The sequence below is a fragment of the Hylobates moloch genome, unplaced genomic scaffold, assembly GCF_009828535.3.
Source record: "Hylobates moloch isolate HMO894 unplaced genomic scaffold, HMol_V3 SCAFFOLD_5, whole genome shotgun sequence".
Lineage (NCBI taxonomy): Eukaryota > Metazoa > Chordata > Mammalia > Primates > Hylobatidae > Hylobates > Hylobates moloch.
Window position 1 is genome coordinate 39,614,929 of NW_026652280.1, and position 72,089 is coordinate 39,687,017.

A 72,089-nucleotide genomic window follows, 5' to 3' on the forward strand; every position below is an offset into this window, starting at 1 on the left:
AAATTTAGTAAAGTTATACTGAGAACTTCTTAACTACCTCCTATACACAAGATATGCACACACTGAGAGAATGGTGCAGATGTGTTAATTACTATACATAAAAAAGTAAATAACAATTCATGGCAATCATTGTATGTAGGCAATCAGTAGGGTTTCTATTAGATTCATCAGTTCTTTCATTCACTCTTCCAATTATTCATTTGAAATAGATCTTCACATTTCATTGAAAACCTAAGATTCTCTGATTGTATAATATGATGGCTTCAAATCCACTCACTCATCTAGGTTTGCCTTGAACTCTTCTTTATGATGTGGGTGTTCTGTTTCCAAACAGCCCTAAGAAAAGAGGTCAGAGGACATAATTTCTCTTTCTTCAGAGGCGTATTCTCTGAAACTCCTGGAAGCATGCTATGAAAGCAACTAATTTTCTCTCCATATCTACTTGCTAAAAAATATTAGTGTATATATGCACATAAACATACAGACAGAGATACATAAATACATGTATTTTCTAAATGTGGTGTCAATATCTCATCAATATTCTGTATCTCGTCTTGGATTGAGTTACTTATCCCAAGGAGTCTCTTGCTAAACTATAGAATAAAGTATCACTCAGGGCATTTTGATATATCTAAATTAATGCAGCTATTTTAATGCCACCATTTTTATCCAGGAGGTTGTTTGTAGAATTTGTTTTTTATTTGGTCCCATTAAAATATGAACTCACTGCATTTCTTTGTTATTATTTATCAGGGAGGCCACTTAAGTGAAGTCATAATTATCAGCCCATTCTTGATCCTATCTCCAACACAATTCCCATCCCTCAAGTGAGGTGGGCAAATAAATTTTTCCATTGTGCCTTCATTTGTATTTACGCTTATTTCCTGTCTATTCAAAAGTCTCCATATTTTCAGTCCAAATTGCAGAAGAAGCTAGTTTGGTTGGCTTATTTAATTACTATTAACCTTACGAAGTAGAGTCATTTATGGCTGAACATGCTATTGTTCATCATGGAAAGTATGGCTTGGTTACCTTTCAATAACAAAAGCATCTGATCCAGATCTAATCAGTGGCCAACTCTGCCTATAGGATACTTCACTACTTATTTCATAAGCATTGGTTTGTGGATAATGCAGGTTCACAAAGAAATAGATATCGGGTGTAGCTTGGCTGACCATAGGTGCTAATTTGCCTAAAACAGCCCCAGTTTGCATCTGCTGTTTAGCTCTCCCAGCTGTCTAATTCACCAATCCTTCCTCAAGTATTAATGTAGATACAGTGCCCTTTGTGTCATTGGTTGCTATCTTTCTATATACATAGTTTCAAGGATGTGCCTATCTAAAATGATTAAACCTAAACACAATTATTGCCTTCCAATAGGGATGCAATTCAAAGACATCTCTGGTTACTATATCCACAGGGAATATCACAGGCTCCTTTAAATGCTGTTTGTCTTGGAATCCACAGTCTCCATATGTTGTATATTTTTCCTCTAATTCCATCATAATTCCACCCAGATGTTACCAGATCATCTATAAGCTATGGACTACATAGTAAATTGAGTTACCAATACAGTTAGTGAAGACAGGATAATTAGAACACATGCAAACACATATGAACAATGGCAATAATAACCAGGCACAGATGAAAGCTTCAGTCCTTTTTCTACTTCACAACACTTTAGCAGTTTTTTTTTTTTTTTGTCTCTTATTTTCTCTATGGCATATTCTTATAGTCTTTGGCTTTCACCCAGAACTCCAGTTGGCTATAACTCTTAGTATAATGGTGTGAGACAAATCCCTGGTTGTTCAGAATCCAAGGCCTTTGTGGTCTTGCCTGTGCAATGCAGTGGTAGACTGTTGTTAACTTTTACCACTGATCATGGTCATACAAGAACCATAGCAGAGATCCCCCAAGTCCCAAATTCACCTGCTATGAAAATTCACACCTAAGATTTCTGCATAGCATGATAGTACCTATGATCACTTGTTTCTCTAAAATTACGGAGTTTTGAGATTGTTAATGTGCAGTTTTAGTTTCCAACTTAATGAAATGTAGGTCTTTTCTCTAGGTTGAATGATACTTCTTTTGCCTTTTATCACTGTAGAGGAGAAAAAGTAAAGATTTTGAAATTTATCCATTAAGAATAATCATGAGAGATTAAATCCAACACCTCCAAAACGTGGTGTCAAGATTCAAGTGTTATTGCAGGGAAAAAAAGAGATAATGTTTCAGATTGCAGACCACATCTTAGAAAGCAAGTTCATGAGGAAAACCTTATGAATCCTATTTTAATAAAGATACTTCACTTCTAGAACAGTCACTATTGGTTGCTAATCCCAATATTCATTTTTCTATCCCAGTTTATCAAAAGAATTTAACTTGTATTCAACTACCCACCCCTCAGGGAAGCTAACACTATTCTAAGTTCCTTTTTTTTTTTTTTTTTTTTTTTTTTTTTTTTTTGGTCTCACTGTATTACCCAGGCTGGAGTACAGTGGTATGATCACAGCTAACTGCAACTTTGATCGCCTGAGCTCAAGCAATCCTCCTACCTCAGCATCCCAAATAAGCTGGAACCACAGATGTGTGCCACCACATGTGGCTTTTTAAAAAAATTATTATTATGATTATTTGTAGAGATGAGGTCTCACTGTGTTGCCCAGGATGGTTTCAAACTCCTGGGCTCAAGCAATCCTCTGACCTCCACCTCCCAAAGTGCTGAGTTTACAAGTGTGAGCCACTGCGCCCAGCCTATCTCAAGTTCTATCTCAAGTGTAGGCTGGTCGCGGTGGCTCATGCCTGCACTCCTAGCACTTTGGGAGGCCGAAGCAGGTGGATCATCTGAGGTCGAGACCAGCCTGGCCAACATGGTGAAACCTTGTCTCTACCAAAAATACAAAAATTAGCCGGGCGTGGTGGTGGGCGCCTGTAATCCCAGCTACTTGGGACGCTGAGGCAGAAGAATCGCTTGAACCCGGGAGTCGGAGGTTGCGGTGAGTCAAGACTGCACCATTGCACTCCAGACTGGGAGACAGAGTGAAAAAAAGAAAACAAAAGAAAAAAAAAAAAAGGCAGGGCGCTGTGGCTCACGCCTGTAATCCCAGCACTTTGGGAGGCTGAGGCAGGCGGATCACGAGGTCAGGAGATTGAGAACATCCTGGCTAACACGGTGAAACCCCGTCTCTACTAAAAATACAAAAAGTAGCCGGTCGTGGTGGCGGTCGCCTGTAGTCCCAGCTACTCGGGAGGCTGAGGCAGGAGAATGGCATGAACCCGGGAGGCGGATGCTGCAGTGAGCCGAGATCCTGCCACTGCACTCCAGCCTGGGCGACAGAGTGAGACTCAGTCTCAAAAAAAAAATCCAAAAACGAAGTGTAGTAATTCCATTACACTTACCAGTAATTGGTTTAAGGGTGAGTATATAACCTAAAAGGTAGCTGTGTTGAAGAGCTTCTGAAAAACAAGAAAAAAACAAACAAAGATATACATTAGATATTACTCACTGAAGAAAAGCAACAAGAAAGTGACTTCTGCTTCTGCTACGTGTGGGTTTGTTGCCATCAGATGTATGTAACTTCAGCAGTCCTTTGAAAGTGAAAGGGAGGTAGAGGTTTCACTTAAAGGAAAACCTGGAGGGCAAGCCCCCAGCCCTGCATAGAAAGTGTCTGTCCTACTGGGGAATGAGCCTAAAGTATGGGAAAACTCAGAGGAAGACAAAACTAAGTCTCCCTTGGAGAGTTGTAAAATGTCCCAGAGAAGGTTAATTTGTCAAATGCAAATTAAATATTCGTTCATCAAGGACAAGTATGGCAGGAAAAAGTGAATCAAGTAGAAGGAATAGAATATGCAGTGGTGAAGAGGCTTAAAAGAGCATGTCAGTGTAGAGAAAATTTTTCAGTGGACTATTTAGGGGAGAATGAGTCAGAAATAAAGCTAGAAAAGTTGATCAAGACCAGATACTGAGGGTCATATTAGGAATGGCTTTAAAGGATGTGAAATTCAAATGTAACTGATGAGGAGCAGTTGAAAGTGCCTCAAGATTATACATATTCAGATTCACAGTTAGAAAATTTCTTGGAAGAATGAATAGGACAATGTAGACTTAGGAAGCAGGGAAAACCATGAGCAGGCAGTTAAAATAGTAAAATAGGAGAAAAGTGAGGGAACTAACAGAAGAAATTGGTTTCACTTAATTAACTCTTGCCTTTTAGAAATTTTATGCCCTGCAGCTGATAAAATACCATGTGGATTTGAAACCTGGTTTCATTTCTGCCAATTTCTATGGCAAGTCTTTTTATAAAATGCTCACAAATATTTAATGTTTTCAACCTAGGATAACTAACAACTCTAATTTTTGATGTTCTTTCTCTCTTCTTAAAGAATAGCATCAATTGTCTTTATGTTGTTTTTCCTCTTTCCTAAATTACATTGAAAACTTCTGCCAAAGGCATAAAGTCATCATTTAAAAAAAAAAAATTCAGTCAGCCCATCTGTTGCAGAAGTGCCACCTTCCCTGAAGACTGCTAACACATTTTTTTTCCCTCTCTGGCAGTAAGTGTTGCTTCTAAATTGCCCAATAGAGTCTTCGAGAGAAACTCAAACTCTTCCCTCAACCTTTTTGGTCTCACTCTCTGAGACATAGGTAAGACTTAGGCTAGGTAGATGGAAAATACTTTTTCATCACATAAATATTTCTTTCAAGTTTGGAATAACTTAGTCTTTTACACTCTCAAAATGTTCATTATATCTTCGCTCTCCTGAGCATTGCATGAACTTTGCTCTCTACATAGACTATACTAGTAGGCTTTGATTAGCCATAGCACATTAGGCTCAGGCAAGAGGAGCGCTGGTCCTGGACCCTGACTTTAGAGAGCACCTTTGCAACCCTCCTGTGGCAGGGCAAGTGGTAGGTGTCCATGAAGCTGTACAGATGTGCTCAGTTGGAGCCTGTAGCCTTCATTTGGACAATGCTCCAGGTATCTGAGACCTTGAGATTTTCAGCCAAAACAATCCCAGCCTTATTTCCAAACTGTACAGATCTCTTCACTAAGTCTTGCTTCTGAGGAAATGGCCATTGTACTCACCCTTGGGGAAGGGATGACCATAGGGTAGCTGTTTACAACAGATATAGACCAAGTTGGATGTTCAGACCCTCAGTCTGATTTTCAGACTGCCATGCTCCTAACACAGAACACTGAAGAGTTAAGTAATTCTAAATTCAAATGTATTCTTCCATGGTTTTATGAAGGAATACTCTTTAAAGTAGGAGGATCAAATATAATTTGATAGTTTATTATCTTGGTTTTTTAAAAAAGTAAATATCTTTAACATATGTTATGTAGGTATCCATTTGTACTATTGCTCCAGGAATCACATGTGGTAGGAAGTAGCAAATGACGAAGTATGATTTGGTGGGTTGTAGACAACTTTCTTGTTCTAAGATGTTCCTCTATAGCTAGTTGCTACAGCTGAAATCCTACCATCATTGTTCCTTGTTCAAATGTAAATTCACCTGAGGGTATCACTTCTGTGGGATTGGCATATCTAAATTCTTTCCAGATGGTAGTTTTAGAGAATATGTTTTAATATGTGGAAGATAGAAAAGCTATGAAAACAGATGATGGCTGTGTAGGTCTGAGAAAGAATCAGGGAAAACCACAGAAAAGAAGGAATGATAAAGGGAACCCACAGAGTGACTATGAACAATGTGGTGGACTTGCAGAGATGATGGCTCCCAAAGGTGCGTCAAGTTCAGTTACATCAGATCATCATTTCTGACCTTCAGATCCCAAGTGCATTTTGCTTATGTCTTCTGTGGGCCTGACCCAGGGCTAGTGTTTTTCTCAAATTCATAGCAAAGTGAAACAGATGGGACAGGACTACTGTACCCAATGCCATCTCTGGCACTGGCAGGTTTCACGGCCTTATGAAAACAACTCTCTGCCATGATTTTCTCTTCTCTAAAATAGAGAGAATATTTCCTGACAAATCTTATTCTTGAGGCATTTTTTGTTGGTTTTACCTGAGTTTTTGTTTCTCCCTTTTATTTAGTTTTTTTATTTTTTATCCTTTTTTTTAAAACTCAGATAATAATGACTTTGAAGGGGATCCTATAAAATAAAATGTTTTGTACATAAATATATGAATAGGCTGCTAACGTTGTGTGTGTGGGTAGGAGGATGAGTTTGTGTTGGACTTCTAATCACGGTAAAGGCGTTGTGCAACAGGAAACACCACAAACTAATGGGTTGAGGTTGCTGTAACTGCTGTGGTTTAACACAAGAACGGGGCCACCTCCACCATTTGTAAGAGAATAGTACACAGAAACCGAATTCAAATAGTTCACCAAAAGCCAAGTCCCTGAAAGTCCTCTCCCAACAAGCTGGAAGTTGGATAGAAGTCTGAGGTAATGGATGGTTCCAGGACCATGAAAAATCAGAGTAGACTTTTGGGGTGGAATTTTCCTTTTAGTGGTTGGATACAGAATGTTACCTAGAAGAGGCAAAAACACCTAAAAGTGTGTCTTACCAAATTCAAAATTATTCTAAAATCAGATATTAATTCAAATGATTATTATAATAAAAATTATGATTGAATGTTTACTGTATACATAATGTGAGATGGCACATATTGAGGGCTTACCATATGCCAGGCTTGTATTACATAAAACGTTACCTCTTTTTAGTTCCACAGCAATTCCCCAAGAGTTAGGTAAAATTTTTATTCTCATATATCAGTAAGGATCAGGCAGGAAAACAGATTCCATGACAGAGATCTTGAAATGTTTGGAGGAATTGGAGTTAGTGGTAATGCCTGAATGAGTGATAAGTGGCTGGGAAGCTGTTTGGAAAGAGGCCAGCAAAGCAAACTGTTACGGGAAAGGGTCCTGATCCAGACCCCTAGAGGGTTCTTGGATCTCACGCAAGGAATAATTCAGGGCAAGTCCATAGAGTAAAGTGAAACCAAGTTTATTAAGAAAGTAAAGGAATAAAAGAATGGCTACTCCATAGACAGAACAGCCCTGAGAGCTGCTGGATGCCCATTTTTATGGTTATTTCTTGATTATATGCTAAACAAGGATACAATATTTATGCTTTTCCTTTTTAGACCCTATAGGGTAACTACCTGGCATTGCTGTGGCATTTGTAAAATGTCATGGTGCTAATGGAAGAGTAGTAGTGAGGAGGGCCAGATGTCACTCTCGTTGCCATCTTGGTTTTGGGGGGTTGTGGCCAGCTTCTTTACTGTAACCTGTTTTATCAGTAAGGTCTTTAAGACCTGTATTTTGTGCTTACCTCCTATTTCATCCTGTGACTTAGAATGCCTTAGCCATCTGGGAATGCAGCCCAGTGAGTTTCAGCCTCATTTTACCCAGCTCCTATTCAAGGTGGAGTTGCTCTGGTTCACATGCCTCTGACAATACTACCAAAGACAAAGGTTGTTGTTTCAGTTCCAACCATGAGTTATATATTCAATGAAAATAAAAACAAAAACATTGAGCACTTTATATGTATCAAAGCCTCTACAGAAGGTCAGTGTATTAGTCTGTTTTCATGCTACTAATAAAGACATACCCAAGACTGGGTAATTTATAAAGAAAAAGAGTTTTAATGGACTCACAGTTCCACATGGCTGGGGAGGCCTCACAATCACTGCAGAAGGCAAAGGAGGAGCAAAATCATGCCTTACATGGTGGCAGACAAGAGAGATCTTGTGTAGGGGAACTCCCCTTTATAAAATCATCAGCTCTCATGAGACTTATTCACTACTACGAGAACAGTATGGGAGAAACCACCCCTATGATTCAATTATCCCCACCTGGTCCTGCCCTTGACAGGTGGGAATTATTACTTTTTAAGGTGAGATTTGGATGGGGTCACAACCAAATGATATTAGTCAAAATATGAAATAAACACAATTCACATTTCTTATGAGAGAGGCAGATATTAAAATATAAATTGAAATTTGGTGTGATAGTTGTTCAATAGCAGCATGCGCAATATCAAGGGAAGGTCTAAGTAACTCAGCACATGGGGGTAGGGAATAACTTTACTGGAGAGGCAACGATGTGTCTACATTTTAAGGGGCATAGGATAATAGCCACATATATTAGAAGAAATGTTAACTGAAATGATTGGCAGAGCAAGCCACACAAAGCAACAAGCTTTTATAATACCTAACTACAACAGAAAAGAGTAGCTTACAATAGGAAATGATTAGATACAAATTAAACTTGTACATATCTAATTGGCAAACTAACTTTTTAGCAGAATAAGATATTATTTTTGAGTCTATCAGATACAGTATTTTATGAGCCAAACTATCTCAAATTTAAAAAGAAAAAAAAATTAAGACTTAGATGCAAAGAAAGCTTGATTGCTTTCCTCCAACTACCCCTTAAATGTCCTTCTTGTTCTTCACAACCCACTTCTCTCATATTACACAACCCCAAGCAAGGTGATACAATTCCAAGACAAATACGTCCTCCCAAGCACTGAATAATACTTAATATTTCTCCTCAGGTGATAGGGAAAAAATGGGGTGCTTCTTGTCACCATTCAGATCTTAATAGTCAGGGAAGCTATATATACTCTGAAAAGACAAACGAGTTCAAAATAACATCTGAAAATAGCTAGAAGTTAAGAAGTTCCATAATAGGAAGCTGTAAAGTGCTACCCAAACAGATGAACAAGAGAAATCAAGCAGAGAGGAGCAGAAAGTCTGCTGATTACTTTGCTCTAATATAAATCATTCTGTTTGGGTCTTTGTTGGTATTACAGTCTCTAGAGTGTGTGCTGTGCTGGGAACCTCTGGTAGCATCTGATTAGAAAGGTGCAGTTGTCAGTGCATTTCTACTCTTTGGAAATGTGAAGTGATGAAATATCAAAGTCAATATTTTTGCCAATCTTCCCTGCCCTTTGCAAATCTCGCATCTCTCCAGGGGCCTGAAATCTGCCGGTCCTGGAGCGGATCCATGTGTGACTGCCAACAAAGCCTCTCCAAGGAGAGGCTGAGTGTTTGATTCCACATTGGGCAGACAAACACACTCCCCTGTGTTCTCCCCAGTGAGTGGAGGAAACTCCAAAGGCAGACACAGTGATGAAGTAAAAGATTCTGCAGCAACGAACCAAAAGGCTCTGTTGTGATTTTATTTCCCTATTTTTTCTCTCTATTTTTTAATAAAAATATTTAATATAAAATGGCTATGTTTTGAAGAAAATGACAAAAAATTAATATGGAGCTTGGAGCAATGTGGTAGAGGAAATTCTGCCAAATCCAGTGGAGTACAATTTGCCCCTGCTAATACCACTTTTAGTAGAGCCTTGTTCCTTTCATTTCTTTCTAAATAATTATGATAAAGCCTGGCTATCCTACCAGTAACTTTGACTAGATACACCCTCAGACAATTTTGAGTTGTCTTTTACTGACTTATTTCTCTTTTTATTTTTCTATCATCACTATCTCTTCAATGTTTACTTGTTTCCTATATATTTTAAATATTAACCATTTGTAGAAATGTCAAGGTGATTACCATTTTCTGCACTATAAGGCTTCTCATATGACCTGGAAAGAGGTTGTACCTATGCTCTAGAAATCCAGCTGTCTATAGTAGTTGAGATCTACTTTGAGTCCAGGCTTGACAACGAGGAGTAAACTGCACGATTATCGTTCAAGAATTTTGTCAAGTGTATACGTTCTCAGGACAAAGCCCTGGAATTCTGATTCTGTATGAGTGTTTTGGAGCTCAGGAATCTGATTTTTGACATGTACTCTTAAGTGATACTGATATAAGTGATCAGTAGATCATACATCAAGATGTTGGTCTAGAGTATCATGCTCAGATTCCTTAGTGAGTCATCCAAGCTTCCTCACCATTGGCTGTCAAATGCATGGTTAGTTCTCCCAATTTCAAAGTACTCCAAAGGGTATTCAGAATCATTTTCCCACTCTCTCTTTCTTCCCTATGCCCTCTTTACTTTCCTCAATTTACGTTATATTACATGGTATAGAGTTTAGAACTCAGCTTTATTATCAGGCATTCTTTAGAGTCAGAAAATCTTTCCTCTGCAGCTTCACAACCTTAGTTTCATAATCACATGCAAGCCAATTTACACTTCAGTTCTCAGTTTCTTCATTTAAAAAATGGAGATCATTAAGGTTGTCATATGAATTTAGGGCTAACTTCATGGGTGTGCAAGCTGTGCAGTCACATAGAACCCCAAACTTACAAGGGCTGACACCTAATTTAATGGTCTACTCTTGGTGTCTTCAGGCTCACAGTAATTTTTAAGACAGGAATCTTGCATTTTAATTTTGCTCTGCGCCTTGCAAAAAAATGTGTTTGGTCTTGTTTGTGTTAAAAAAGATAATTCGGTAACACTGAATTTTCATGGATGCATAGCTGTTATTCTTTTTATTATTCTTGCACATCTTCCTATTCTAACTTAAAACAGTTGGACTCAGCTCTGCTTTGAAATGTTGGTTTATGAATGGTGGAGGAGGAAAAATCCTGAAATATTCAAACCAAGATCTCCAGTATAACCAAGAGGCAGATTTAGCTTTTCTGAGGAAAGCATCCCCATTCATCTGTGGTTCAAGTCCTCAGGCCCAGAGGCAAGGCTTCTGACTAGTCCCTGCCTTCAGAATGAGTTTCTTATATCAGCCATTGAACTAATAATTATTTATATCTGCTTTGAGACTTTCAGTAAAATTTATTTCCATAACTTCTAAAATCAAAATAAATATAAAGTATTTAACCCAAATTAACAAACACAGGATTATACAAATACAGAAACCAGACATTAAAAAAAATTTCCAACTTTCCCTTTTGAAAAATCAATTATCCACATTTATAGGAACACCTAGTATTATTGTCTAAAATGTTGAACCTGAATTCAATAAGTATTCCATGTTTAACTGTTAGTTTACTGGAAACATTTGGGATAGAGGAACAAATTCAACAAAAGAAAGGTTTTATAAAATAGATTTAAAAAAATGTAACAACTCAATGTAATTACTGATCTAGGTTGGATCTTGATAAGCAAACCATCAGGACATTGTGATTGACAGAATAGTATTCACATAGGGCTTAAAAATGTAGACATACATATAGGCCAGGTGCGATGGCTCACACCTGTAATCCCAGCACTTTTGGAGGCCAAGGCAGGTGGATCATGAGGTCAGGAGACTGAGACCATCCTGGCTAACATGGTGAAATCCCGTCTCTACTAAAAATACAAAAATTAGCTGGGCGTGGTGGCAGGCACCTGTAGTCCCAGCTACTTGGGAGGCTGAGGCAGGAGAACGGCATGAACCCAAAGGCAGAGCTTGCAGTGAGCTGAGATCGTGCCACTGCACTCCAGCATGGGTGACAGAGTGAGACTCCATCTCAAAAAAAAAAAGGAAAAAGAAAAAAAAAAGGATGGGCATATAGATCAACAAGAACCAAACTGGGAGTCCAGAAGTAGACCAACACATATATGGTAAGATGTATTTGTGACAGAACTGACAGAGTAATTCCATAGGAAAATGATATATTTTTCAACAAATGGTGCTAGAACATTGGATATCCATTAGAAAGAAAGTAAACCTTAACTCCTACCTCATATGGTACACAACTTCTCTTAAAATGGATAAAAGTTATAAATGTAAAAGTTAAAGGTATAAAATTTATCAAATTAAACATAAGATAAAATTATATAAACATTTGAATAGGCAAAGATATCTTAGAAAACAAAACCAGGACCATTAAAAAAAAGCGAATAAATTGGACTTCATTCAAATTAAATACTTCTGTTTTTTGAATAATTCAATTATTTAAAATGAAACACAACAAACTGTAGAATTGTATCGGTAACACTCTTAAACCTCAAAATCAGAAGACAAACCCATACAAATTTGGGCAAAAGATGGGTGAACACATACTTTACAAGAGAAGATGTATGGATGGCAAATAAGCACTGATCTCATCATCATTAGTCATTAGAGAAGGGTGCAAATTAAAACAACCATGGGATGCCACTAAGCCACTAGAATTACTAAAATTAAAAAGATTGGCTATAGGATGGCCAGAGTGTGGACCAAATAGATCTTCCATACTTGTTGGTGAGAATGTAAAACAGCACAACCAATTAGAAAATTTAGCAACTTTCCGGAAAGTCAAATATACACACAGTATATGACCTAGAAATTTCACTCTTAGTTATCTACCTAAAAGAAATTTTAAAAAATCTCCAAAGATTTGTTCTCAAATGTTTATAACAATTTTTATTTATAATTAACTCCCAACCGAAATGTTCTTCAACAGGTAAGCAGATAAACAAAATGTTGTCATCCATATAATGGAATACTACACAACAAACCACTGATACATGAAACAGTATGGCTGTATTTTTAAAACATCATACTGGCTAGGCATGGTGGCTCATGCCTGTAATCCCAGCACTTTGGGAGGCCGAGGAGGGTGGATCATGAGGTCAGGAGTCTGAGATCAGCCTGACCAACATAGTGACACCCCGTCTCTACTAAAAATACAAAAAATACAAAAAATTAGCCCGGTGTGGTGGGGTGTGCCTATAATCCCAGCTACTCAGGAGGCTGAGGCAGGAGAATCACTTGAACTGGGTACGCAGAAGTTGCAGTGAGCCAAGATTGCACCACTGCACTCCAGCCTGGGCAACAGAGAGACTCTGTCTTTAAAAAAAAAAATCATACTGACTTAATGCAGATATAAAAATGTACGTACTATTTGATTATAGCATATAAAATTATAGAGAATGCAAACAGACTACAATTAGATCAGTATTTGCCCGATGCCAGGTGTCCAGGAAGAAAGATTGAATGAATTTAAAGTGTGCAAGACAATTTTGGGGTTAATGGAAATGCTCTAAAATTTCATTGTGATGGTAGTTAAATATATGTGTACGGTTGTCAAAATTCACCAAAATGTACATTTAAAATGGGTGCATTTTATTGTATCTACATTTTACTTTAATTAATTTAACATAGATTTCACGTGGTTGAGGAGTGTAATTCAAATTAATTGAATTAGCTGTCTATTACTACAAATCGAATTTTTAATGTAAAGCATATATTGTGCCAATTCAATATTTTACTCAGGCATGACTTTATGATAGTGACATTAAGGGAAGTTTGAAGCCATTTATAAATATAATCAACAAGGATTTGGTAAGGTTTAAGGCTAGGGCATTGTACAATAATTTTTTCTTCGGAAGTCAGAGGTGTGTGTGAGTGCATATCTGTGTGTGCATGTGTGTGTCTGTATACATGTTTTTGTGTGTATAGATTTCTCTACTAAGTGTTTTTAGAGTTGGGTAATGGAAGGCGGATGTGAGATTTACAAAATAGAACAGGCCTAGTGCTAAAGAAATACAGTGACAAAAAATGCACATATGCTCCACCAATTGAAGATTAATTTGAATTAAGGAGCACAATTTGAAGATACCGATTGTACCCATCTGCAACCATTCAGACTGTATTATTAAATATAACTAATGGAATTAAAGCTTGGATGTTATATGACTTAGCAAATGAAAATTCCCATCAGGAAAGTGGTTAATTCTATAACCTTGGTTTTTGATGGGGAGTGCAGATATGAATAAAATGACACAAACCTTAAAACTGAGAATTTCTTGTTAGTGAAGGAAAAAAAGACCCATAGACAGTAGTAGAGGCAACTGGAGCATAAATTTGTGGGTGTTTAGCTTTGCTGATTAATAATTTCTCTTACATACTTATACCTTTCTATTTAATTGATCTCTAACTAATTTTTCTCAAAGTGTGCTTTGCACAGCACCTGCAGAGAATCACACGCATGTTAAAATTGGGATTTAAGAGATACCTCCAAACACACTGAACTAAAATATTTGTAAGTTTTCTATTGGAGAGACAACAAACACCCAGGTTAATTAATCTGTGGGTACCCTGAAGTTTGAAAACTTCAGTTAAGTTTGCATCTATTTAAATACCGATTGGATTTTGTAAAGTTCTGTAGCCTACATTACAAAAGTAAGCTCCTAGTTTTGGTCATTTAATTCATCCCATTTTCTATAAAAGAATTGTGAAAAAGAGCTGAAGGAATCCCGTGAAGAATACCTGAGGAGCCCATACAGTTAGAGAATGATATTACAATTGTTTAATCTTGAGGCATGAAATGGCCTCAGAAAAGCGGTAACAAGAAGAATTATGGTTCCTAAAACTGCAAAACAATATGAATGGGAAATGAGGTTTATAACATGCATATAACATATATATATATATGTCTATATGTGCATTAAAATTTTTTAAAGTGTCCAACTATCACTTACTGAACACTATTATTGGTTAATTCATTCCTCGCTTCAGCAATTTCTCATATATTTACTGCCTACTCTGAGATTAGTATTTTGAGGGATTAAAAAATGCTATAGCCAATGGAGGTTATTTTCCACTGAATGAGAACAGACAAATATACATCTCTTAAAAACAATATAAGTTATATCTAAAACTCTATGGAACGCTATATAAATATTATACAAATAGAGAAGAGATGAGTGGAGGTCAAAATACTGGATAAGAAAGTTTCATAGGGATGATAAGAAGATAAGAGATGACCTGTTCTTTAAGTTGATTTAAGGTTGAATAGAATTCAAACCAGGCTGTTTGTCATGGCTGTCACTTGGGAAGGGATGATATGAGCAAGTCATAGACTGCAGGATAGGGTACTTCCTCAGCGAGCTTAGAGGGGTGAAGGTGGCATATCTCAAAGAGTCAGCATATTGGGGTGAAAATAGGACATGAAGCTTAACTGTCAAACATTTTAATTTATTGGGGACATAAGTCATATACATCCCCAACATTGGTGAATAGTCAGTGGTCGTTTAAAGAAGGAAGAAAATCATGTTGGGGGATAATTCTGAAATTAACAAGAGTGGGACTGAGCCTAGCAGAATGAGTAACTTATGTGAGTGGGAGGGGGTATCCTACCAAAAAACTAGTGGATTAAAAAAGAGACATTTAAATATTTAAATAAACCAATTATTGAAGATTGATACGTTAAATAAACCAATTCTTGAATATATTGGCAGGACCCCTACCATAAGGTATCCTGGTGGTCATATTGAGGAATTTTCATTGATCTGGAAAGCCTAAACAATCCCTGAAGGTTTTTATCAGAGAACAAATGCAACAGACTATGGAAAAAAAAAATTATTGCTGCATGGTGAGAAGCAAATCAAAGAAGCACAAGGGTGGGTAGCTGGGCCAGTTACAAAACTAATGTGGCATCCTAATTCATTTCAGAAATGGCAGCGAATTCTCTAGAGTGGAAATGAATATGGGGTGGGGGCTGAGATGTAGGAATGCAGATGAGTAACAGGAAGTAGCAGCACGAATGAGCAGCATTTGCTATCGGACCCTCACCACTCACCCATCCCCAGACTCACAGAATCCTCATCCCTCCCTTCCTCTTTTGATAGGGGAGTACCAGAATATAAAAAAGTAAATATTCTCCTTTGTTTCTTAATTTGTTGTATTCTTAATTCCCTGGTGCCCATGTGTATGCTTAAGAGTGTGCGTGTGTATGCACGTGTGTGTGTGTGTGTGTGAGATGTGGAGTGTGTGTGTGTGTGTGTGTGTGTGTGCGCCTGTGACTCTGTGTCTATGAGAGAGAGAGAGAGAGAGAGAGAGAGGTGGGTTGGGGTATGGGATAAGGATGCTTGTTCCAAATACAGGGGCGTTTTCTTGGACCAGTGCAATATCTTGTTGGCTAAATGGAGATGCCTGTCATCCTTCATTAATAAAAATTAACTGTAAATCTCCCTGCTTCCCACAGGAGGGCCTTTTAAACATTCCATCAGGGGCCTGTGGAGGACGTCTGGCGGCGAGTCAATCAAGAAGCAGCATGAACTGGCAGTAGAATCTATGAGGAATTTTAAAATATATATTTATATATACATGCATATATTCTTTTTTTTTCAATCTGCCATTCCTAGGCAGCCCTCCTCTGAATTAGCTTCCGTGGTCTCTCCACAGACAGTTGTTTTTCCCACTCTCCCATCCCAGCCCCTTATGCTTCCCTCACCACCCCAGCACCCCCACCCTCCGCCGCCCCCCTAGTGCTGGAGACCTGTGCAATATCATTTTCCGCATAATGAAATCCGGAGTGACATTAATATAAGTGTAATTTTATAGAAGGGAATGGCCCTGGCTGATGGTTTCTACCTGCTGTGTTTTGATGATAGACATCGGGATGTCACCATCTGTGTAATGAAATTTCACCTCCGTAATGGTTCAGATTATCAACCGTTCTTCCAAGCTGGCTCTGGGAATCTATTTATTTATTTATTTACGTATTTATTTATCTGCAAACGGGTGCTGTAGGCCTGTTTATCATAGAAAGTATGGGTGAAGAGAGGATTAAGTGCATTAAGGAAAGTAAAGGAGAAGTGGATGTAAACATTGGCTATTGCCCCATAAATACATTGATCGTGAGGTGAAGTTACAATGCCCAGTCCTGCAAATGAGTTTTTTCTTCCACATTAACCTACATAGTTCTCTAATTGGGACAGATACTGATGAGTTAATTTCAGATGAGTGTAAAATTAAGGTAAGTAACATATATGGAAAGCCTATTATGTGAATGTGTAGAAATTATCTCATTTAACTTCCAAATAATGTTGTCAGGATGCAATGATTTAGCAGGTATAAAGTTCCAGAAGACAAATATAAGACAAATATGTAATACTCAGCAAAAGGTAGGTACTCTTACTCACTTAAGCAAAAAGTGAGACTCAGAGAGGATAATTAACTCAGAGATGAAACACAATTTAACCCAGAACCGTCTTCCTCATAAATTCATGCTCTTTTCATTACCCCAAGCTGCCTCCTAGGCACTGAGGCCAAATTGGGGTTGGTGAATTGGATTCAGCAGAGAAAATTTCAGATATGTCCAAACGCCCAAACATGGCTCTATAATTTCAAGTTGGAATATCATCTATTCGTGTCTCCAGTTGCCAGCAATGACCTAGATTTTGTTTGTTTTCTATTTCTCTAATGCTTAGCTGTGACAATGGCATTAAAAAGATAAAGGAGACAGGAGAGGGATAAATATTGATATGTAATTATTTCAGTTAGATTGCAAACTGCTTATTCCATTACATAACAAGTCCATTTGTTTGTGAATAGTTAGAACTACACTTCGTATGATATCCAGGAACAAAATACACATTTTTGATAATTTTTTAATATTATGGCTGATATCTCCTACCCATTTTTTAAATAAAACTGCTAGTAGTATTATTTCATAACTATTCAGTGTTTTACACTTTTCAATTCTGATTTTTTATTTTTAAACTAAAAAAAAAACCTAGGCTTCAAATTTCTGTCTCAACTGTTTTCATTAGTGAGATTATTTAAATTCGAGGTATGCCACAAGTAATAGATAATAATAGTCGCTACATCATCAAATTTTTAAATTATTTATCTTTGTTGCAATACGTTTGAGCAGATTCAAGATTATAATGTAATTTTTGATAATTGGAAACTCTCATATGATTTCTTCATTATCAGTAGAAAAGAAAGGAATAGAGTTACTATTGTTTGCCACATAAAATTCAAAGTCTCTGTACTTGTATAATGGCTTGCAGAACCCACCTGAAATTTACATGAGTTCTCGGCCAAGTGTGATGGCTCACACCTGTATTCCTAGCACTTTGGGTGGCTGAGGCAGGAGGATCACTTTAGGTTAGGATTTTGAAACCCACCTGGCCAACGTGGCGAAACCCTGTCTCTACTAAAAATACAAACAAATTAGCTGGATGTGGTGGTGCATGCCTGTAGTCACAGCTACTTGGGAGGCTGAGGCAAGAGAATTGCTTGAACCTAGGAGGTGGAGGTTGCAGTGAGCCAAGATCGTGCCACTGCACTCCAGCCTAGGCAACAGAATGAGACTCTGTCAAAAAAAAAAAAAAAAGAACGAAGAAATAGAAGAAATTTATATGAGTCCTGACAAAAGCTTGAGAATTCAGGATCTACTTAGGTAAGTGTAGTTGGCATTCCAGCCTCTTCTGAATATTGTGTGATTTTTCCATCCTCTTTCTTTCACCCCTTCTGCATAGTCACTCTTTTTGTGTTAACTTGGTTTATATCTCGTTCTGTGTATTTGTCTCATGTCTCCCAATTCTATTGGAACCTCCCCAAAATGAGGAGCTAATTTTACTCATCTTTATTTCTTACAACACCTGGCATAATGCACGGAAAAATTAGGGACTCAATTTACATGTGTTCAATCACCCTCTTTTAACCAGTATTAAAGCTTGAACATCATTCCTGGTTCTTCAGTTCTCCTGCATAGAGTCTTAAGCCTTTCTTCATCACCTCAGTCAGAAGACTCTGTGATTGGAGATTCCAAGGGATCATCCTCGATCACCATTTTATGTGGGCAGAGGAAAGAATAAAAATGCTTAATACCTGGACAGATGGCCCGAGAGTCATTGGAGTGTGAAGCTGGCAATGTTTCCTTCATGGTGAGCACATGCTTATCCACTTTAGAATAAACAAACCCAGTGGTATAGGTTTGTTTATCAACAGGAGGTAAGGATAGAAGTGGGGGACAAGTTTATTTTCTTGACAACTTCCATCTGCGTCTTGGGCAAAAACCCCTGCTAACGCAAGATTAGAATACTTCCCTTAAAAATGTGTTTACAGTGGACTGAAACCTTTGCATTGATGAGAGACCAGAGCTTGGGGCACCTATCCCAGTTAATGCAGCCCCCTAATAATTTCGCCTATATCTAGGGGCATCTACAGCCTCTAAAATCTCACCTTACACTTTACCTTATTCCATGCGATCTCCTCTCCAATTAAACCGAACTTCACCCAGTTTGATCTAACCATTAAAAGAGGGATGACAGTTCTTTGCATTGAATGAGATGAGCTTATCCTAGTCAGTATTTGTTGAGAGAAGTTCAAATCTCACTCACCACCTTTTGTCTGTTTTCAATTTCTGCCAAGCCCCTCACTTTTCCCTTTTGGGAAGATGCCATTATCTAAGACTCATTAAGAGAAATTATTCACCATAATGACTACAATTGTTACATGTACTGAGCTTCTAACCCTGAAAACTCAAGTTCAAACGTTCCTACATACACATACTGAAACACACACTACCCACACATACAAAATCTATTCTTTATTTCTGGCCACATTTTGTTGAATGCCCCTCCAGGGTATTAAAGCTTCTTGTGCTGCATTGACACTTACTCTGTCTTTCCAGATTAGAGGTGGAACATGAACAGTTCAAATGCAGTCCAATCTCCACACATTGGGTCTGGAGTAATATCAGCAAGATAATTCCATACAAAAGTTGAGCTTCAATTAATTGGGAGTTCTAGGCCTATAAACTAAGGTTTAGGAAATTTGCCTTTGCTAGAGCTTTTGAAGAGGAATGAGGAAGAAATCAAGGTAACTCAGGAAAACTTAGGAGAAGCAGGAAGAGCCGGTGGCCATAAACGGTATGAGCAGATGGGCTTCTAAGGGGCAAGAGGTCTTGTGTTTCAGTGTAAGTGAGAGGCCAGTAATCAAGGTCCTATCCTGCAACAGTGAAAGTGAGGAAAAGAGATCAGAGCTGGGATCTCATTAACTTTCTGTGAAGTTTGTAACAAGGGCATGTTGTCACAGGTCTCAAATCTGTGATAGTTTCTGGGTTTATGCAAACTATGTTAGCTATAGGAATGATCTAGTCCCTTTTCCTACTGCTCTAAATCTATAATTCAGGCAGAAGGATGCAGTCATGTGCAGCATGTTCTTCTGTTCTCATCGCTTTATTCTGTATGGAATCTGCTCAGTGGGCCCCTTTGGTGATGTTTTTTCTGTTTTACAGAGGAAAGCCAGGAACCTAGTTATAACCTGACGGCATGACTTCCATATACTGGGACAGGGGTGGGGAGGGGGAAGAAAAAATCTCACATTCAACTGTAAAATGAAATAAAAAGGTAATAGCACATATATTGTTGAAATTGATGCTATATTTTAAAATTTTGATTAAAAAAACTTAAAGATTTAAAACTTTACCTTATCTAGCCTGTATTCAAGGGAAGTTGTCTCCCATTAGGAAGGTTGTAGACAATGTAAGTGTCTCAATAGACGTTACTCAGAGCTTCAAAATCATCCTTCCAAACTGTTAGAACTGCAGAGCTTCTCATGCTGAAATTGCCTAGGGATCTCAAAGGCCTGCTCTGGCAACCCAGAACACAGAAACAAATGGATGAGATTTAAAGGAGTTAGCAAATCATAGCCTATAGGCCCAATCTAGCCCATCGTCTGCTTTTGTTAATGAAATATTACTGTTATGTATTGTCTATGGCTCTTTTTGTGCTATGTTTGCAGAGTTGAGGAGTTGTGATGTGGCCTGCAATGCTTTAATTATTTGCTATTTGGCCCTCAACAAAAAAAAAAGGTTTGTTAACCCCCATGTTAGGGAATATGAACATTAGAAAGTGTCATGCAAGCATCCTTTAAGTGACTATTCAAATAGGGACAAACAACCAACAAAACAAATAAAATGCCATGTATATTATTTTGTAAGTAGCTAATAAAAATCTTAATTCATATGACAAATGACGTGACATTTATCCTGAAGGAGAAGAAAGAAAGAAGGGGACACTAAAGTCTTAGTTTCAAGATAGTCCATCATAATAGAATTTTTTATACCGTTTGTCCCAGTTTATAGAAGTAAAAGAAAATGCAACTTAATTCAAAAACATAAATTGGAGCTTTCTTCTAAAGGAATGAGTAAGTGTTAAAATAAAGACATGCCTTATTCCCTAGCTAGAAATTGTTTCCAAATCAGGTAATTTTCTTTATGAGGCATCCCAAACTCATTCACTTTTCTCCATCCCCAATGCCCACCTTGGCTCAAACCATCACTATCTCCCAAATGAATTATTAGATTCATAACTGGTTTTGTCTATTCACATCAATTCTCTACAATGCTGTCAGAGTGTTTCTTCTACACACAGACTTGATTATGCTTAAAACTGTTAGAAGCCTTCATACTGCAGGGAGGACAGAGCTTAGACCTCTTACTCTGGCCTATAAGAGTGTCTCTCATCTTTCCTTCTCCATTTCAAATCATTGGTCTCCACTCTTGACCTCTTATGCTTCCCATCATAAGAGTAATTAACTAACTGCTCTTTCATCAATGGCTAAACTCTCAACATCCTCCCAGCTTTTGCCTTTACCTGTTCCTCTTCCTAGACTGTCTTTCCCCACCCCTGTCCCAATCTTCAAAAGGCAAGACTGAGCTAGATAGATATCTTCCCTTAAGTCTTACCAACAGAAGCACGCTCCATCGCTCCATTTACTATCCCACTGTATTAATTGGTTACTTTTCTCTGTCCCCAAATAAGCAGAATCAGCTTCAGAACAGAGGTCATGGTTTCTTCATTTTTCTATCATTAGAGTTTAACATATCTGGTACAATTTTGAAGCTCAATAAACTATCTCCAATAACACAGTAAATGAATAAATAAATGGATGAAAAGAAGGATGATAGAAAAAGATGAAGAAAGGGAAAAAGAAAAAATTTATGCCCTCTTGCCCAAGAAGAATATAAAAATACAGTTGGTTTGGGGGGCATGAGGATGGGATCAGAGGCACATGCTACTGTAAGATGCAAGTGTATTTTCAGAGAAAATAAGTTATAGTGTGTTTCTTGTATAGCAAACTGTAAACCTATCACCTCCTGCTGTAAATCTGACTCTCCATGGAATAAATCTGTCCTGTAATCTCAGTGTTTTTCATAAAATAGTATTCCATTCTTTAAAAGAGTAAAATGATCTAATCTGCAGCTCCAAAACTTCACTTTTCAAATAAATGAAAGGATTATTGAAATTTATAGATTTGGCCATGGCAAAATGGCATTTATATTTTTCAGAGTTAAAATGAAATAAAATATATAACTTGTTGGGTTTTGCTTTCATGACAAATAGGCACTGACAAATACATACCACATTACCATCCTTGATTGCTCTGATGGAACTCATTTTCATCTTGTGTTCCTCTAATTACATGAAAATTGCATACTTTTTATGCATGACACATTTTGCACAGCTTTAGCAAAAGGTTGTGAAGAGAAGGAGAAAAAAAAAACATTTATCAGTTTTTCCCCTTTCACAGCAGCAATTGATCATCTTCCCAGCAATCAGTCTTGCTTTATGGGCCTACTTTTCTCCACTATTGTTGTAACCAAGTGGCAGCAGAAGGCCCTGTATACAAGAAAATATGGTGGGGGCTTTTAGGTCTTTTTCTCTACTCTTAATAGATGAGATTTAGGATGCCCTTTCTTTCCAATGGTTGTTGCTGAGTTTTCTTTGCTTTCCACATCCCTGTCTGCCTGGATTTGAAGGCTTTCACCTTAGAAAGACTGATAGGACTCCTGTATAAGAATCCCATCTCACCCCTTATTTCTCATTCATTCAAACTACTTTACATTTATAGCAAATATTTAAAATTGTAAAGCACTTTCCCATTATTTTTTTACATTTTATTTCCACAATTAAATATAATATATTTAGGGAAGGCAATTTTAATCTACCTTTTTAAAATGAGGAATGATTACATGACTTGTGGTTTACCTAAGTTGATGTGATTTATTTATTTTAAATCTTGAAGCTGACTCAGAAGTCCTGGCCTCCTGTTCCAGCTTTTCCCAGTATGTTTGACTTCTCCTTACTGAAGACCTGAGAAAGGAGTTTTTCTGCTACCTATCCCTAAAATGCATACAAAGAATACATCAATAACAAACACTCGAGCAAATTACAGGCAATCAATTGGGTGTTTCTTTTCTCATTCTTTGTTTCTATTCTTTCTGAGAAAGAAGGCATTGGCATTCAGAGGAAGTTCAGCGTCATTGTATTTAACTCGAAAGGGATTGTAGAAGGCACATCTCGTTCCTTGAAAATAATGACAAATTATGCAATTTTGGTTTTACCCAACTAGATTGAAAACGCCTGGGGAATAACCAAGCTGCCTGGCAAAGGGAGGCATTTGATGTTCAGGCTTTGGAGCTCAGGGAACGACATTGCTTTTTAAACAGGTGTGGGCTCCTAATGCTGCGCTTGCTTCCCTTTTTTGGACAGGCACAGCACCTGACCAACTTTGGGAGAACAAAGCCTCCATCTGGACCAAAGGGAAAGAGAGCTGGTCGCCTGTGGAGCAGCAAAGAACAAGGCTTTGCTTCCCTTTGAAGCGCTGGCGTTCTTGTTAATCACCTGGCGAAGTCTTAATTTAAAGAGGGACTCTTAGAGAAGGGGAGAATCCCAAGTATATTTGACTTTCATATCAAATCTACCTACCTTTCATCAGCTTTATTAAAATTGGTGATGTCTCATGTATTAATTGTGAACTCCATTTGTATCTGAATATGAATATTGCCTTGAGGTCCTCTGTCATTACTCTCTGGTCCTGGGATGTACTCACATTGCTGCCTTCTCCGTGGAGTAATTATTTCTGGAGATAAGTACTGTAGTGTCAGGCACACTGGATTACAATTGTTGCAGGGTAGACGCAAGGAGACTTCAGGTTTTTAGAATGCCTAATTAGACGACAGTAAATGGACTGTGTGATGACTGAAAAATACAAGCCTGGAAAGTATTGCATTTTCACCATTGCAGGCTACATGCATTGACACATTTCATATATTTATTCTTATGAAATAAATATCATTAAGGAATTACCTTGTCCTGTTAGAAAGACATCTGAAATATTCACTTTGGATGAATATGTGAATCCTCAAAGCCATAGTCTTGGGAGGAGAGGTCAGCGCCATCTCATGTGAATATGTCAATGATTCGTCTGTATGTATCTCACCCAGCTTCCACAGTGGAGTGCTATTAACAATCAGAGAGCAAGTGATTTCTTGATGTTATACTTGATACTTGGTATTGGATGCAGCCAAAGTGAGAAATACAAAAAAACTAGGATACTTCTGGCCATATAAGGGTTTGCAAACTATGTGAGAAAAATAAAATCGTCTGTGAACATCATTGCAAAAAATAGAATTAAGCATTAAAACAAGGTCAATGAGAAATAAGAGTAAAAGAGTTTTAGTCAAAGAAATAGGTAACAGCGTCCATGGAATGGCAGCTTAAGATAAACCTTACAGCGCAGTGTGTATGGAGTTAGAAAAGGAAGGATACAGATAATGTATTTTTAGTTTTGATTAATTCAAAGAGAAAAGACATATAGTATGCAAGAATAAACCAGCAGAAATTCTAGTGGGGACTTTCACCGTGTGATAGTCGAGTTTTGAAATGATCCCTGGATAAATGGAGACTTGCCTTTAGTCAGTTATCAGATTCGAAATTAAAGATGAAGGTTGGCTTTTGATGAGAGGAGTGTGTGTATGCATACACACCCATGTATGCATGTGTGCATACATTCAGAAAACCCCTTGCTGTCTCCTTGTCTCATGCTACAGATTTCCATGAGGTGCCACCCCCAGATACAACCCATTGACCCGTGATTTATACTCCAAAATATTCCTCTCTTTCTTCATCATGGCAAACTTTCACTCTGTGGCCTGTTTCTAGCTGACAGGGTAAGGGAGTAACCAACCAAATGATCTGACACCAAACTGTATATGTGTGACTGCTGTAACACATGCTACTTCTTTCAAACTGCATATATTTGCAAAGGGTATGCCTAACCCGAGGAGCTAGGGGAATATCTCTCCAAGGAGCAGATAACTGAGGAGTTTGGGAACAGGAGGACATCTGAGTGTCCCTCAGTTTCCTCCAGATAAGTTGCTGCCTACTCACTGAAATGTATCCTAGGACAGGAAAGGGCTTGCTCTGTAGGCCTGCAGATATTCCCAGGCCTATAAACAATGGAGCTTGTCATATTGGGGGTTGGAAGTGAAAAGATAGGCAGAGAGGTGGTGCTAGCAAAATCCCATGTAGAGAATTATGTATTATTCTAGTTTGTAGTTTATGCTTATAGTATCTGTAATAAATAAACATGCTCCAGAAGAAGCACAACTTAACAAGGAGTAGATGAGACTGAATGTGACGACTCCAGCTCTGTACAAGAGGCACTGGCCCATTAAATGAATGTTCACAGCTACTTCTTAATGCTCTCCCTCAGTAATCAATTTCTGAAAATACCAAATAATTTTGAAACAGCCCTTTCTGACCTCATTCTCCAGTGATGCTGGACCAGCCCTTGCTGATTTGCCTACCTAGTTTTTAATCGATCACATTTGACATTTGTGTTGTTTTGTTTCTTTCCTTTGCCTACCCCTATACCTTTTCTCTTTCCCTGGCAATATTAAATGGTAGCTGCCCTCTTTCAAGGTTAGGGTCCAAAATGTAGCTTAATATTTATAGATTTGGGCATCTTTGGAAATAGCAGCAGAGGAATCTAAATGCCATTGCAAGGGGCTAGAACATTCTGATGCTGCGCTAGGATTTGCTTTCTGTTCAGATAAAAAGACCCAAGATGCCCAGAGCCTGAACACAGATAGAACTTGAGAAAGAAAAGCTGTCAGCCTGAAATATCTCCTATCAGACTTTTAAACAGGGTCTGATTCAGACAAAAGGGTTAAAAAAATCCAATTTGAGTCTTCTTTCTCTTTTCTGACTGATTAGATTATCCAGGTCATCCAAAAAATAACTTCTCCAATTTCCCAGTGTATAAGAGATAATATTTGTGAAAGGGTTTTTACAGAACCGACTTTTAAAATATACACTGTATAAAATAACCCTCCTATTTATTTGTTCATTTTTTTCCTTGAGATCTCAATTCCCTCTTCTTGTTTTTCTCCTCCTCCTTTCACATCCTTTTATTTTCTTTCCTGCTCTCCCTTTCTGTTGTCATCATTCTTATTTTGAATATAATTATAGTTGTTAAGATGTACCTTAGTAAGGGTGGAATACTGGGGATGTGAGAAAGGGAGTTATCATAGAAGGTCATGGGAGTTCACGATTTTATATAGGGGGAAAGGAGAAGGAAAGGTTAGGAAGATCAAATGAAGATTAGCGAGATTAGAAGTGATGCTCCATTAAAAAAATTAAAAAGCTTTAGATAAGAGAAGAAATTGCTTTGACAGATGAGAAGATCACAATCCATACAAGAAAAAGTTTAGATTCTCAGGAAGCAAGTTGATAGTTACTGAAAAATTAACTGTGATGATGGGGAATATACTCAAGAAGTAAATGGTTGTCAAACAATGGATCACACAAAAGTTTAAAATTTAAAATTTAAAATTTTTTAGAAAAACATGGGCCAGGATCTTTGCCTATAAGATACACAGTCTTAACAAGTTTTAGAGGTCAATAGTTTAACAAACTAATAGCAAAAGATATAGGTGTAAATCAGTGACATGGAAGAATTTCTGGTAAGGGTATGTCTAAAATGACTGCTAGAATAAGACAATGCTATTAATATGAATTATGTCAAATAACAAATATGCTAGGCAGTTAGTAGAAGGGAAGAAATCAAATGTGGTCCATATAAAGAATTGGCCAAAATTAGGAACTAAACTGTAGCTATACTATAGCATAGATCAATAACTATAGTCAATATGGGAAAAGTCCAGCTGCCCGAGTGTTATTGCATAGTTCTTGAGCTAATTGTTTCAACATTTTTAAATGGTTACAAAATAATCAAAATAAGAATACTATTTTATGACACTTATCATTTATATGAAATTCAAATTTCAGTGACCACTAAAAAAGTTACTTTTTTTGTCTGTAGCTCCTTTCGTACTACGTAAAAGGGTTCAATTGTTGCAACGGAGACCATATGGCCTGTGCAGCCTAAAATATTTACTATCTAGCTCTTTACAGAAAAGTTTTCAATTCTTGACCTGTAGGCTCTGATTTTGGGAAAATTGGGTTCTTGTCCATATATTTAATTCAATGAAACAGATATTAATTGAATGTCTACTACTTTCAGTGATATGTTCTGTAATATATGAAATTACATTGTAAATGTCTGTTCCTTTGGGATTTCTTTGATAAACAAAATTGGTATGAGAAATTACCATAAGCCTAGTATAACCAATGAAATAAAGAGGTCATTTTAGTCAATTAAGACTCTGTGAGAGTTTTTCTGGCTCAAAAAAAAATAATAAAAAGGAAAGGTTATTCTAAAACGAGATCACACCGTGAGTTTTGGACAACAGATATCAGAAAACACACGTCCTAGAAACGAGTATCTGTTTAATATGCCCAGAACATGGCTGTGTGCAAGTAAGAAGTAGCAGAATCAAGGTTAAAAAGAAACATTAATTTGGCCAAATTATTGAGTCCCTTCATGTGATGCTAAGAATTTAGATTTTTCTCCTGTTAAGAGATCATGAATTTTTGACCTCAGATTGATTGTAAAGAAGAGTGAGTTTGAGATATATTTCAGAGATAGAATCAGTGAACCAGCTAAATATTGGAGTGAGGAGACAGAAATGGGGAGGTTCCTGGATGTGTTGCCTGCATGAACAAGGGCCTTCCTAAGGTGATGATGAAGGAAGTGGTAAGAGAATGGGGAGGCTGAGGTCTGAGAGTAGGTTTGAGTGGCCGGTGGGAAATTCATGGGCACAGACTAAAGCACAGGGAAAAGATATCTCTGAGTGGATAAGAAGAGTTGAAAATGATCATTATAAGCCAGGAGCTGCAGGCCTGGGAAGGCAAATCAAACAGAAAGCAAGGGGGATGGGGAGCATGATTAGAACAATAACACTCTTTAAGAGTTATCAAATGGATATAATATCAAATCCTCCTAAGCCTCCTTCAGACTTAAGACCTTATAGAACTGAGAGCTAGATCGTACACTGAGTGCATGAGGAAAAGACAAAAGAGCTTATAAAGGGCTGCATGCATTTCAACAAACATGACTCCAATCACAGTCATGGTTTTGGAGAGAGTCCTCCCTGTGCCCTTGATTCCTAATTATGGGACTAATTTCCTATGGTTAAAAAGGAAATAAAAATAATTTTAAAAACTTTCAAAAAGCAGGGTGACTTTGTGGCCCTCTGCTTCTGGGACAACAACCTCTCTTCCATCCCCAATTAGTTACATTGTCATTTCTTGATTTCTCACCCTTTTCAGAGGCTGATCATATTTTGTTTTCTACCATCTCCCTTTATTTCTTCCTTTGCCAGTTGCTAAGCACTCCCTTGTTGCTAAGTGGGATATGAGCATTTAATTTACTCCATTCTTTTTTCTCATACCAGATTTTAGAAATTGCAGATCCTGTTTAATCAATGTGTAAATGCAATGCTTTTGATGTATTTTTCCTAAGAGCAATATTTTGATCATTCTTAATGATACTTAATGAAGTCACCGCATGATTTCTGATTGTACCTAATTGAAGCTTGTGACTTGCATTTAAATATTATCATCTTACAGCTTTAGGTCTATGAGATGAAAATTTTCCAGGGCCCAAAAATATTAGAAAACATGAAGAATTGATGTTTTATTTTAAATTAAAAATTATTCTAAAATATTTTTATTTGTATGCTAATGCACATATATGAAATTAAGTGAAAACTGAAGCAAATTTTCCAAAATGTGTTTTGTATGTTGATGATAATGGGAGAAACCTCTTTGATGAACTTGTTTAACCACTAGTTTTATCTTACAGTGGAATCTAAAAAGCCTTAATATTAATACTTTTATACAGATCTTACGTTGAACTATATATGGCATCCAAGATGCAAACAAAACCTGGCTCTTGGAAAAGGTAGTACATTGGAAATTTATTTTTTCTTGAATCCTCTTCTACAGACCTAATCTCAGTGATTTAGTGCCTAAAAACCATAGTGCCAAAATTTTAACTGGATCCAAACTGTCTCATTCTTTTGATTTTGCTTCCCTTTCATCAGGATTTGTCCATCATGTGCCCCAATCCCCCAGGGTCCTTTTCTTTGCTACAAGACAGTGGGTAGTAATGATTTAATCAGAGACAATAACCCCTGCTAATATGTTAACTAGCTAATATATGAACCCTCCTAGGATAACACATTAGCCTTGACCCAGATCAGAAAGGAAAAGAGAGAAAAAAAAAAAGAACTCTAGCTCCACTAGAAACCCTGAAGGAATAATGCCATTACAGAGACTTAACCCCATAGGAAGCCAGTGGGGGAGCTACTTAAGGGCAGCTTTTAACATTCTCCGGTATCATGTGGCAGTTTCTATATTGAGTCAATGGTGGAAATAAATAGTAATTGTGATGCTGACAGAAATCAATTTCACTAGTTACTTTTAATACCTCTCTCAGGGATTTCCATGAAGAATCATAAAGCATACCAAAAGCATAGATTTTGCATAATATCTTTATAAGAGGAGAGAAGGCATCAAAGTCAAGGGGGAAATAGTTTTATCATCCACATCACTTTCATTTCTTCTTAATGCTTTTTCTAAATATTAAGGATTTATAAAGATATCTCTAATGAAATATTTGGGAGTCACCTATATTGGTATTTCTTTCTATTTTATAAATAAGAAAGTCAAGACCCCGATGATTTAAATTAAATAAGGCTCAAAGTTTAGTAGATATGAAAGCTGAGACTCAAATCTAAGACTTTTAGTTCTAAGGCTGGGGCATCTCTCTATCTACACAGGTATCTACCACCCTATTCCTCAGAGAGATTGGGAAATGTCAGGTGTAACCAATACAGACATGGAATCGTACTAGCAGGATGGACCTGACTTCTGGGGTACTGAACCCTATCCTTACCTCCAACTAACTTCTGACTTCCCAACTCCCTAGAGAAAACCATTAAATCTATTGAAGCAGAAGGAGTCCAAAAGATAACAGTAAATGTATTTTCCCATAGACATGTTATCCTAAAGGTTGTTAGTTACTACAATATGACTACTATAGTAGTACTGCTAGGAGTAGTACTAACCATGGTATAACTAGTGTAAGCTTAGTCATTACTTGGACATGCATTTGAGGATTAGGTTAAGATTATACTGAAAAAGATGCATTCCAACTGCCATACTGTCTCAACTATAGACTTTAGACAAATAATTGATTTGTGGCTTTAAAAACACCAGTATAAGACAGCAACCTTTCATCAAGGTTCTTAAAATATAAATATGGAAATAACATACAAATAACCAAAGCAAACTCTAATAGACATAGTAAGAATTCAGACAAGGAAGGAAACATTGCTACATATGAAGCATCGTGCTAAGTTATTTGCATGGATTATCTTGTTTAATCTTTTAACACAGCTAGGAGACAGAAACCATTATCATTCTCATTTTACAAATGAAGAAACTGACACGGAATGGTAGGTAAATGGCTCAAGTCACTCTAAGAGTAAGTAAGTGGTCAAGACAAGATTGAAATCCAGGCATCTACCTTTTGAACACAAGCTGCATTCAGCCTCCTTGGCCTTGGTTCACATTCACACATATTAAGAGCTGGAGTACAACTAGGAAGGCATGAAGTGGGACATTGTTTAAAAAAAAACTTACATTCTACTCTGGGGAAGTGATACAACACGGCTTAAATTACAGTAGCATTAAAAGTTCTCCTACTTCTTGAGCTGTCATACAAAAGACTTTATTAACTGGTCATTACTAACTTTGAAGCAATTCTCTGATGTGCTATATTGGTTAATATTTTTCTCAACTCTGTGGATAATAAAAAGTGTCTCAAACTTTAATATGCATCATCTGGAGACTTTGTTAAATAGCGTACACATTCATATTTGTTAAATAGTGTACACACTCTTACGTACTTTTGAGTATCTACTCAGAAGTTCTGGGCTGAGGACCTAAGACTATGCATTTCTTGCAAGTTTCCTAGTGATACTGACATTGCTGATCCATGAGCCACTTTTTAAGTATCTGGGATGTAGATTATATATTTATGTAACAGGCAAATGATAAAAAGCTGTTAGAAAATAAATACTTGAACCATTTCAATTATTAAATTTTGAATGGATTAACTAAAATTTGAGAACATTATGATTATTGGCAATAAAGTGCCCTAACTGGAAAGGTAACATTTAATTAAGAAGAATATATAAGGGAGCATTCAGTTGGTTAAAAAAACACAAATAAAAAAAATTGATGCCAACAGATTAACTCTCTCAAAGTCTCTGAGCTGTGAACGGTCAAGCCAGAATCTAAACGCATTTAGATCTGGCTCCAGTGTTAATTATCATACTGACTGTGCATACTGTCTCTGAAAAGATGCAGATTAGAGTATGTATACACGCTTCATTCTAGGACACAAAAGGTTATTTGAACGAGCTAACAGCCTGTGAGGGAAGAAAGGCAATACAATGCCCAGAAAAAAAAAATTCTAAAATACTAATTCTGTTGAGTCCTTGCACTCATACTTATCAGGCTACACTTGCAGTTTTGTACTTAGCAATGGGTCACAGTTTAGGTATGATATTGATGACATAAAATATGTTCAAATGAAATAAAGAGTCATTTTTTTAAAGTCTTAGAAATATGACAAGAGAGCTATTGAAAGAAGCAGTGATATTCAGAGTGAAGGAGAACATATCGAGGGATGATGTTGGTTACTGAGAGATAGTAAAGAAGGAGTGGGATTGTTCCGTGCAAGTTCTGAGAACACCATTAGAACTAATAAATGGAAGTTGTAGCAAAACAATTTGTCAGCTAAATATAAAATATCAGCGTTGGTAACATTCAACTGGAGGCCCACTAAATATCTTCAAGTAACCATACAGTTGAGATTCCAGTCCCGTGTGAGAGGTAAGAGTGGATAGCTTATGAAGTTCCATCTCTAAGTCTTTGTGTATAAATACTGTGAACTTAGGAAACACGTGATAAAGTCTTTTTGCAATATAGTACTCAAGAAGCAGCTTAGCTAACAGAATAAATTAAAAGGAGATTTTATTATTTAGTTACATGTTGAAGGATATTAAAGGAAATCTAATTTATGACTCACTGAAAAATTGTATAAATTACTTCCTCCTCTCTCTATTTCTGTTGTATAGCTGTTTAAAATAACCCACATGCTCTAATCCATAGAAATTTCCGCTTCAGATTAGCTACATATGGCATTTGTTTTCTCTCTCTCCTTCTCCCTCCTTTCAGCAAGAAGAAGAAAAACAAGAAAGAGAATCTGTTTTTGAGAAAGTAAAAAAAGATTCATTAGCTAGATTGAAGGGAGAAGCAGGTAACAGTTTTTCACTCCTCACCCATGAGTCCAGGGTTGGAAGATTCAGGAAGTCTTTGCTCTGGTCCACTCTGGTCAAAGTCCAGCTTGGACTTCAGCATGCATATATTTATGGGGAGAAATGTACTGTAGCAGATATTAGGAGAAGGAGTAGCAGGGAAAGCTGGCTTACTTCCTCTCAGTTATGTAACAGAAATACAATTATCACTAAAGAAATGGAAGTGCCATTCCCTTCAATTCTACCAACTTACACACTGTTGGGGGAAAAAAAAGAATAGCAATCTAAAATCCTGTAACTGTCAAATTGCCTTCCTTTCTTTAAGGATCTAACTCACTTCCTTAAAGAAATTATCATCATTTGATGACCATGGAATGTCTCCCTGGCTATATATAAAATAGAATCTGCAGGGTTGATAACAGTTTAAAAAAATCAATCAATACTTCAGTCAATTTGCTGAGCGCTGACTATGTACTCGGTCACTTATTTGGTGTTTTGAGAAGATATGAGAGAGAAAAGATTTGGCCTTCAGAGGGCTGTGTTTTGAGTTCAATACTAGCTAGTAGTCAAATTCTCTTTCTAAATTTTGAATGTGTTTACATTTCTGTGTATGTTTGTGTGTGCTTATATCTTATATGCTAGTGTGTTTATGTATGTGGAACGGTGTGAATTTGCCAAAAGCAGAACCACATGTAGTTTTGTTGTTATTAACAATTTGGGACAAGACATCAGTTAAAGAGCTTGCATTAGAGGCATTAGATCTGGGAATTTATTTGTCTGTTTATCAAGAAGCTTCTACTGTTTTCTGTAAGTATAATAATGCCTAGTAAGCCGTTGCAGATTTCCACATCATATGCTACTAGACGGTAATATACCAATGTGTGCCTCTCAGCAGAAGTTGGAGTAGTTAGTTAGTGTCTTTTGTAATGGCTCTATTGATAATGGCTAATACACTATTACCGAATCATCATAGAAACTGTGATAGATACACCTACTGTATACATAATGCTTATTGAATACTGCATACTCTTCGGAAAATGGCTCATAAAAATCCTCAATGTCTTTTTTGTCCTCTCCTCTTTTTCTGTTTCTCCTTCTGTGTTTGCTCAGTGTCACTGTGCTATGTAAATAACTGCACTGGGGTATGGGATGGATGAATGAGCATATGGATAGATATCCCTGTCATTTTTGTTGATAGTTCTAGAGACAATTCCCTTGAACAATGAAAAGTATAAGTTTAGATGGTCCAATGAACAAAAACTGTGTGCCAAATTTAAAAGAGAAATGAAGACAGTAGAAAATATATAATATTTCTAAGGCCTCATTTGTTAGGCTCTGTGAGACAGCTTATGATGTAATAGAGGATACTGGTTTGGGCAGTTAGAACACCTGAGTTCTTGTCCTGATGGCTACTGACTACTGGTGTAACTTGGGCAAGTCACTTATATTTTCTGAATTTTGAAATCTGCATGTGTGAGTGTGTGTGTGTTTTGGCTGGGGTTTGTGGTTAGTGTCTAAATCCACTTCTGGTTTTCAAATATTTTTGTTTTAGCACATTGATTCCATCAGAAAATTATTCAGCAAGCATTTATGTACTTTCTTTAAAAAAGTTGTGTCCACCTGTGAGGTGGCTCACGTCTGTAATCCCAGCACTGTGGGAGGCCAAAGGGGGGCAGATCACCTGAGGTCAGGAGTTCAAGACCAGCCTGGCCAACATGGAGAAACCCCATTTCTACTAAAAATATACAAAATTAGCTGGGTGTGGTGGCACATGCCTGTAATCCCAGCTACCCAGGGGGCTGGGGCAGGTGAATTGCTTGAACCAGGGAGGTGTAGGTAGTGTTGAGCTGGATCATGCCATTGCACTCCAGTCTTGGCAACAAGAGTGAAACTCCATCTCAAAAAAAAAAAAAAGTTGTGTCCTTTAATGTGTAGAGAATATAAAAAGATAAAGGGCATTGTCCTTGCCTCACTTTAAATCTAATTCATCAGAAAAAATATATAAATCTAGAAATCAGAAAATATTTAACTAAAGGCTTGTTCATGAATTCAGATCATATAATGAGTAAACAAGAGGTTATAGAAAGCAATGGGTGTGGTAGGATAATTTGTGAAAAGCAGTTGATGGGTGTCATTCAGCTATGTAGTCTCACCTCTCCACAGAGTAATTCTCTGTCTTCCTTCTGTACCATGTACTCTGCTCACCTGAACACCTGACCTGATAGTAATCATTTATGCTTTGTCATGGGGGATAGAAAACTAGTCTTATTTTAAAGTGTGAAAGTTTAGACATTAGCAAAGGATTACGATTGACATGGGAGCAACGAACACTGAAACTGTAAGAATCACACCATGGAATCAACAAGCTATCCTTTTTATCATCACAATTGTTGCTATCAGAAAATAACTTTCTTGGTTGCAGAATTATGGGTGTAAAATTAGGTCCTGTCCAGATTTCAGTTCTCTTCCAGGTAGAATTGTTTATAAGCACAGACTTCTAACTTAGAGATTTATCTGTCATGTGGCAGAGTTCCAAAAGGCTGGTCCTATTATACCAGCAACATTATGAGGCTTTCAACATAGCTTTAGCAGACAGAATTTGGTTTCCTTTTGGTCAGAGTCTGGTGGAAGCTCTCTCTCAGGACCTGCCAGAACGGTAGGCAACTGTGGAAGCAGCAGCAATTAGTTAATAAAACTGTATTGTTCCTGACAGCTTTTACACATCTATTTTCTTCTGCTGACTAAGAAGGTCACCCAAATTCTATCTTTTCCAGCATCTAATTTTTGGCTGGATCAAGAAAGAGCAGTGACAAACTCTACACAGGTGCCACAGTGGAATTTTTAACATTAATTAGAATCTTTGTTTTTGCTAGGGAATCTCATAAGCAGAAGAAAGAGGTTAAGTACAAGAAAGAATCTGACATTAATTCAAATTTAAGTCTTGGCTCATACAGTGACTAGCTGTGTGATCTTGCAGAAGTTATTTATATTTTCTACATCTCAATTTATTTATTGGTAATAATAATGAAACGTACCTAATAGAGTTGTTATGAGGATTTAAAAGGTCTATTTAAATAATTTATCACAGAGCCAAAATAGCAGTAAACATTTGTGGTTGTGGTGGTTGTAATCTTTCTTGAGACTAGAGAATGATGGATTAAAAACCAAGCTTCTGTGTATAGAGAAAAGACACTACAAAGTATTTGTCTGGTAGCTGCTCCTCAACCTTCTTTGTTTTTGTAAAAATCACAACATAATGGCCTTCCCGACACATGGGTATCTTAAAAGAAACCAAGGAAAGAGAAACCCGAGATAGCTAGGAAATCATTGCAAAAGGTCTAGGAATTCATATTTAGGATAAATAGAGACTATAGGTTGAGCAAATTACAGATATAGATATAGATAGATAAATAGATGATAATGTACTAGATGCATTACATGCATCTAGTACTCAATGTAGTAAAATATATGATTAATAAAACATAAGTTTATTTTGCTAGTAACTGAATTATGCTAAACATGCTATAAATCAAGAGAGACAAACAAACACCTACCATTCTGTGGAGGCTCAGAAAAATATGGGACATGCAAAAGGCATCCCTGCAATGGATTTTCTGGAAACTTCTGCTAAAAGCAAATAACCAAGTGGCCTTTATGAAGGTCCCCTACTGGACTGGGTTCTCCATGTCATTGAAAAAGATTTTGAGGGGACAAAAAGATATGATTACAACTGAGATAAGCACCAAATATATAAAGTTGGCTCCATGAAGATCCTCACCATTATTAACTCAACACCTAGGCTACCTAATGTCTATGTTTGCCAGAGAATTAAAAACAAAGAAAATGAGAAGAAGCTGTTTTGTGTTTTTTTTGACTGTACAGAGATTTTTTGCTTGTTCTGCTGACGTACGATATTAGTAAATAAAAAGGAGAATATGACTCCTTAATCTTCATTCCTACATAAATAGTGCAAAAAGGAAACTTGAAGGATATGACTAGAGTAAAAGAAACAGCATACAATATTATGACCATTTGGATAGAATCAAAATTTTGTGGCAAAATTTTACTGTCTAAAACCCTGAGGCAGAAGACTAGAGCTAACTCCAATAAATGGAACAATTAGAGGGATAAATTATTTTTTCAATATATGTTACACTGGTCTGAAGTAAGTGGTAAGTTTTCTGTTCTTGAAGGTATTAAAACTGCGATGTGCTGGGAATATTGGAAAAAAATGTACCCTATTCTGAAAGAACCTCGGCTGGATGACCATGTAATTCTGGTTTTCACGTATTTTTGTTTCAGTGCATTGATTCCATCAGAATGTTGGAAAAAAAGGATTGAAAAGGAGTCCTAAGGAAACACTTGATTTTTCCGTTCACCTTGGATTGATCTTAGTAGGAAATTTTATGATTAGTGTTCAGTGCAGGCAACATGAAGAATAGAGCTGGGGCAACAACCAAAAATATAATTCTGTTCTTAAGAAAAAATATCAGATCCAACAGCTTCCTTTTCAGCCTGACTTATTTAGATCAGTTGATCAGCTCGAATTTACCAAGTGTTAGTTTGAGATCCCCCTTGGGAGAACGTAGGCTTTTATAAACCCTTTTGTGGAAGATTGTGAGCACTGAGCATGGTGAGACGTAGGGCTAGGGGTCTTGCAAATGTCCTTCATGCCATGTTGAATCTGCCTATCCTGCTTCTAGTTTCTCCAAGTTCCTGAAGCCCTGCTGTTTCTTACTCACCACAGAGGTCAGAGCAAGGGCCCTACCTGCATATAAATTATGGTAAATTATACTCCTATTAGATTGGTCCTTTCTCCCCAGAGCAATAATTTTCAATAGCAGCAGTATAGGGCATCTCTGAGAGCATTTTGGAAATTTGGCTTGTTGGGGTTAGGGGTTGCATTTGTGTTTGGAGGATGATACTGAAATGTAATGGGTTGGAAACAAAGAAACCAATCTATTGCCATGAATGAAAAATCTCACATGAAAAAATTATCCCAAGCCCCACCCAACTTCTCAATGACTCACCAATCTTTCACATATGTAAGCCTAGACTCTACATCTGTTTTGTACAGAGTTAGTTGTAATATATGCTGGCTTTTCTGTAAATGCAACTGTCGTGTATACCAAAGGAATACCTTTTTTTTTCAGAACTTTATCAAAATGTTTTGTTATTTCAGTAAATAATGTCACTGGTGACAATACCATTCCTGGTATTTTGACTATCAATCTCACCTGCTATATTATTCTGATTTGTAGTTCATGAAGATTTCCTGTTTAGGTGAAAGCATCCAGATAATTCATCATGTTTCCTGGTATAGCACTGCCTATGTATTTAGATATTGAAATACGTGTTTTCTTATGATATATACTTTTTTATTTTTTTCTAAATCTTAAAGTTAAGATGTTACATTTCTTTTAAAAATCTGTATGTTTGGCCGGACACTGTGGCTCATGTCATGCCTGTAATCCTAGCACTTTGGGAGGCCAAGGTGGGTGGATCACGAGGTCAGGAGTTCGAGAGAATCCTGACCAAAATGGCGAAATCCCGTCTCTACTCAAAATACAAAAAATTAGCTGGGCATGGTGGCACGTGCCTGTAATCCCAGCCACTGGGGAGGCTGAGGCAGTGGAATTGCTTGAATCTGGGAGGCGGAGGTTGCAGTGAGCCAAAATTTCGCCACTCCAGCATGGGCCACAGAGCAAGACCCTGTCTCAAAAAAAAAAAAAAAAAGAAATCTGTATGTTTATAAGTTATGCTATTCATTAATTTCATTTCAGGATACTACACTAGCAATACAAGTATTGTATAGGAGGCATTTGTAGCTGTTAGCATTGAGAACAAATGTTCTAAAGAATTTCCTGTTCCAGGCTGGGCACGGTGGCTCAGGCCTGTAATCCCAGCACTTTGGGAGGCTGAGGCAGATGGATCACAAGGTCAGGAGTTCAAGACCAGCCTGGCCAATGTGGTGAAACCCCGTCTCTACTAAAAATACACAAAAAAAATAGCCGGGCGTGGTGATGCATGCCTGTAGTCCCAGCTACTTGGGAGGCTGAGGCAGGAAAATGGAGTGAACCCGGGAGTTGGTGCTTGCAGTGAGCGGAGATCGCGCCACTGCACTCCAGCCTGGGCAACAGAGCAAGACTCAGTCTCAAAAAAAAAAAAAAAAAAAAAAAAAAAAGAAAAGGAAAAGGAAAAGGAATTTCCTGTTCCAGGTATAAGGCTTTCTCTACTCTTCTAAACATCTAACTTCTAAACTTCTAGATCTATGATGATGAAATTTATGATCCTTAGCCTTAGGAAACAAATCCATGGAACACCTACTTATACTAATACCCTGCCAAAATGATTTTTCCAATTTGTGTATGCACGTCTTGGAAAATTATATGATTTAGTCATATGGGAAAACATATGATGTAGTCAGGCTGAAGTACATTCCTTACCTACCATCCCTTATGTATGAATCAATACGCGCATTTGGTGTCATGTTATGCCTGAGTCCCAACTATTTTAAAGTGTCAGCTTCAGATGGATCAAATTTATTCTTGGTGAATAGAAAATAACAATTCTGAAGTAAGAAAAAAAATGGTTCAGAACCAGAATTGAAGCACCAACTAAACTACTTCTTCCATAATTCTGGCAAGGTTCAATTTAGTGGTTAGTTAATTAATTGAAAAGGAAGAGACAGAGGAGGGGAAAAATGAAAAAAAATAAAAGAAAACCTCCATCCATGTTGAAATGTAAATTGCACAAAAGTATTTGGTGCCATCAGCAATGAAAAGCCTGTGGCAGGCCATGTATGTATGTACGCTCTCTCTTTGAATTGTGCATGACGTGGCTGGCAAGAACACCTACTTTTAGTATCCGTTTCTCATGGCTAATATTAAGAGAAGTTTTTTTTCTTTTTTACCTTTAAAAATTGTTTCTCTCCCACCTTTTAAGGCTTTGTCTCTGTTTTTCTCTTCCCCTCTCTTTCTTCACGCAGACACACCACAGATATGCACAAATTTTTACTTTTCTTTTTTTTCTTTCTTTTTTTTTCTTTTTTTTGAGATGGACTCTTGTACTGTGCCCATGACTCCTGGGTTCAAGCGATTCTCCTGCCTCAGCCTCCCGAGTAGCTTCAATTACAAACGTGTGCCACCACACCTGGCTAATTTTGTATTTTTAGGAGAGACGGGGTTTCGCCATGTTGGTCAGGCTGGTGTCAAACACTTGACCTCAGGTGATCCACCCACCTCAACCTCCCAAAGTGCTGCGATTATAGGCATGAGCCACCGCCCCCGGACACATTTTTACTTTTAATCAAGGCTCAATCGAGGCTTTTCCTTGAGAAGATTTTGGGACACCTTTCTTATGCCTTGACTACTCTGTGTCTCTTCTAATTGTTCTTATGCGTGCCATGAAGCCATATTCAATTTGCATCTCTCCTCTCTAGCATATTAATTCAACTTAACAAACAATCAGTAGATATTAACTGAGCATCCAAGCTACAGAATATTCCACCATATGCTCTAGAACACTTCTTTGCTTAAAGACATTATATTTAATTTGGATAGACCGGAACACATATAAGAATAATAAATCAATTTTCCTGGTTATCAGGAACTTTCACAGATTTTCCCTCCATAGAGCCTCAAAATTATAAAGTAGGACATATTATCATTATTATCTTCACTTACAAGTTAATACAATGAAGCTCAGAAAGGTTAAATGAGGTTCCTGAGGGTGATGAATAATCAGCTCAATCTCTTGTCAGTTGATTCTTAGGTTTAAGTTAGTTCTGCTGTTGATGCTACTTCCTAGAAAATAATAAACAACAATAAAATCATTCCCCAAAGTATTATATAATTACAGTCCCTCTAGGGAATCATCAATGAATATCCTTAAGAGTTCATAGAGGAGAGACACCACTATAAGTTTGATAGGTCAGGGGAAACCTGCTAAACCTAATAGAAACGAATAAAGCATCCGTTTCAAATACACAGGGCAAAGGAAGTTTTCAAATGGAAGGGAGTATAATAAAAAAACATATTGAGGCAAGAATACATGAGGCTTACTTGAGGAAAAGAGAATATCTAATGTCAGTTGAGTCCTTAGTATGCCCAGGCACTGTTCCAAACGCTTTACCTGAAATTATTTATTGACTCCTCCCAGTACGATCACATTTTCACAGATAACGATCTAAGAAACAATAACTTGTTCAATGTCTCACAGCAGAGGAAGGGTTTGAATTCTGAAGTCTGGCTTTAGAGCCTGTATACTTGTCAGGTTTGGCCATGCCACGTGGCATCTCCAACATTTTGGTGAGGTGGAATATGTCTATATATATGTCAATCTATCTATAACTAAATCTAATCTATATTATCTGTAGCTATTGCTCTATCTATATCTCTATCCAGGTGAAAACAACCTCAGTTTTTATATTCTTCCCTTTACCTCCTGAATTTATTTGTACATTTCAGTTATCTACACTTACATTGTTTTAGCTGTAGGGCATGGTTGGTCTGTTAGCTTTTTAAAGCATTTCCCCAGCACATACACAAATTATAATGCATTCCTTTCTTATTAGAATTCTCTGATACCAACACACCAGATATTATTTCTATTTCAGAGACAGAGAAAAATGCCCTATCTGAGGGTCATGTGGTAACAACTTGGCTCTCTGCTTCTTTAGTGTCTTTCGTTCATGGCAAGTTAGCTGAATCACAGCCTGCTGGGACATGTCACCATCTCAGAAACCTTTCGCTCTTCTCTCTCCGTGTCTGGCTCCTACTTGGTCCTCCCCAAATGCTGCATGTCTGAAAAAGGATAGGAAATACATTTACCTAAATTCTAACCCTGAAAGTGGCAGAATAAGAGAAGAAGTGGGGGGCGGGGGGGGCGGGGAAGGAAGCTCCAGAGTCCATCTTCCAGCAGCTGTTGGAGATGAATGATTTAGTGGCCCTAAAATTCTCTAGAAAGCCAAGATACCACATCCCATGAAAGCCATCACCCTAAGGAGGAGATGAACCCTGAGGGAGCCTTCAGGAATGACCAAAAAAAAAAAAAAAAATCTATTATGCATGACCAAAATAAGCTTCACGCCTAAGCTTTTGATCTGCTATTGACTCAGTTGGTTATATCCTCTACAGAATTGTGTATTTGAATTAAAAACAGAAGATAAGAGAAAGAAAAGGGGAAAAGTGTGAAACTTTGGGAGATTTTCAGCAATAATAGACTTTTACCCAATTAGCTGGCCTAATTTTCAGAAACTATCACCTCTACAATCTGTCAGGGCTGTTTTTCTTTGCTATCTTCTCTTCAAACAATTACAGGAAAGAAGTCTAAAATGGTGACCAGATCTGGCCTAGTTGCACTTGGAGGCTGAGGCTCCTTTTTCAGAGCAAGTTCCAGGCGTTCAGCATTGGGCAAAGGTTTCCATTGTCACACTCATTATAGCATGGGCTTCTTTAAAGCAGAAATGCCCGCCAAGCCCCAAATACATGTCCCGTAATGAAGAAAAATGTCCCCTTGAAGTGAGTTCAAACTGTGGAATTCATTTTGCTATAGAACTTTATTGCCGTCTAATTAGAGTGACATTTGGTCCGTCTAGTTATATCTGGAATCAAACCAGAGACTTGGAGGTAAAAGCCCCTGGGCCAGGCATGATGGTTTGGCCCCATGCAGTTGCTCACACCTCTAATCTCAGCACTTTGGGAGGCTGAGGTGGGCAGATCACCTGAGGTCAGGAGTTCGAGACCAGCCTAGCCAACATGGTGAAACCCTGTCTCTACAAAAATACAAAAATTAGCCAAGCATGATGGCGGGTGCCTGTAATCCCAGCTACTCAGGAGGCTGAGGCAGAAGAAACACTTGAACCTGGGCAGTGGAGGTTGTGGTGAGCAGAGATCATGCCATTGCACTCCAGCCTGGGCGACAGAGCAAGACTCCGTCAAAAAAAAAAAAAAAAGCCCCTCTCTGCACTGTCTCCCTTCCAGAACTAAGCTGATTCTTTGTGTAGGGGTGGATGGTGTTCCTTTTCATAGTCCTGGTCCTCACAGCCTGATTATTATTGAGGTCATTACTAGTAAAAGATGTCAGAACGGAAAGCATCTGAGATATTTTGATCTGTCTTTTAAAATATGGCGAGTCTTTACTCAGCTGTGTTCCATTTCTGGAGTAAAATTAGTGGTGAGTGCCAGGATGCACTCTTTTCTCACCCTCTTCCCTGGAAGAGTGAAGCTATAAGAACACAGATATGGCAGATGTGCAATGCTTGGTGCCCTTTCTTTGGAGAGCTGACTGGCAGGGGGCAAGAATCACAAGGCATTTAATTTGGGGGATTGTCATCTGGAAAACTCAAATTTCAGCATTTAAGCTATGTGGAAATAAATATATAGAGACTTCCCTTGGCATGTAGAATCCCTTTATTCTGTGATATTTCAAAGAGCATGGAGTCCAGGTGGTAAATCTTCATATAGACCTAAGTGAAGGAAAGGGAAGTGAACTACCAGAGGAATGGGATGAGGTGTACATTACAATTCCTTTGGCTGAAAGCCTGAGTTTCCTCCCATCATAGACCTCAGATAGCAGATGTCACATCTAGATCTGCCTTGCATTTAATAGAATAATTTTGTCAGGAGCCCTCATGAGGCCTGCCCTGCCTCAGGACCCTCACATTCTGGGATAATATATGTCTTTGTTCAGCCTTAAACCGCTCTTTGCCTTCCCTATTCTCACACCTTCCTTTCCCTCCATAGTGAGTGAGATATTTTGATATCCAAAATCAATAAAAAATGCACAGTGCATAATAAAATGGGATGCAGGTCGCCTATTCAGTTTATAAATTTCCGAATTACTGAGCAACATCTTCTTTCATAAATGCCCTTAGCATTATTAGTTATACTTATTTTAAATCCATAGAATGGTAATATCAACATTTCTTCCATACCTGAATCTGGTTCTAGCACTTGTTCTGTCTATTCAAACTGTGTTTTTTGACTTTGAGTATGTCTCATAATTTTTTGTTGGAAGCTGGACATCATGTACTGGTAAAAGGAACTGCAGGAAATAGGTCTTTAGTGATGTAGTTACTAAGGTGTGGGTATGGGGAAGCATCCTAGAGTCCTCTGACTAGGTGTTAGTGTTTCAGTGAGCCTTTACCCCTGGGCTGTGAACTTTGTGAATGTTTCTCAGTTTTTTTGTTTGTGTGTGTGTTTGTTTGGGTTCTTTTCTTGCCCCTAGGTGGGGCTGAATATCTAAAAAGGGTTGGAGTTGGATATTCCCCTTCTCCCAGGTGAGTTAGGCTCTGATAAAACCCCAACAGGTTAAGCTCTGGTAAATAATTTCTCTCGAGAACAGATCTTATTAAGAACAAAATGCTGCGACGTATTTCGAAATGATTACATTTGCCCTTCTGCAGAAAGAACAAGGGGCTTTTTCTCCAATCTTCTCTGTAAGAACTAGTAGAGCTTCCAGAGATAAAACTCACAAAAGTGGGCCTTCCTCACTAAGATTGCCCCCTTCCCTCCCATTTCTGGATCTGGACTTTTAAACTCTCACACTTGTCTACACTGAGCCTGCAGCAATTTGTCAATTACAGTTTAGATTTTTCTACCCGGGTACTGGTTCCTGTGAAGAGTTCTGATTTTGGGTTACTGCTTTCATAAGTTGTGATTCTCTGTATCTGTCTGTCTCTCCAATCTTGAGGGCAGCAGTTTGCTCTATGACCTCAATTCTCTGATAGATCTAAGAAGGTTGTTGCTTTTAACCTTGTTCGGCATTTTACTTGTTTTTAGGAAAGAGTGAAAATTTCCAAGCTCTTTACATACTGAACCAGAAACTAGAAGTACAATATTTTCTTTCAATAATCATGTTGGTTTAGTACTACAAATCCTCCAGTATTCCTACATAACTTTGCATTATATAATAATCATTACCATTATTGGAGCACTATTCCTATACGGGATTAGATTTTGACGGTTAACTCTGTTATAGAACAGAACTGGGGTCTACTTGCCCAGCACAGTAATACCAGATATACACACTGAGGTTTTTGCAGTGACAGAAAGGAAGGCATTAAGTTACAGGGTGCCAACCAAGCAGGACCAGGCAGCTATTGTTTAAACCCTGACCTCTCTGTTGGCCTGCAGGCAAAGGTTTTTAAAGGCAGGGGTAAAATTCAGGAGGGAAAATCGTAAATCAACACACAGCTGTTACATATTGGTTTTGGCCTAAGGACTGGATATCTTGAAGCAGGGACTTACGGTTTGTTGGTAGATTCAAAGATTTTCTGATTTGCAATTGGTTAAGGAAGAGAAGCTTTTCTTAAAAGTGTGGATTCAGCAGAAAAAAAAATGTTGACTGGCTCTGGGGTGTGATTCCCTCCAAGCCCCACAGGAAGAAATTTAGAACACAGAACAATGGTCAGAGCTCAGTCTTCAATTCCTCCTTATCTGAGGTCTGTGTAACAGCATATCTGGATATATTTGGTGGAGGTCCTTGGCGGGGAAATCCGTTTTCTGAAAGATAACTCAGAGACATATGTTAAGATATTATCTTTAGTTTCAATAGGAAAACCAAACATCTCTGGACCCTACTCCTTGGCTGTTGTTTTAGGCTATTACTTTCTTGCATAACAAGTTATTTATTTACTTCTCAGGGCTAGTTTCCCTTGAAGAAACTCAAAATTTTATTTTATTTCCATGCCTGGGAAAGTGGGGGGCATGCAGACCCCAAAAAGGGACTCTCTGCTCCGTCTCATAAGGCTGTGTGGATTTTTATACGTGAGCCCTGCTATGGCAAACTTAAATGCCTACTGGATCAAGGCAGGTAATGAACTAAACTGGCCAAGGCAGATCTGGGATAATCCTGGCACTCATGTTCTTGTCTAAAGATAGCAGTGCTACTCAGCCCCAGAAGCTGTTGCCATGAAGAACGGCAGGCCAACTCCTGCTAGATTGTCAGGCTTTTCAACAAAAGCTACAGCTATAGATATGTTTTTTTACATTAAATTTCTAAATTAGCTAATGATGTCAGCTACTTCAAAGACATTTTAATTGATCAAAACAAAACATGCCTGCAGGCTATAGTTATTCTGTGGGCTCCTTGTTGTGGAGCTTCTGCCTTATAGCAAAAAATGTAGGTGCTTTACCCAGTTTTGCAGTTACCTATGCTATGGGAGTAAATACTCTTTAGAGACTAATATATTACTCCATGTTGAAAATAGTCAAATCAGTCATCCTTTACTCTTAAGCACAGTACTTAAGAACAAGTCATGTTTATCTGTTCACCAACTCACACTGACAAAGAACCATGCCATTAGATCATTGCGCACTCACCAGTCGCTCCTTCTGTGTAGATCTGCAAATACTTACTGGAAAAGTCTTATGAGGCAATAACTGTGCTATGTTCAGCTGATTTAAGATGAGAAATAAAATACAGTCTTTTATTAAATACTTTATGTATATCTATATAGTGATATGCTATACAGCTGTAAAAAATAATGAGAACATGCTCTATATCTTGATATGGAAAAATCCCAAGATAAAATATCAAATAAAAAATAAAGTGCAGGACAGTATACTGAAATTTGCCTTAAAAGAGAATATATATGTGTCTCTGTGTGTGTGTCTGTATGTTTGTGTGCTTATGGACATAAAATTTCTATTAAAGAACACATGGTAATTGATAAAACTAGTTGCTCTAGGAGGGGAATTAGGAGAAAAACAGACAGCATAGAAGGAAAATTTTTACTCCCAGGTTAAGTTTACTATATGCCAATTATGCTAATAAAATGGCGAACATAAAATATCCTTTAAGAAAATATCTATCAGTGGGTTCTTATAGCCATTGACTAAGTTAGATTTCATGGAGGCAGACACAGAAAGATATACTGGCATCACTTCCACCCCCCACCACCCAAACAAACTCATACATTTTTAAAAGTTAATAAATACGTAGAAAATTAAAACTATGCAAATATATTTCAGAAGCAAAGCTCTCCATGGCCCAGGCAGCTTTTGTTTGCAAGAAACTAGCATTTTAAACTGTGAAACAAATCCCAAATTGAATTTTCTTTGTCCCCAAAACATATTCTTCCTGCCCTGCTGATGAGAGACCCAGGGAGCCACAGCAGAAATCTCTTAGTTATTCATAAATTCTCTCTCTTAAAAAAAGTTGTTGTTGTTGTTGTTGTTGTTTTAAACACAAGAGTGGAGATGAACTCCAGAGCTCAGAAACCATTTTCATGCAAAAACAGGCGGCTCAGTATACAAATAAAGACCTAGCTGGAAACCCTGAACAGAGCAACATAAATACTCACATCTGGTATAAATAAATAACAAGATACATTGTTTTACGATTAATGCCCAGCTCATGAATAAGTACACACAATGGAGATAGAAATATTTAATTTTGGGTTGTAGAAATTATTAAACAAAGTCAGAACACAGAAGAGACTTCTCAAAATGCACAGGCACCGGGTACAGCCTGGGTGTGTTTGGAACCAGTTTTGTCCAATATCAGATTGTTTGGTTTTTTAAAGACAAACAAGAAAAGCTGCAACCTTAGTGTTTCATTAAATAGTTCATGAGAGTCATTCACTCTCCCTTTTTTTCCCACTTCCTTCTGGGAGTTTAATGCACTGTGATAAGATAAATATCTGCCTTTTAATGATGATCACACCCTATTAAAACGTCTCACCCTGTTACCGATAACGCATGAGATTATGAAAGATGGAAAAAAGTAAAAGTCTCATTTTCTCCTCCCTGCTGATGCCATTTGTTTACCTTTAGCATTCCCCTAGCCTACACAACGAAACAACAGTGGCTAATTCTACTACATTTCTGTTTATTCTACTTTGATTTCTCCCACAGATGAAATCCCTGCCAGTTTTATTATTTTCTTCTTAGATCAAGAGTCCTAATTTTGTTTCATTAAACTTAACTGGACTTATCATTACAGCTTGCTTTAATCAAATAGGATAGAATTAGGTAGAATGAGGACAAATTGCCAGGGTTCATTAAGATAGCAATGCCCAATCTGGAAGTGTGGAGAAGGCCTGCAGATCAAACCCACCATAGCTTCTAGACACATATAATTCCATGTGGCCACCATTACACATGGGCACCACATTTCAAAGAATCAGGGGAGTGATTTTCTTCTGATTTTAATGTTTCAAGACTGTTCTAAATCAGAATAGTGGGGAATTTATGCAGATTTGTTTTTAAGTTTTAGGAGTAAATAAGTCAAGAATAAAGGCCACAGGAAGAACAAGCACAAAGAGTGTTATGATGCGATAAAACAGGACCCAAATAGTGTGATTCTTGGCTTTGTGTGGCATGTTACAGAAAGCACAGGAAGAGCTTTTGTCCTCAGAGAGTATTGTCGCTTGCTCTGACTTTCTGTCTGAGTAACCTTTCTAGCTGATTTATCTCCTTCTTAGAGACCAAAATGGTAAAAATACTGAATCTCTTCCTTCTGGCCTTTTCCTCCATTCCCCTGCCAGCAACTTAACTCTTATTTGTTTTGAAAATTAGCCATTTAACAGGGCATTGCCTTTACCAGCTATTTGTTCTGCTGACCTATGGTGGAAGCTGGAATTGGTACTGCAAATGTGCTTCTCTAACAGGTCTGTTATTGCATTATCCCTTTATGGGGGCTTCGACGTAATTACACCAAATGTTGTTATAAATGCCACCGGAAGCCACCTCTCGGCTGACGTCTAGAGGACACTTTCAGTGTATATCTCCCTGATCTGCCATTAGCACGCCTCCATGTTCTTCCTAGTATATTAGAGGGCACAGTGAACAGAAACAAGGACTACATGATCCAAACGGAGAGTTGAATGATTTGACAAGAAGCCAACCAGCACTTAGAGGAAAACTAACTACCATCAAAACACTTCCTTCACAACAAAGGTTGAATCATAACCTTATTCCCCTAGCATATGAATTAGAAGAACAATTGTCTGATTATGATTAAAAAAAGAGCATTACATTTTATGTTCCACCATAATTGGTATTTATGACAATTTATGTAAACAGTAATGAAGCCTATGTGATTTTTGCGGGGAAATTGCATTATGACACCAATGATCGTTACTGTTAATTTTCCTGAAGATGATGGCAATCAGCAGGCATAGTTTCATTGTAAATAGGTTAATTTAAAATTCAAACACTGCTGCTATTTCAAAATGAGTTCACATTTGATTTCTGAAAGCTTTGGCCCAGTCTTTTTCCATGTCAAGATAAAAATGCATAGATGATGTGTATCAATGTATAAAACCTTGTTTTTCAGGGTTATGTGGGAATAAGCATGTATGTGATATATATGCAAATGTGTGTCTTACATACTACATATCCTTTTAATTGTTTCTCTGTTTTTGTGCTATAGAAACAAGTTTCAAAAACATATTACTAATGTAATCACAAAATATAGTTATCCCAAACCAACTTGCTATGTATTAAATAGTATAAGAGTGACATGACAGCATTTTCTATTATTTCTATTGCGTACTGAAAATTGCCGAATCAAACTTTTAGCAAGAAATTAAAACATAAAAAATGATCTTTCTTTATTGACCTTGGGCTCCTAGCTAGTTTTGAATTAAATTGTTGTTCTACTAGTACATAGTTTGGACAAGCCAGTTAATTTTTTTTTTTATTTTAAGATATATGCTTCTTACAGTGTAGATCAATTTTTGCCAATTTGTCCAAGCAAAGTGAAAGGGTCTAATTTTCACCTTTGGACATTTGAAGAAAAGGGTAATTAATATTCTTCTTTTTTTTTTTTTTTTTGAGACGGAGTCTCGCTCTGTCGCCCAGGCTGGAGTGCAGTGGTGTGATCTTGGCTCACTGCAAGCTCCACCTCCCAGGTTCCCGCCATTCTCCTGCCTCAGCCTCCCGAGTAGCTGGGACTACAGGCGCCCGCCACCACGCCCAGCTAATTTTTTTGTACTTTTAGTAGAGACGGGGTTTCACCAGGTCTCGATCTCCTGACCTCATGATCTTCCTGCCTCGGCCTCCCAAAGTGCTGGGATTACAGGCATAAGCCACCACCCCCAGCCTTAATATTCTTGAATACACACACACATATGTGTGTGAATATATATATATATATATATATACATATGTGTATGTATTTAACCAATGATGTCATAACAATAAGATATTTGGAATTATAAGGAAAAAGAAGAAAAATTTTAAATGCTGACCAGTGTCTACTTACTTTAAGTAATATTTGAGTAATTATAACATATTTTCACATTTTTGTAACTATAATATATGAAAGTTGTACTACATATATGCTACTAATTCTTCTTAAAAGTAAAATAGTATAGACTATGAGTGTGAATCATTGCGATACATTTTATTGACAATAGAAAGTAACCATGCCTATAAATAGCTCTCTCTTTCTCACTCTCTTTCTGTCTTTTTCTCTTTGAAATCAGTTTCTCGGTGGCCAATCAACTGCTCAGAGTATGTTATTCTAATGAGAAAAAAACATTAAGTATAATTGTTCAAAATGTATCATAATTTTGACTATACTATTTCTACTACATTGATCCTGAAAATTTTATTATTTTTGAAGAACTTGTGTGACTATGCCTATCTGTATATGTGGTACTTTTAATTAAAATACCATTTTCTAAAAGACATGCCCAGATTGTTTTAACCTGGACCACTCATTTGAAGAAATAGGGATTAGAAAACAAGTGTTAGGTATCTAAACACCTGGAAAGCTGGAATAAATCTAATATGATTTATAATATGAATATTATGAAATAGTATGAAATCTAATATGCTTTCAAAAACTTGGATGTGTATACCCTGAAATCATATTGCTTTGTATTGATTATAATTTTTAAAAATCAATAATTCTATGTGAAAGTATATTTACTTGTGGAAAATATCCATATACCTATATATAAAGTAATACACTATATAATCTCAAGTAGGTACTTATATTTCTCCCAAGAGAGGGAATACAGGATGTTGAAGAGGTTGTTCAAGTGCTTTCTACATGTTTCTTGCAATATTCATTTGTAACTTATTTTTTTATTCAAATAACTATTGTTAGTGGGCTAGTTCTAGCCAGCTCTAATACCTTAAGGGGGAAATATGGAAGAAAATCTTAAAATTAAGAAAATCATGTATATTTATTAAATGTTCTGAGAATTAGCAGAAGGCTCAGTTTAATTGCCTCCTTTAGCAGGTATTTCTTCCATAGGAGTTTACATTAGAATTACTGCTCTGAAATATAATCAGAGTGATATAGGTTTGCTACTTAATACATTTTTTTTTCTTTTTTACTATTTTTAATCGGCAATTCTCTGCTATGAGTCTAAGTTTCTGTTTGGTTCCTGGGTAATCACATTTATTGTTTTTCCATTTCCCTACACACAGAATAATTCCTAAATCCAGACAGATTCCTTAGTCAGAGACAATGAATTGCTTAACACAAACCCTTTCTCATACTTTAAAAACAGAATCAATACAAGGAAACAAACTAAGACATATATTCTGTTACTGAGAATTCAGTAGTGTTGAGTCTGTATTTTCATACAAAAAATGAGAGTCTCAATTATTTCTCCAGTTGCCTCTTCACAGAAACGTTTTACTGTACAATCTCAGGATTCTTGGACTTTTCAAACCTTTAATAATGCCACATTCTGTATGGGTCAGATATTAATAAAACCTAATTATGCAACTAAGTTTGATTTAGTTAATGTAGTAAAACAATTGGCTAGTTACTAATCAAAGAAAAGAAACGCAACCAAATTGATTCATTAAGTAAATACAATTTAACTTGAGGGTAGGGATATTTACCTCAATCATAAGAACAAATAAAAAGAAAAGAAAAGAGAAAGAAAAAAAATCCCCTAAAGCAAAATGTCAAACTAATGTTAATGATGATTGTGTCAACTGACAGATCTTCTTTGTGTATTCCTGTGACTCATAAGTTGTTTTGGTTATAGTATATCATAAATGAGTTCTGAATCTTAGGTTTGATATCAATATGGGTTATTGTGATTAATTGTGTAGGCAATATATTTAGTTTTCACCAAAATGTATTTCTAAGCTTAAATACAACTTGTGCTCATAAAAATGGCCTCTAAACTAATCTGAAATCTCAGAAATGGCTATTGGTCAGCAAGAAAAGAAGTTGTGGCTCCGTCAACCCATAGTCAATTAAAAAACAAAGCAAAGCAAAATAAAAAATGAAAAAAAAAAAAAAACCCACTATCTCACTAGTTGTACTATACGATGCGATTGCTTGTTCAAGATAACACTTCTCATGCTCTTTAGAACCTATGGGTATTTAACCAACATACAACAGGTGTAGAAATGGATTTGGGACCTGCACATTGTAAATCCACAGGGTCCTTCCTTACCTTATAGATTGGGCACTGTAACGCAATTGGTAGAATCAAAGAAGTATCTATAATGATTTCATTCATTCATGCATCTTCTCATGATCTGCCAATAATTTGAATTCAAAAATGTTAGCTGAATATGATGGATGAATTACACAGGTGTTAAAGGTTTTGGCTTATGAGAGGCCTTTTAACATCCTTTATTTTGTTGGAAGAGGATAACATGACAGCAGTTTCCCATGTCTTCACCTTCTTGAAAGGGAGTACATAAATGCATTGATCATAGCATGTGGACAGTGTTACTAACATTTTCCCCTGATCCACAGAACATGTCCACACTATAGCTGATCAGCTGGTGTTTCATACTCCTAATTGTATTGGGGTGGGAGCTTACTAGCAATTATGCAAACCTTATGCTCTCTGTCCTAATGGGGGAAAATGACTGACAAAGTGACTTACCTCTAGAGTTTCTGATCTGAGGATAGTCAGAGAGAGTCTAATTTCATTTGTTGGTATCTGTCTTTCATCACTCATGGCTGATGAGAAAGAAAGAAAATCACACTCAAAGAACATTCTTTTATTTCCGAGAGGAAAAGGAATTTGACCACAAAGATGACAGAGTTACAATTCTTTACTTTTAAGGGGCAACCTTTGGAGGATGACTCTCTCACTCTAAAAATGCAGGCATTGCTTTTTTCTTTTGTACCCTGTTAAGAATTGTGCATGAGACCACTCAGAGTAGATGGGGACTCTGGGTCAACAGAACAGTGAGAAAGGTGACAAATAGCAATTCATTTCAGTGTTTGTTTTCTTGATGATGGCTGCCTCTTTCTCCTGGTGTTCTCATGTTTCTGGGGTGCTACACAATGAGTTCTATGTCCTTTTAAATGGGGGCAGAGCTGCCACAGTGTAAACTAATAAATAGCACAATTGAAGCCTTCTTGTTCATGAAATACAGCAGATTCCTCTCAGTTACTTTATTCATCCTCTCAATTCTCTTTTTTAGGGGAAAAAAGTTATTTTTTGACTTTATTCTGACATATATGGATTAATTTTTTTAAACTAGTGCTGCTTTCCTGTACCTTTAATGTTGTACAAATTTAGACCAAACATCTATTATGCTTGCTAAATTAGATTTAAACCTCTTATCCTAAGAAAATTTCTACAGTTTTTTATTTGGTAATTGGGCTATTTATGATGTATTAACTTTATGTTTTACTTTTATTAGAAAAAGAATTTGGCAAATGAGTGAGAAAGAAATAGAGAATTTTCAAACTGAGCTTATTCTAGAGATGTGAATAGAATCAAACCAATCAGGATGCGAAATCTACCTAAAAGATAAAAAAAAATTCTACCAAATCAATACACTAATTTCAGATGTCTTATAATTAGTATCTATCAATCTATTCAAATAGATATTCAGTGATCTATATTGATCTCTAAGACTTCCTGAAAACCACTAGGGAAAAACAACAGCATGCCAATGTGTGTTAATTGCACTCATATTGACATTTTGTAAGTGCCAGAATTTCTATGATAGTGAGAAGTCAAATATTAGAATGCCAAATCCCAGAAAAGTGATATTATAATATTGATTTAATCAGATAACATTTTCTCCAAAAATGCGAATCATCTTTTACTTTAATCAAAGTCTCCTGTATTTTCTAGCTCAATAGCCCTAATATAACACCTGCTGATTTTAGGGACCAATGTAGTTCTCACATATTTTGGCTTAAAACCTCTTCCACTGTTTACATTACATTTTTTTAACCTAGCTTATTTTATATACTGTCATCGCAAGCACGTGATGCTCTCTGTTTCCATAATACCTTAGACTGGGTAATATTTTAAAAGACTTGCCACTCTCATAGGAGTGAGATGAGTACATTTTCATTGATGTCGAGCTAAATTTTGTGATCTCTTTCAGTCAATGAAATGGAAACTGAAGAGGCCTGTAGCACTTCTTAGTGGAAGCATAGTAAGATTAAAAAATAAAAATAAGAGGCCAGGCATGGTGGCTTACCCCTGTAATCCTAGCACTTTGGGAGGCCGAGGTGGGCGGATCATGAGGTCAGGAGATCGAGCCCATGCTGGCTAACACGATGAAACTCCGTCTCTACTAAAAATACAAAAAATTAGCCAGGTGTGGTGGCGGGTCCCTGTAGTCCCAGCTACTTGGGAGGCTGAGGCAGGAGAATGTCCTGAACCCAGGAGGCGGAGCTTGCAGTGAGCCGAGATCACGCCACTGCACTCCAACCTGGGCTACAGAGCAAGACTCTGTCTCAAAATAAATAAATAAATAAATAATAATAAAATAAAAATAAGAAAAATACCACAACATCTGCTTTGCATTGTACTCCTTTTTTCCCTCAGTCGTGAACCTAGCAATGCCATACACAGAGATAGCCCTGCCAAATGAGTGAAGACCTTTTGAAACCCAGCCACCTCTGACCCACAGTGAGCATGTAAACAGAGCAAGAACTAAACTTTTGTTATTGTAGACTCCTGAGCATTTAGGAGCTGTTGACTATAGAGGCATAACTTAGCCCATGCTTGCTGCTACATAAATTGATACCAGGAAAAGAATGTTCCTGTATTGCAACACAGCCTAAAAAATATGGCATTGCTTTCAAGACAGAGTAATATGGGCATGGAAATGGAAACAATTACTGAAGACGTAGTTAGGAAACAGTAAAAGTTTTGATAGAATTCTCCCCTGCAACAACTTGGATGACAAGGTATGTACCAAATGGACTTGGATTTGAACTAAGTTAATTCTGGAAACTGGAATTTTATAAGCATGTTTTGGTTGCAATGGGCTATATTTGACAAATGACTAAAATATAGAGGTGATTTAACAAACACACAAACACATAAACAAAAATGATTGTGGGCTGGGCATGGTGGCTCATGCTTGTAATTCCAGTAATTAGAGAGGGCAAGGTGGGAGGACTGCTTGAACCCAGGAGTTCACGACTAGCCTGGGTAACAAAGTAAGACCCTCATCTTTACAAAAATGAATAAATAAATAAATAATTAACTGAGTTCGGTGGCATATCCCCATAGTCTCAGCTACTTGGGAGGCTGAGGCAGAAGGATCCCTTGAGCCTAGGAGTTTGAGGATGCAGTGCGTTAGAATCATGCCACTGCACTCCAGCCTGAGAAACAGAATCAGATTCCATCTAAAAAAACATGGCTGGCCAGGCGCGGTGGCTCACGCTTGTAATCCCAGCACTTTGGGAGGCCGAGGCGGGCGGATCACGAGGTCAGGAGATCGAGACCACGGTGAAACCCCGTCTCTACTAAAAATACAAAAAATTAGCCGGGCGTGGTGGCGGGCGCCTGTAGTCCCAGCTACTCGGAGAGGCTGAGGCAGGAGAATGGCGTGAACCCGGGAGGCGGAGCTTGCAGTGAGCCGAGATCGCGCCACTGCACTCTAGCCTGGGCGACAGAGCCAGACTCCGTCTCAAAAAAAAAAAAATGGCTGTGTGCAAATTGTAGAAAGGAAAGAAAAAAATGACTGGAAAACATCTAGAATTCAGGATATTGTAATATTGAAAGCTGCTGCAGTGTGTCACCAAAACGAGAACAAGCTAAACAGGCCTTTGGAAAACAAAAGTACCCACAATTAAGTGCAAAGAGAGAAAGGGATATCTCAAAAATAATGGTAGGAGTGACTGTTGGTAAATAGAATTGTCTAGAATCAAAAAGTTAAGAAACAAAACAAGTTTTTGAAAAGAGTCACTACTGAGAGACACCCTGAATACTTGAGGTTGAGAATGACCATAGGGCTCTGTGACTTTTTAAATGTAAGCCTCAAGGTAAGAGAGATTCTCAACCAACAATAACGAAACAGAATGAGTTTTTTAAAAGAGCCATCAATTAAAAACATCCTAAATATTTGAGGTTGAAAATGACCCTTGGGCTCCTGACTTTTTAAGCTGCAAGGTAAGAGAGGTTCTCAACCAACAATAAGACATATCCCCAAAGAACTGTGGATTGGGCAGCTGTTTATCAGAGAGTAATATCAGCTGTTTAAGGATACTCCCAAAGCCCAGGGTAGAGTTTCCTCATAACTCTGCCCAGCATTACTGTAGACCAGTGATAACAATGTGTCTTCCACTCCTCCCTTTCCAAATGAGAATGTGTATTGCCATTATCACGTCCTCTTCTCAACAATGCATTTGCTATCCGAAGAGACTGGATAATCTCACTTTGGAGACATACATCTCTGGAGTAAAAAGATCCACATCTGAGTTTGATGTAGAAATCATCGTAAGATCGTAGATTTGAACCTGTTGCTATGATTGGATAAAACTGTTGTATTTTTTTCCACCCTCCAAGTTGGGTAAGTAAAGAGCTTTTATTGAAAGAGATGATTGGTTTTAAACACATGTTCTGCTATGCACTGTAGGTGTGTGTATATATACATCTCTGCACGTTGGCATGAAGTTGTTCCATTTGACTTATGGTGTTTCACCCTGTGACATTATATTTACCCTTATCTTTCTGCTTGATATCAGATTCAACAATGTTATATGTTTTGGCAAACGACATGAGAATAGAAGTGAAGCGTTTTAAGAGCACATTTCACCACAGTGTCTTTTTACTTCTGTTATAAGACTGGAAATACCTTCAATGGAAAGCAGCTCCATTAGATTGGATATTAGAGTATCTAGCACCTGTTATTGTAAGCTACTGATTTATATACATCACCCTTTAAAAACCTTAGCTGTGAATGTATAAAATTATTGTCTTTATCCTTGCGATATTCCAATTTGTTGACCTGTACTTGAGAAAGTAGACAACTACACAATTTGTCATCAAGATAAAATTCATAAACACCAACCTAAACCCTGTGATCAACACTTTGGAGAAATCCTACTGTGGAACTCAAGTATGCTTGTTCTCTCACCATAACAACTGCTGCTTTGTGTATTTTTTTTTTCATAGCTTTATTGAGGTATAATTGACATGCACTAAACTATACATGGTTAGCAAATACCATTTGGTAAGTTTTGAACATTATACATATTTCAAACCATCACCACAACCAAAACAATTAACACATTCAGCACCCTCAAACATTTTCTTGTAATAATTTATAATTATTTCATTCTGCTCCTCCACTCTAAGAGAGTCACTGATTTGCATTTTTTCAGTTTAGATTAGTTTGCATTCTCTAGAATTTTATGGAATTGGCTTTAAGCAATATATATTATTTCTTGTCTGGTTTCTTTCAATTACAATTATTTTCAGATTGAATTCTGTCATAGTGTATATCAACAGTTAATTCTTTTTATTACTGAATAGTATCCCATTGTACAGATATATTACAATTTATTTACCCATTCATCTGTTGGCAGACATTTGTTATTCCTTTTTCTTTTTGCTTCAGTTTTGCCTATTAAAATAAAGCTACTTAAAAATCCATATACAAATCTTCCTATGAATTTTTTTTATTCTCTTAAATAAATGCCTAGGGATGGAAATATATCCATCAAATGATAGGTATATGTTTATCTTTTTCAGAAACTATCAAATTGTTCCAAAGTGATTTTGCACATTTTTTATCAGATTTGTCCCTAGTATTTCATATTTTGATGGTTTCACATGGTACTTTAAATTTCAGTTTGCTTTTTCGTGGCTAGTATGTAGCAGTGCAACTGAATTTTATATTAATCTTAATGCCCATAATCTTATTAATTTCGTTTATTAGTTCTAGTAACTTTTATGTAGTATTATCAGGTTTTCTACATAGATAACCAGTTTTCTGGAAAAAAAGAGTTTTAGCCATTTTTTTTTCCAATATGGATGCCTTTTATTTCTTTTTCTTGCCTTATTGCATGGAATAAAACTTATGCTACATGTTGAATAGATGTGGTGGACATTTTATTTTTGTGTGTCTGATCACAGGAGGAAAGAATTAGTCTTTAAACATTAAGTATTATGTTAGCTGTATGTTTTATAGAAAGTCATTAGTGGGTAGAGGAAACTTTTTCTGGAATGTTGAGAGTGGTTATCATTTATAGATGTTAAATTTTATCAAATGCTTGTCTGCATCTATTGAAATAATCGTATTTTAAGGTTTTTATTTTGTTAATTTTCTGAATTATATTGATTGATTTTTTATATGTTTAACAAACTGAATTCCTGGAATAAACTCCACTCAGTCATGCTATATTCTCATTTTGACATATTTTTGGTTTTGATTTGCTGAAATAGTGATTAGAATTTCCTCACTTGCGTTTATGAGGGATATCACTTTATATTTTACTTCACTGGTAATGTCTTTGCCTGGGTTTGTTAAATGAGTAATGCTAGCCTTGTAGAATAAATTAAAAATTATTCCTTTGTTTTTATTTCTTCTGAATGAGTTTGTGTAGCATTGATACCACATGTCCCGTAAATATTTTGTAGATTGTGCTAATCAAATCTGGGCTTGAAATGTTCTTTGTGATATAATTTTAAACTACAAATTCAATTTCTTTCATAGATATGGAGCTACCAGGTTACCTCCCCCCTTTTCTTTTTGAGGAAGCTTTGCTATCATGTGTTTCAAGAAATTTGTTCATTTAGTTTGCATTGTTGCTTATTGGCCTAACGTTAATCAACATATTCTTTTTATTGTTTTAGCAACTGCAGAATCATTTTTGATGGTCATGGTCTTATCCTTGATACAGTAAATCTGCATCTTTTTAAACTTTTTCCTGATTAGTTTGTCTAGAGGCATATCACATTTATTGATTCTCTTCAGATAATCAGCTTTTGGTTTTGTTGATTTTTCTCTATTTTTTTAAATTTATATATCTCTGTTCTGATTTGTATTATTTTCTTTCTTCTTTGTACTTTTAATTTGTTCTTTGTTTCTTAAGGGTAAAGCTGAGCTCATTGATTTGAGACAATATTTTGCTCTAATATAGTCATTTATTGCTATAAATTTTCCCCTGTTTTAAAAGATGCTTTACTAATTATAGAATTCCAGATTGACAGTTTTATTCCAGTACTTTAAAGATGCTTACCCTATTTTCTCACTGGAATTGTTTCAGAAAAGAAATCTCTGTCACTCTCATTTTTCCTCTGTGTAAGAAGTAACTTTTTATTTAGCTTGTAGTAGCTAAATTTGCTCCTTATAAGTAATTTTGAGCAATTTGATTATCATGTGTTTCGTAGTTTGCCTTATATTACTTTTCTTTGAGGTTCATTGAGCTTCTTAAATATGTGGCTTTATAATTTTCAACAAACTGAAAAAAAATCTGGCCATCATTTTTTCAAATATTTATTTTATTTCCCCTTAGGGAACCCTAATTAAATATACACAGACACACACACACACACACACACATGCATGCACACCACACACACACACACACACACACATACACACATATACACACAGAGCACCCACACACACTTTTTCAGTTTTTTATTTTTCATAATTTCATATTTCAAAATATGAAATACTAGGGACAAATCTGATAAAAAAATGTGCAAAATCACTTTGGAACAATTTGATAGTTTCTGAAAAAGAATATTTAATTGCCTTGAGTATTCTTCTTTTTATTTTACTTTATTTTTTTTTAAACAATTCCCTTGTTACTGAATCTTGAGTATTCTTATCTACATTCTTCTCAGCAGTAGCTGAGGAGTTGAAACTTTTCTGCACCAGCTCCCTGTGTTCCAATGCCCAAAGGGCAATGTGAACACATCTGCAGACACAGTGGGTTGCACAGCAGAGGAACACTGAATTTTGGGAAACCAAGTATTTTATAATGGTCAGTAAGCTTGCTAGACCTCTGCCCAGAAGCAGATACAGCCTATTTCTTAAGGCTTTAAATGAAAGTGTTCTTTGCTCCAGAATGAGTCAATATGCCTAACTTCCAAGGCACTTTGCTTTAGCAACATTTTCTTTTTTTTTTTTTTTTTTTTTTTGAGACAGAGTCTCGCTCTGTCGCCCAGGCTGGAGTGCACTGGTGTGATCTCAGCTCACTGCAAGCTCCGCCTCCCGGGTTCACGCCCTTCTCCTGCCTCAGCCTCTCCGAGTAGCTGGGACTACAGGCGCCCGCCACCACGCCCGGCTAATTTTTTTGTATTTTTAGTAGAGACGGGGTTTCACCGTGGTCTCGATCTCCTGACCTCGTGATCCACCCGCCTCGGCCTCCCAAAGTGCTGGGATTACAAGCGTGAGCCACCGCGCCCGGCACTATAGCAGCATTTTCAAACAGATAGTTCAGAAGCAAAGGCAGCCCATTCTTATGGTTGCAAGATGCACAGAATTGTGAGAGTTTCATGGAGAATTGTTTCCTAACATGAAATGGTACATAAAGCTCTCTAAAAGCAAATAAATTGGAATCCAGCCAAACTTTTTTAGGGAACTGTATTAGCAAAGGAGCCACAAACCTGGACTGAAGATTTAAAAAATAATGTTTTTAAGCAATTAGAAAAAAAATTTATACAAAATAAACAAACAAATAACAGCAACAACAAACCTTAGATCATCAAACTTGGTAGGTATGAAAGCTGTGTATCCTCAAAGAAGACATTTCTACAAATGCCTTCTGATATGGCTATAAAAGGTAATGGACCAAGATTTATCTTTCAGCATGAGGCCTCAGAGCCCTGAAGAAGAGGGGAAATAATTTTTAACAAAGTCTGATTATGAAACACCTTGATCTTTTGAGCTAGTATAATATATTTTAAAGATGTATTTATAAACTAATAACTGCTATTATTACTTTAACTAATATATAAGCCAAAGTAAATGCTGTGAGTTAACATTTTGTTGTCTTTGACCGAGGGTTCTTGTGTCTTCTGCTAGCATTCATGGAACTGGAAGAGACTAACATGTTAGCTTCCAAGTAAGGTAAACCCTCAGACCCTTCATAATGTTGACAGTACATATGCTCAGTATTTGCCTGTAATATATTTCTCATGTCTGATTAATTTCTTTGTTTTCTTATCCCCATAACTCTGTTTCTCAGTTTAATAGGAACTTGCATCATCTGAAATAAAACACTTATTATGAAAATAAGACTTTTAACTCGATCTTTGATGCATAGTGAATAATTTATCTCAACTGAAAAATTTTAACAGTCTAGGTTTACTTTCAGTCTTTCTTCTTTCTCTTTGGGGTCCAGAAGTAGTGGCTTTTCCCTTTAAGGACTGTAATCTCTGTATTTTCAGTATTTTTTCCGATTCTGTTTGAAAAATCAGTACATTTTTGCCTTAACTCATCTTTCTTATAACAGCTTGCTAAAGGCAGCCAACAATAGCCATGCCACACTAGTTCTCTGAGTGCTCTTTTTAACCACTTGTCCTAGAGTTACAGATTCAATAGCTCTATCAAACAGTGTGCAGAGGCACAGGAAGGAATTGTTTAATTTCTTTGTTTAATTAATTTAATTAATTGTTAAATAGAATTGTCTTTGCAACAACTTGGAAGGAAGACACATTTTGTCTGCCACTGCACAGCATGGGTCTCCATCTTTCTAGCCTATGATACGTATCCTTTCACAGCCCACTACTCAACTGCTCAACAGCTGAGCCATTGTAACCCATTTTATTATCCTTATTTTTACTTTATGGCCCCTCACTTTAAGAAATAAACATCTATATTTGCTAGTAATAATAACTTTGAATCAAGCTAACTAAAAAATGTAGAGTAACACTTCATTTCTCCAGGATGTGAAGTATAAAGTGGATGTTCCTATCCACAGATGGTTTTTCTCCAGGCAATGATTCAAGGACCCAGGCTTGTTCCGTTTTGAAACTCTACTATTGATAACACATGCTATTCAAACTCACTATTCTCATCTGTACTAAGATGTTAAATATTGGAAGCTTGTCAAAAATCACCATGGTGATTACAGAGGCTGGGGATAAGGGAAATAGGGTAATAGGGAAAATGATTATCAAAGGGTACAAAATCTCACCTAAGAGGAATGGATGGATGGATAGCTAGATAGATGATAGATGATGATAGATAGATAGATAGATATAGATAGATAGATAGATGATAGATAGATAGATAGATAGATAGATAGATAGATGATAGATAGATAGATAGATGATAGATAGATAGATAGATAGATAGATAGATAGATAGATAGATAGATAGATGATAGATAGATAGATGATAGATAGATAGATAGATGATAGATAGATAGATAGATAGACAGACAGACAGATAGATAATTTGAGTTATTTTCTACAGCATGGTGAATATAGTTAATAATTGAGTATTGCATATTTCAAAATTTAAAAATTGAGAGAATAAATTTCAAGTATTGTGACCACAAAAAAGGTTAAATATTTGAGAGTGTAGGTAAGTTAACTAACTTGTTTTAAGTAATCCACATTGTATTAATAAATTATAACATCACTTTGTATCCCATAAATTTATACAATTGTAATGTGTTAATTTATAATTTAAAAAGTCATAATCATGCATGGAAGACTACTGGATAAGGCCTGGAAGTTTCATACATTGCTTTCTGTTATGTTTTGCTAGCCACCTAACTCTAAGGGAATATGGAAAACACAGTCTAGCTGTTGTCCCAGGAACAATAGGTAATTACTTGGCAAACAGTTTTTCAGTCTCTGCAGTAGTATATGTGTATATCTCCATCACTGGAAAATAAGCTCCATGAAGACAAATTTTATGTATACTTGTTTAGTAATTATACTGTTTAGTATTCAATACAATATTTGTTAAATAACTGAGTGAAAGTGAAGCAGTGTCATTGTCTGGGGTAATGCCCAAGGTTCGTTGCCTCGTGCCAAGGAAATCAAGGACACAGACACACACAAGGAGTGGGTTCAGGAGTGGAGGTTTAATAGGCAAAAAAAGAGAAAGAAGACTAGCTCCCTCTCCTGAGAGAGAGAGGGGTGGTGGAGTGGGACTTCCGGCCAGCTGTGGAGTGCACCAAATTTTATGGACAGGCTTGAGGAGGCGGTGTCTAATTTACATAGGTCCCAAAGATTGGTTGGACCAGGCGTGAGATTTAAATAGCCCACAAGGAAACTGGCAACCCCACCGTAATTTCTTATTATGCAAATGGACTTTCAACTTGGCCAGTGTCATGTTGTCTGTTCCTGACTGCACACGTGGTTAGAAAGGAAAAGGGAAGATGGAACCACGATTTTGAACAAGCCAAGTAGCCTTTTGCTATCGGCACAACTGCTGGCATTCTCTCATGCAAGCTTCCAGCTTGCTTGTCTATGTCTACAGCTCGATTTTACAGGCTGCTTTTTGTTAGAAAAGAAAATGATTTTGAAGCTGCTTCTTAATAAAAAGAAAACCTTACTGAGGACTTCGTTACCTTCATTATCTGCCTAAATAATTTCTTTTTAACTCCTGTATCAAAAGAATTAAGGAGATTTAATATGACCACACATCCTTGGAGATACGAATACTGGCACCACAGTATATTTTACTTTCCCATTTTACAAAGTTCTGAAGAGTAGAAGCAATATAAAAGTCAGCTCTGAAGACTATACTCATTCAATGTTCTAGATAATTTTTTATCAGTATTCTTCCAGAAATTTCAGTGGCTGAAATTATAAATATACTCAGATAATGCGTTGATCTTTAGAAATGTAGTAATATAAAAATAACATATTAAAAAATATTCACCAGTTCTATTTACAGGAGACTTAGTCTTAAACTTAGTTAAATCATGCCTCAGATTCAGCTTCTTCTAATATGTGTAAGTATGCTCTTTGTCCAGATACTTGAATAACAAACATGAAAAGTTCATATATACTTTGTTTCTTTTCCAGCTCTACCTAGCTCTTGTTCAGCTCAAATGTGATTACCATCTTTTTTTTTTTTTTTTGGTCATAAACCAAATCAGGCTAGGTTTATGTGAAATTTTGGAGTTTATTTGCCTTGTTAATACAATAATATAGTTTAAAGAGTTTTTCATAGATGAAGAAAGTTTATGTTGCTCGTTGAACAAAACACGTCTTCAAAGACAATGTCACCTCCTGGCCATTGCAGCCATGGTGGTTATATTGGTATGAAAACTTGCGTGTGCTTGAAATATTCTTATCATTGACTAAGAACAGTGATGTATTTCCAAAATGGGAGAAGGATGATGAGAAAGTCTTGAAGATAGCTCTGACTGAAGATTGTGGAGCACCATCTGCATTTCTTTCTGACAAGGTCGACGTCAAGGGCGACATTAACAACTTGTTCTCAGTCTAATGACACATTTAGATTAGAGTGTGCAACGTACACAGTCTCCATTTTTTTCTTCTGTTCATTGCCAGATAAGATATTTGATAGGTATCTCCACAGTAACCTTTCAGAATTCATTTATTTAGATGAGTCAAAATAATGAAATGCCAAACAAATTAAGAATGATATTTTTATATCAACTGGAAACAATTTAAATAGTCCTTAAGCATAAGCTCTGTGACATGAATGATCTTTTTATTTCATGGCTTAAAGAAGTGAAGAATTTGTTAGTTACTATTGCTGTCTTTTTGTGTACAGAAGGAGGAAGAAATAACTGTAAACTGAGGATTCACAGCTAACATTTTCCCTAGGAGTTCATTAGACCTACCATAACCAATAAAAAGTTAATAATACATATTTGCAAGATCTATTTAAATTTCTAATGTTTAAAATCATAATTAAAGAAAGTTGTCTTTTCCTCTGTTTTCATTCCTTTTGAGGAACTTCAGCTTGTATTTCAGGAAGATGTAAAGTAAAAACAAGGTCAACGGTTCTAATTATTGTCTTTTTGTGATTTGCACCAAACTAAGGTCATCATTTGCTTTTCTCCACCCTCTACTCTGTTCTTCTGCAGTTCTCTTTCCCTGATGAATCTTATCCGCCTAGGATAGAGTAACTCAGCAGCTGCCTGCCACTACATTTCTGGCACAGTCATCCTCTCTGAATGCTCTGACGAACATATTCTGCATGTACCCCTTCTTGGTGAAGTCTCAGTGAATATATCATGGATTTCAGCACTTTGTATAGTCCTCAGATTGCTTCACATCTATGTGTCTTTAAAATCTCACATTGATTTTCTTAAGCAGGGACTATGTAATATCTTTCTTTTAAATCTCTCATAGCAGTTAATATAATGTTACATGCATAACAAACATTCTGTAAAGAGATATTGAATTGGATCAGTTAAAGATAATTGTCATTTATGACCCTGGAATTGCTTGCTTTATTGACAAGAAGACACTAGTATGAATGAAGCCTGATATTTGTTGAAAGGTTGCTGAATGCCATTTTGTCTAACTTCCCATTTATTCAAGATGGCTCCCAGCATTCTTTCGTGTTCAGTGGATAACTAACGTGGGACTACAACAGAGAAGCATGGGCAGATGAAATGCCATACTCATTATCATGTGTAAATGTCAACAGAGTTCATGTTTAAAAAAAAACACCTTTTAATGTGAGAATAGGCATTGGGCCATGCTTCCTCATGTACCATCTGTCACATCACCTTTGAAGTCCTACTGAATCCTCATCCTTTGAAGTCAGACACTCATCCTTCTACACAAAAGACGCTGCTAACATGCAGCAGCAGCAAAGAGATGAAAGAGTGTGCCTCAGCTATGCTGAATATACTGTCGGTGTTTTAATTTAAAGAGCTAATATTCACCTTTGACATAGAAAATTGGCCTCTGGTTATAGTTCTTCTAGAAGTGTATTTGGAGCAGATGGGTGCAACCTTTACAGATATTTTCTGGCCAAGTAGTCATTTCAACTGTAAACTGTTCTCATAAATGTTCATTACAATATGATAGCAGCTATGATAAAAACAATTAAACAGAAGTAAAGATGACAAAGACTCTCTCCTTGAGCAAACTTTAGAGAGGTTCCTTTGAGCCTCTTTTGACCAGGTCTCACACATGGCCCCTGTTTTCAGCCTGCTGAGTCCAGTTTAAGCAAAACTCCTGTTAAGTCGGTTAAGGTATAATCCTTCCATTTTGATATCTGATTACCTTCGCTATCTGATCAATATCCTTTCCCTACATTGATATCTGATCACCCTGACCTGCCTTCAACAAGAATCCAATTAAGTTAGTTTAAAAATAATTCTCCTATGCTGACATCTCCCTTTTGTAATTAATTGTCCATCTACCGACCCTTATCATTCTGCTTGTTGGATGTGAATTCCAACCAGTTCTTGCTGTATTCATAATTAGGCTCAATTTTATACTGTGATCTCTTCTCCCCCAATTTAACAGTTTCTAAATTATATCTGTTTTTATTGCTTTACGTACTATCTGGCTCTGGTTCTTTTTAATAAAGCAGATAATCTCCTTGTATAGATAATATGACTAAAGAAAGATATGGTACATAGGATTAGGAAACACATCCTATAGTTGTATCTGTGGTATTAAATTTGCTTCAAATTGTTAGGAAATAGATTAGGTTTTGACAGAAAGAAATGTGTTTTGTGTATTTTATTTTTCTACCAGAAGAGGTATTTTCAATTAAGATATACTTACTGGGTGCCTGCTATATATTGTGTAATATGCTAAGCCCTTGGTGCAAGGAATTAAATACAAGGAAAACCACTCTTTTATTTATTTCACATAAGTATGTACATATATATATATGTATATATATACACACACATAGATTTAAAATTTTTATTTTAGGTTTGAGGGTACACGTGAAGGCTTGTTACATAGACAAATGCATCATGAAGGTTTGTTGTACATATTTTTTTGTTTTTTGTTTTTTGAGACACAGTCTCACTCTATCACCCAGGCTGGAGTGCAGTGGTGCAATCTTGGCTCACTGCAACCTCTGCTTCCTGGGTTCAAATGATTCTCCTGCCCCAGCTTCCTGAGTAGCTGGGATTACAGGCGTGCATCACCATGTCCGGCTAAATTTTTTTTTTTTGTATTTTTAGTAGAGACGAGATTTCACCACACTGGCCAGGCTAGTCTCGAACTCCTGACCTTGTGATCCACTCACCTCAGCCTCCCAAAGTGCTGGGATTACAGGCGTGAGCCACTGCGCCTGGCCTGTTGTACATATTATTACAACACCCGGGTATTAAGCTTGGAAGCCAATGGTTATTTTCTCTGCTCTTCTACCGCTTCTCACTCTCCACCTTCAAGTAGACCCCAGTATGTGTTGTTTCCTTTTTTGTGTTCGTAAGTTCTTATTATGTGGCTCCCACTTATAAGTGAAAACATATAGTATTTGGTTTTCTTTTCCTGTGTTGGTTTGCTAAAGATGATAGCCTCTAGCTCCATCCATGTTCTGCAAAATACATGATCTTGTTTTTTTTTTTTTAATGGCTGCATAATATCCGGTGGTGTATATGTACTACGTTTTTTTATCCAGTCTATCATTGATGGGCATTTAAGTTGATTCCTTGTCTTTGCTATTGTGAATAGTGGTGCAATTATGATTCATGTGCCTATGTATTTATGGTAGAATGCTTTATGTTCCTCTGGGTATATACCCAGTAATGGGATTGCTAGGCCAAATGGTAGTTCTGCTTTTAGCTCTTTGAGGCATCGCCATACTGCTTTCCACTATGGTTGAACTAATATACTCTCCCTCCAACATTGTATAAGGGTTCCCTTTTCTCCACAACTTCACCAGCATCTGTTATTTTTTTACTTTGTAATAATAGCCATTCTGACTGGTGTGAGACGGTATCTCATTGTAGTTTTGATTTGCATTCATCGAATGATCAGTAATATTGAGGTGCTTTTCATATGCTTATTGGTTGCACGTATGTATTCTTTTGAGAAGTATCTGTTCATGTACTTTGCCCACTTTTTAATGGGGTTATTTTTCTCTCGTAAATTTGTTTAAGTTCCTTACAGATGCTGGATATGAGACCTTTGTCAGATGCATAGTTTGTAAAAATTTTCTCCCATTTTGTAGGTTGTCTGTTTAGTCTGTTGATAGTTTCTTTTGCTGTGGAGAAGCTCTTAAGTTTAATTAGATCCATTTGTCAATTTTTGATTTTGTTGCAATTGCTTTAGGTGTCTTTGTCATGAAATCTTTGCCGTTCCTAGGTCCAGGATGGTATTGCCTACCTTATCTTCTAGAGGAACCCACTATTTCAATGAGTACTTGACCTGGTGTTGAACAAAATTAACAAACATAAATAAAATATACAATGAAGAGGTACGACAATCAGTTTCTATAGAAATTAATATTACTTACAGTAAGGGCTTGAAAGAAAGCTTCCTGGAGGCGGTGGCATTTGAGCTCAAGTATGAGATAAGTATAAGTAACCACAAAAAAGTAGAATGGTAATGAATAAGAAAGAACAAAAGGGAAAAGAGGTGGAATTTAGGGCATTCAAAGCACAGGGACAGGAAGAGAGAAAAGACAAGTGTGAGATAGATAGATTCAGGTGGTTCTCAAGATGTGATCTCTAGACACACTTTGGATCAGAAATCACCTAAGATGATGGAAAAATATACGCTTCCAAGTTGTTGAAACTACTGAATAATCCTCTTTAACAGGTACTAAAAAATCAGAGTTTTAAAGACACTTTCTACTTTATTTTTATGTAAATAAAAATTTCAGTCTTTGGCTGAAGACACAGAATGTCCACTGCTGCCCTCAGTACAATTCAAAATATACAAGCCAACATTTTCCAGTCATTACTAATTAAGCACACAAATCACTCAACATCTTTCAAGGACCAGGTGATTAAGATTATTATTAAGGGAAGAGTGAGGTTCAGAAGCTTCTACTTTTTAGAAAGAAAAATAAACCTGTATAAAATTGTGGCACCAACATAGAGAACGAAGAACTTTGGAGGAACATGCTGGAAAAAAATCCTGCAAACATAACACTGAGAGAATTGCTGAGCTCACAAGAAAGCAAATGGAATCTCTAAGGAAAAATAAATAACTTTTTTAAAAACAGGACTACATAAATAAATGATAGTGACTTGAAACAAGAAGGAATTGTAGACAAAAGAAATGATAACCCTGGGGTAAAATGGCACCAGTGCTGGGATCCACAGAAAAAATTGTATAGATTCTACTGTGTTAAAGAACTGTATTTGAGACAGAAAATTAAGCTGGTGTGCTTAAATAAAATAAAAATAGTGTCAGATCAATGTCACACCCTACAGAACCAAGAGCAAAACTTCTCTGGAGTAAGGTACAGGGTTTTACTGAATAATTTCAATAAAATATACCTTTCAACTCCAAATCATCAGACAAGTGAACAAGTCACCAGTCTTAAGAGGTAAAATAATAATAAATACAGACTCTAAGGACTTCATAAATTGACATTATTAGAATAAATTATGAATTAATTATTTATAAAATGTTCACAGATATAAAATCGAAAATAAAAAATCAACAAATATTATATATATTCAACATTGTGCTACAGTTATAATTCATAGACAAGAACATAGGCAAGTAAAATAATTACTATAAGAACTTAAAAGGAAAAAAATCTGTCTTAAATCAAAAATAATATATCTACATAAAATACAACAAATGACCTATAAAATAAAATCATTAATAAAACAATTTAGCAAAGTGGCTAGATATAAGTTCAACTACAGAATGCATTGCATGTTAATATACTTGTAACAATGTAAACTAAAATATTAATATCATTTACAACATAAAGAGTCTGAAATCTAGGAATACATTTACCATAAGATGTAGATCACCTTTATAGAGGAATTTTAAAATTTGATAAAAATTCATTAGAGGAGACATAATACATACAGATATACCACAGTTATAAGAAAAGCAATATTGAAATATGTCTGTATTTCTCAAATTGTGTTAGCTGTTCCAAAATAGCAAAAAAAAAAAAAAAGAGCCACAATATACTTGGCAAGCTATTTCTAATATATGTGTAAGGACAAAGTCCCAACAATAGTCAAGATAATTCTGAAGGAAAGATATAGTAAGACATAGCGATTACGGCAACTTATTTGTGCTGTGATAGTCAAATTGATAAATGCACAAACTCACCAATGGAATGAAATAAAAGGACTAGAAACAAACCCATACAGAGATGTAAGATAATATTGTACATAACTGGCAAAAGAAAAAGTTTAACTCTAAAAAATTGGTGGATATAACATTTATAACACTTTGTTGTTGTTTTTGGAATTTAAAAAATCTTTACCTGGCAGGGCGCGGTGGCTCACGCCTGTAATCCCAGCACTTTGGGAGGCTGAGACGGGTGTATCACGAGGTCAGGAGATGGAGACCATCCTGGCTAACACGGTAAAACCCCGTCTCTACTAAAAATACAAAAAATTAGCCAGGCACAGTGGCAGGTGCCTGTAGTCTCAGCTACTCGGGAGGCTGAGGCAGGAGAATGGCATGAACCCGGGAGGCGGAGTTTGCAGTGAGCCAACATTGTGCGCCATTGCACTCCAGCCTGGGCAACAAGAGCGAAATTCCATCTAAAAAAAACCACCAAAAAAACTTTACCTTACACTATCCTTATTTTTAGGTATATTAAAAACTTAAATGTAAACATCAAAAATCAGAGACCCTTAGTAGAAGATATAGAAATATAGCCTTATGACATCAGATTATGAAAAAGTTCTTGCTTTAGATACAAAATCCACAAAACGTAACAGAAATGGTATAATGAACCATATTAAAAATTAGCAAATTGTATTTATCAAAAGAACAACCATAAAAAAGCAGAGGAAAGCCAAAACTGGCAGAAAATGGCTCCAGCTCACGTAACTTAGAGGAAATTTGTGTCTATAATATAAAATAATTTTAAATTATTCTAGCCAAAGAAGTGCACTGATATATTTTTAGAGAAGAGAAAAAATAAAAGTGGGCAATACACATACAGAAAGACACCATGTTTTTAACCAAAATATTAACAAAAATTTTATCTGAAACTATCGCGAATGTATGAGTGTGGAGCAACAAGAATCCTTCACCACTACTGGATTCAGTAGTTAGAATATCAGTGGGAAACCATTTGACAGTCTTCTAGAAATCCATATATGGGCATAAATATTATTCATTAGTTCTTCTCTTATAAATATGATTCTCTAACCTATACACACAAGAGAGGCACACAAAACTATTCATTCTGTAATGTGGTAACTCCAACATAACAACAGAAAAACATGAAAATGATTCAAGCAAAATAATAAACACTGCATATTTAATCAATAAATGTTATAGAGCAGAAAAAAATGTACAAACTGAAATAACTCAAAAATATAACAATAAATGTTAGAAACATAACATTTAATGGAAAAAAAACCCACAGATGGTATAAAATCAACAGGTTTAATCCCGTTATATAAAGGTCTATTACTGGTGAGAGGCCTCCATAGTCTCTATTTAATTGAATTCAGAAAACAATTGTAAAGTATGGGCTCTGGGTAGAGCTTAACTCTTGTTTCTTAAGCACACTGGGTTTGATCCTCTGTCAGTGGTCTGTTGAGACCCGGTCAGCACAGATTTTCTGACAACCCTTAAAGATGAAGCCCAAAATAGCTTGTGTAGCATGGACAGGACTGAATGCTGCATTCTGATAATGATCTCCTATGGTTAGCGAAAATAAGTTTTGAGGCAAAGCGGACACATTTATTTTCAAGGCGGGAGACTATTTTTCAATCACATTGTCCAATTTCATTTTCATTAATGCTATTAGAACAAAACAATTTGTGCCAAGAAATGAAAAATAAATAAACCACATTAAGAAGATTCCAGTGTTATTGAACTCTTGGGCTTCTTCTGATTTAGGGGTTAAGTGTTCCTAGCTAATAAACATTCTATTTAGAAAAAATAAAATTAGACAAGTCTATAGCAAGAAATTCTGCATTTAGATTTTTCATAAATTTATGTTTAGAGGCAGTCTTTCCCTCAGACTTATTTCAGTAGATTTTAATGGCTCTGTGATCCCACTGGCTAATCATGGCAAATTTTAACTCGTGTCTATCTGGAGAAACAGAACTTACATTCCCATTGAGGAGCTATGTAAACCATCCAAGGTGATAAGACAACCCAAAAATGCTTGTTTCAAACTCTGTTTTTGCTTTGCTGTCCTTCCTTTTGTTTTGTTTCAAATAGTGGGCAATTGCTTCAACTTTCCTGCATAGATATAGCCTTAGATAACAGGCTCCCAGAAATTCTCAGCAATTCTGAAATACAGATACAACAGGACAATGAGAAGTATATTTTTCCTCTGACACAGGTAGATATTGTGCTGAAAGGCATTTTTATTCTGATATCTATATCTTACTAATGTTTATCCATTGTTAGCAGAGGCTGTGGGATTTGGAAATTATTACTAAGGTTTCTAAAAATCTAAATCAAAATGCCACAGTTCTCAATGGCTTATGGTGAAGCATCTGAAAGTGAAAACAAGAAATACTTTCCCAGCCTCTGAGAAGATTCCACATGCCATCAGAGCCAATTTGAAAAGGTATAATTATCCAACTCTCACACTCCGTGTTTAATTATACAATTCTAAAGAAGATTTCATATTGAATCACTGTATTCTTAACTTATAAATTTCTTTCAGGTCTTTACATTCTTTCCGTGAATCTTTTAAAAAGTGATCCGGCTGGGCAGGGTGGCTCACCCCTGTAA